This window comes from Haliotis asinina, chromosome 13 (assembly GCF_037392515.1).
Source record: "Haliotis asinina isolate JCU_RB_2024 chromosome 13, JCU_Hal_asi_v2, whole genome shotgun sequence".
In the NCBI taxonomy this organism is placed as follows: Eukaryota; Metazoa; Mollusca; class Gastropoda; order Lepetellida; family Haliotidae; genus Haliotis; species Haliotis asinina.
This window is the reverse complement of record NC_090292.1, coordinates 25,989,625-26,061,713: the sequence shown is the minus strand read 5'-3', so window position 1 is coordinate 26,061,713 and position 72,089 is coordinate 25,989,625. Positions and strand designations below refer to the sequence as shown.

The window sequence follows — 72,089 nt, the reverse complement described above, 5'->3', positions numbered from 1 at the left end:
CTCGTAATATGTTCGAATTTAGAACGTATTTAACTGAGGGAGGAAGTTCACCTCACCATCATATGAATATCGTTACGAGTACGCTAAATGTGCGTGTGTGAGTGTGCGTATGTGCGTATGTGTTTGTGTGTGTAATGATGATCCTCGAACTACAAGTACTGAAACTTGCAAATAGTTGGGTGGTTGTTTTGTTGTTTTACATATTTCTGGAATACAACGCAAATAAAAATACGCCCCCAAAATGTACAAATTTCACACTGAAATAAAAAATAAAAATAGCCACCCAAAACGTGCAATGTTTACATGATTCATGAAAAAATGAATATCAGTTCGTGCTACCCTTCCTCCCAATCTTGTTATTGCAACCTGTACTGTATATCTTTACATTTTCCTTGTAGATTATATTGCTTTCATAATAAATAGGTCAAAGACGTGCAGTCTTTATATGATCCCTGAAAAAATGAATTCATTCTTACTGTTTCGATTCACCCATCATTGTTATTGCTGGTGATAAATCTCTATATTTGTGGTGATAAATCTCTATATTTGTGGTGATAAATCTCTATATCCAGTGTATTTTTTGAAAAAAGAAATCGAATAAAAATCAGCTCCAAATAGTGCAGCGTTAACACGATAGCTGAAATAAATTAAGTCACACTTTCTGTTACGCTTGTACCCATCACTGTTATTGCAAACCCATTCGTGTGCTAAATCTCTGTATTTCTAGAATTCAGTGTATTACTTTAAAAAAAATAAGCTAGAAATAGTGCAACGTTAACACGATATCTAAAATAAATGAAATCACTCATTCCATTACGCGCCCACCCAACAATGTTTTTACAGGCCGTGCGTGACAGCTTTAGAGTCTACTGATAGGTTTATTCCCCTGGGATGCCTCTGAAATATACATAGCCCGCTGTCAGTCTTTCTTCAGCGGGATGATCGATTTCCAGGGACGTCCGTCACGGCCTTCAACGTGTCCTTCCTTACTGGTTCTCACCTTGGACATTCTACCTGCAACGTCTCATCGACACAGGTAAGACTTAGCAGAGATATAACCGTTACCTTTCATAATGTGCATTGCATGATAAGTTAACGACATGTATACATTGCGATTAACTAGGAGATAGACACGATTGATTCGTCTGTTTTTAGATAGAATGTTCGATCCGGGGCTATTAGGTGCGTGTGTTGAGAAGGCAGGTGCCCAATCTTCTTGTTCGTAACGCGAAGCCATTCTTAATCTATGATAATGTATGGAGTTACGTTATGCCGCAACGTTACGAATTCTTTGGAATCCAGTGTTTTGAGATTAACCTACTCCGCTATTATATATATAATCATATAGTCATATATAATGATCTCTCAGTGACACCACTGACGACAAGTATTACTTGCAATTCAGTGTAGCTCTCAGCGTGAAGAATATGCTATATGCAGCGTTCACATTCGTCACGAGTATTTTGGGGGATAATTGCTGATAGCCTGTTTGTAGTTTATAAGAGGAAGTTTTGTTTTGTAAGTGTTAAAATACGTTCAGGGATGATTTTAGAGTTAATTAGATAATGCTTGTGAATCTGGGTCGGACATTGGTATATTATGCGTGTGTGTGAGTGTGTGTGTGTGTGTGTGTGTGCGCGCGCGCGGGTCTGTGTATGCGTGTCTGTCTGTCTGTGTGTGCGTGTGTGCGTGTTAGTTCGTTTGACAGGGACTATTTGAAACTGCCCTCGCCTGTGTTTATCAACGCACTCTGCATATTGCAACTGGAATAAGTGCGCCTTAGCCTAGCGACCCGGGTTCGATTCCAAACATGGGTTCAATGAGTGAAGCCTATTTCTTTGTTAATGTTTTCTTTCTAATGCTGGAATGTTGCTAAAGCGGCGTAAAGCTATACTCACTCACTGTAATTGCAATACATAGAGGATACTAAACGACCTTCCATGTAATACCATTTTTATTAAACGAGTTACTGATTTGGTATCAAACGAGCGAGTTTGATACTAAATCTTTAACGAGTTTAATACAACTGGTATTTCACGGAAGCGAGTTTAGTATTCTGTTTATTACTCGCCAACATAAATTGACAGAAACTATCGCGAAATTCCCTACAGTGTGATCACTCTCAGCTTTCCGCGAGTCAAGCAAGGGCTAGTAAAATTGCGACACCGGCATTAGCATTGTGACGTCACAACTTTGAACTATTTTGACGTCATACGTCAAGCGGTATTACACTAGTGCAATATTGTCGTAAAAATATTACACTGCAGTATCTTCAACGGGCGAGTAATAAATAAACATTCAACGCAAATAAGGTGAAATATGGCTCTAAGCTAGGTTAGAGATTACATTCTCCACGGGACGATGTACTGGTACTGGTTCTATATCCACTAGGTCATGGAAGACGCCGTCTCCATAGCAACAACGGCGTTGCGTGGCAGTTTAAGTAAACGCATTATTCTTACTATCGCTTGATGCCCAATTTTATTATCAACACATCATGCTAAATAACAGAAACACATGTGGTCCTAGGGCTTAAGGAATTGAGTGTCTGACTGGCCAGTTAGCGCTTGAACGTCTAACTAACTGACCAATTAGCGTTTGAGAATGTAACTGACTGATCAATAAGCGCTTGACAGTCTGACTGACCAATCAGCACATGAGCGTCTGACTGCCAGGGAAATTACCGGTTTCATGACTGACTGCCTGTCCAATTAGAGTGTGAGTGTCTGAGTGACCAATGAGCGCTTGAGTGTCTGACTGGCTGACCAATTAGCGCTTGATCAGGGTGTCTGACTAACCGACCAGTTAGCGCTTGAGTGCCTGACTGTCCTTCTTATTAGCACCTGTGTGTCTGACCAGTTAGCGTTTGAGTGCCTGACCGACTGACTAGTTAGAGCTTGAGTGTCTGACCGACTGACAGTTCAGTGACCGTCTGCATGTGACCGTCTCCAGTTGTAACAGACAGAGAGGCGACCTCATTGTTCGCTCAGCTACCTGTGACGTTGAATTATGCATGCTCAACAAGAGCATGGGAATCTCAAGGCTAGAAAAGGAAAGTGAGTTATGCGATAGTTACAGACATTGGACTAACCAATGAAGCATATAGGTCATGTTCTCTGATTCGATTACTACGAATGATTCTACTTTTCTGTGCACCACATCGTTTGTTAAGTTGTTTGCTTGAGCCTGACGTAGATATAGACATGCCATTAATTAGATAATGGAAAAACGCAGCCCTGGTTTGATATAGAGATGTAATGAGAGTGCATGTGTGCTCAGTGCATGCATGCATGTGGTGTATGTGTTCATGGCTTGTTTGTAAAAATATGTGCGTGCGAGCGGGCGTATGTGTGTCTGCCAGTGCATTTGTGTGCGTCCGATACAATTCATGATTTGCACCATAGCTTGACGATTTTCAGATGGTCAGCTGACTTGATCATCCACGTGTCTTTGGTGGGTGTCAAGGGTCGGGTAGAATACTGTACACCTGGTACAATAACTGTTTGGGCAGCGATTTATAAATATCTCTTCTGGATGTGTCTGTCTGTCTGTGTGTCTGTGTGGCGGGGACACTAGAAATGGGCTTCACCCATTGTACCCATGTTGGGAATCGAACCCAGATCTATAGAGTGACGAGCGGACGCTTATACCCATTAGGCCACCCCACCACACCGCTTGTGGATATGATGCGACATGTACAATCGCCTCTTTCTTATGGAGATTTCACATGGATGTGGAAGTTGATTTTTTTCTCACTTTTGTTTCCGTTTCTCTGGACGTTTTGCTCATCCTTGCCTTAATGAACGCAATCAGCTATGTACCAGGTATATAGGTGTCCTTAAAATCAGATCAGTCAGTCTTCAGCAAACCATGCTTGTCCTTAGAGGCGATCAGGTGATCAGGCTTGTTAACTTGGATGAATGATTATCAATTACTTGTATGAAGGCATGCAAAGTCATGTCAACTGTGCACCTAGAAAACAGACCGAACTTCGGAACAAGTGAAAATAGGAACTTGAAACGAACACCCTGTTCGTGGGTTACTGAAGTCCAGTTCTAACCCGCATCTTCACGAGTACAACAAGCGTGGGTTACTGAAGTCCAGCTCTAACCCGCATCTTCACGAGTACAACAAGCGTGCGTTACTGAAGTCCAGCTCTAACCCGCATCTTCACGAGTACAACAAGCATGGGTTACTGAAGTCCAGTTCTAACCTGCATCTTCATCTTCACGAGTACAACAAGCACGGGTTACTGAAGTCCAGTTCTAACCCGCATCTTCACGAGTACAACAAGCATGGGCTACTGAAGTTCCATTTTAAGCCGGATCTTCACGAGTACAACAAGCATTGGTTACTGAAGACCAATTCTAACCCGCATCATCACGAGTACAACAAGCATGGGCTACTGAAGACCAATTCTAACCCGCGTCATCACGAGTACAACAAGCATGGGCTACTGAAGACCAATTCTAACCCGCGTCATCACGAGTACAACAAGCATGGGTTACTGAAGACCAATGCTAAACCGGATCTTCACGAGTACAACAGGCACGGGTTACTGAAGTCCAGTTCTAACCCGGATCTTCACGAGTACAACAATAATGGGCTACTGGAGACCCATTCTAACCCGCATCTTCAGGAGTACAACAATCAGGGGTTACTAAAGACCACGTGTAACCCGGATCTTCACGAGTACAACAAGCATGGGATGCTGAATTCTAACGCACAGTTTCACGGATATACTTGGGTCGTGTTCAAATCTGAAACTAAATGAAATGAAGACATAAGTCCGATCGTTTTGAATTTTTAAAATCGTAATGGTATCACTTCCACTTGTATTCCACACTTTCTTTGAACATTAAGTCCAGTTGTCTTCCTCAGGTTGACTAACGCTCTGGATGACCCGTTTCAACACAACAGAAAACAATCAAGGTGTTGAACGCTTCACCGAGATTCTTTTCGGTCGATTCATTTGAGTGTGCTTACAAACAGACTGACTAATCACCGGAACTGTTGCTGTCATGGATTGTACCGTTTTCATATATAATGCATCAGCCATGTGAGTGGGCAATACATTGAACTCTCAGTAGAGGATCACACGGTACAGCTCCAGGCAGGATGACTACATGTCCCGACAATAACATAGCACTCTGGTGGATCACAAGTTTTGAATGCAGTGTGTGAAAAGCTCAATGTCGTCAGTATTGGCAGCATTATCTTTTCTTATTTCAGTTAGTTTTTTGTGTTATTTATTTTGCTATGTGTCATGTCCAGCACTGGTAGTATTATTTTAATGTCAATTATTCTTTTATTATTATATTATATATTTTGCTATGTGTCATGTCCAGCACTGGTAGTATTATTTTGATTTCAATTATTCTTTTAGTATTATATTATATATTTTGCTATGTGTCATGTCCAGCACTGGTAGTATTATTTTGATTTCAATTATTCTTATATTATTATATTATTTATTTTTTGCTATGTACCTTGCAAGCACTGGCATCATTTCTTTTATTTAAATTATGTTTTTTTTTATTATTATCAGTTATTTTGTTCTTCATCATGCAAACACCGGCATCGTTATTTTAATCTCAATTAAGCTTTTGTTATGATTTATTTTGGTATCTATCATGTCCAGCTATGGCAGCATAATTTTTATTATGATTTATTTTGGTATTTGTCATGTCCAGCTATGGCAGCATTATTTTTATTATGATTTATTTTGGTATTTATCATGTCCAGCTATGGCAGCATAATTTTTATTTCAATATTGGTTATCATTTACTATATTATTTTGTCCAGTGCTGGTGGACCACAGGTTTTGGGTATATTCTGTTGAAAGAAAGGTGATGTTGCCACTGCAGCATTATTTTTTTCAATTGCATTGTAATTTTATTTTCACATTAGTTTTTGTATTTATCATATTCAGTGCTCATGTACGAGAGACTTTGACCCTATTGTATGACTCACTGACTTGGTTGACACATATTTTGCTATCCCATTTGCGTAGATCGATGCTCATGCTGATCACTGGATTATCTGATCCAGACTGGATTATGTGCAGATCAACCAAAGCTTCTGATGTCAAACACCGGATTGTCTGGTTCAGAATCCATTGTTTACAAGCCTTTGTCATACAGTTGGCAAATTTCAGAGTTCGGCGTTCGAAAAGAAGGAAGTGACTAGTCCAGCATACGTTCATGCCCACGTCACATGGCATTATTTGTAATCCCCTTTACATGTGTCATAAGACGAATATTAACCAAAAGAAGAGATCTGTTCGTGGTTATTGCGTAGTTATGCCTTGAGGCAAACTAGCGAAGAAAGAAATTCAGTGTCGTCATTTTTTCAATTCCATAGGTCGATGATAAGAATGCTGATCACTGGATTGTTTAACACCACCCCCAGCAAAACAATGATTACTGACGAAGACCAAACCGTAATATTATGATACGTTCTTAACACTGGCATATCTGAGACTGCAGTTTTGTCCATTAATTCGGTTCACAAGCAGTTCTATGCTTTTGTCCATCTCTTTTCTGGGTTAGTGGGCACTATTTTAGACCCTAGCCTGCCTCAACAGCAGACCAATTCTTGGTTATTCACGTGTCTCTGATTGTGTAAGTGTTCTGATATTCCGATCAGAATACAGATCACGAGTTTTCTAGTCCAGACTTAATCATGAGAAGCCCGCTGTCATACACTGATGAAAACGACGTTAAACAACCAAACACTAAAAACAGAAAATACGCACACCAAACATTCATCATGTGAATTAGTATACTAAACGTAAAATAATGAACATATTTATTTTATTCCTTTAAAACATGTTTGTGTAATCGTGTTAAGTGACACGAGTATTTTACGTTGCACGGGTTTTATGCTAGCTCTCAGGAGTTATTATTTGATATCATTGTTAGGACAGCTCTGTCCATAAATTTTACTCATATCTTCCCACGCGCTAAGCTGTCGGGAAATGAATTACTACACGTCAATTTTCGCTGAGGCAGAAACACGCCATATTGACACTTTTAACTTCCGGGACTGCTAAAGACATTCTGGTGTAGACAGCCGAGCCGCGTGTGCACAATATGTGTGGACGTCAAAGAAACAAGCTTCAGAGAATAAATCTCAACACTGAATTCACTTCCCGGCTCTCTGTGGAAGTTCATCGATAAATCAATAACAATGCATAGTGAGCGCGAAAGGTCATGCTTTGATAAACGATCGATTTAAGTGACTGTTCCACATGACCACCATCCTATCCGTTTTTCGTCCTCCAGCGGAAGTGTGATCTGCACAATACACAGCTCTGACAAGGGACATCACTCGTTAATGGACTTCCGCTTTAGGACATTGGAACGTCCCTACATGCTCCGTGAACAATTGGCGAAATATCTGCATCCTCAACGATTATCGGAGTTGGACGATACTACTAATGGTGGTATTTTAGTTTGTGTTTGGGACAATTGGTTTTGCCTGATTCGTTTTGCAATGTGGTGTTAACGACCATTGGAATTGGACGCCACTAATCATTAGGATTCAGAGATCCAGTTAACCTGCGTATCCGGGCAAAATGCGGATACAAAATTTCCAATTACGCATTGGATAATTCTTGTACCAACTACGCATTTAAAATGTTAGCTACACATAAAAATTGAAAACATATTCTTACGGAATAAATATATTAAAATCGTTTGCGAAATGAAAAAGACATCAGGAGTGAATGTTTTTTATGAAATAATTTCCATTACATTTTAAGTTGGATCTGATCAGGTATGACATGAGGCAGTACAAACCTGCTTAGTAAACTTATTCAATGACAAGTACTTAGGTGAGCAAAATCACTCAATACCTACATATCTGAATGCAGTGGGTAACGGAAAATGAAATGCCCACTCGACATTCGTATTCGTAATATCCACTCCAAAAACATATAGTGGGTACAGTACATGAGCTAAATCTTATCTGGTGCTGTGGTTGTTTCATTCAGTTTATATTCGTGACCTTTGGTTTTGCAAGGATTGTTGGGTTTTTTTTCAGATTAATAATGTTTTCTTATCAGACGATGTTTGATAATATTCAGTTAAGTTGTGATTATTAGACACTGATTGATCTCCATCGTTCCTGTTTTCGAATTTACTATAGCAGCTTTCACGTCGGTTTCTTTCGGGATTTACGCCATGTTTTGTGAGATCTCATGCGTTCATTGCAATGTCATTATATTTCCATTGTTTGCATACCCAGCATGATCATTCTCATTCTATTGTTAGAATGTTCTGAATGGTCGTTTTCACTCAATGTTCTGAATGGTCGTTGTCATTCTATTGTTGGGCTGTTCCGAATGATCGTGCTCTTTCTATTGTTAAAATGTTCTCATTCAAGGTTCAGATCTGTCCGTACCGGAAGTGTCTGTGCTGGGAATTGTCTGAGTGGGGAATTGTCCAGTGGGGAATTGTCTATGTGAAGAATTGCCCTTTAGAGCAATTTGTCTGTGTGGGGATTGTCTATATGGGTAATTATCCAGTGGGGAATTGCCTTTGTGGGTATATTATTATCTGTGTGGGGTAATGTCCTGTGGGAAACTGCCAGTTTAGGGAATTGTCTGTGCAGGGAATTGTTCTAGTGGGGAATTATCTGGACCCCATTTCACATGACCACCACCCTATCCTTAATTCAAACTCAAGCGAAAATCTGATCTATGACAATACACCTCTCCGATAGGGGCATCACTCGTTACAGTGAGTGACTTCCCTCTGAGGTTACTGGGACGTTCCACCTCTCCGATAGGGGCATCACTCGTTACAGTGAGTGACTTCCCTCTGAGGTTACTGGGACGTTCCAACACGTTCCGTGAACAATTGGCAAAGATCTAACTATTATCGAAGTTGGACGACTCTGTTGATGTTGGAGTATTTCAGTTTGTGGCTTTTGGTCTTGTATTCGTTTTGCAATCGTCGCTGTTAAGGATTATATAAGCTGGACGTCACTATTCATGAAAGTTTCTTTTTGTGTGTATTAGTGGCCTCGGGTTTTGCATGATTCGTTTTGATTTTTTAGGTTAATACTGTTTTCCTTCCAGATGCTGTTGGGAATATTAGGCACTGTCAGATCGCCGTTTTCTCTTCGTGGCATTGTTACAAAACAAGTGATGAACATGATCCTGCTATGTTACAAGGTCCCCCGTAAACATACTTTTGACGTGGCAATGATGTATGGCTAGGGAGGATAATCCATATCCCTGGGACGTGTGGTCTTGAGATGGACCCGGGTACCCACCTCAGTACTCGGACCCGTGATGATCTTGTGACTAATAGATTAAACAAAGTAATATGTTATTCTTTCATGATTGAAAGGTAAAATCAGTGTAATAAAATTCAAGCATAATTGTCAAAGCAGCAATGTTAGAAATAGATTCAAACTGTCACTGGCCAATGGAGCAATGGCCCAACAATGCCAGTGGTCCTTCAAACACCTTACTGGCTAGCCATATAGCTGAGTGCGCATATTACTGAGTGCGGCGTAAACCTAAACTCAATCACTCACTCACTTCAGAACTAAAAATTGGCGTTAAGATTTTTATAGTTATTTGTAACAACGTGCAGTTGACTACTTATTCATGTTATCAAGGGCGACGTTGAGACAAATATTAGCAAGTCAGGATTCGGGAAACTGTTCAGCTCCTAAATTATCTCTAGTAAGGTGGGCCAGCTTCAGTAATTTTCGACAGGCCCGAGCAAAGGTCAACTAGCATTTGTTAGTGGATAGGCTGATATTTCGATCACTGGAAAGCTGTTTAACTTACGAAATGTTCCTTCTAATTACAGGGAGTGATGACATGAGCATGTGTACGGACAGATCAATGTTTACAGGCACCCAGGATTCGATACTAACCGGAAATATCGACGAATTATTAAACGTTATTGAAGATGAAGATTTTGATCCGGATGAAAGGGACAGAATTCACGATCTCCAAACATTTGTAATGAAGGTATGTCACATGGATATCGACAATGAGGAATCATTGACCATTTTGGAATCGCTGGACGCAAAGAACCCGGACTATCAAGCCCAAGATGTGCGGGGAAGGACAGCTCTGATGCATGCATGCATTGCTAGGAAGTCACACATTGTGCAGTTTGTGACGTCACGATGCAGTGACATCACGCAGCGAGACAATGACGGGAATACGGTATTAGTGTATGCAATACAGAGCGGGGACTGTGAGATAATAGAGTATATTCTTGATTGTTGCCTAACAACGCATGAGCTTCTCAGCGCCAAAAACAACACAGGTGATTCTGATGTTTTTGTATTATTTTTGTCAGAATATATTTGTAGGGTCTCAGATATTGAACTCAGTGGGATTCCAGAAGAAGATGTCGATCTGTGTCCAGATTTTCGAAGCTCTCTTAGCGCTAAGACGGTCGTAAGTGCCATAACATTAACGTTTAACATACAATTATCTTAGCACTAAGAACCCTTCGAAGATCTAGGCCCTGGTTGTCATGATCAGTGACTTGGTTGATTTACGGCATCGTATACAGCCTAGATAGGTATTCATGATATCAACCATTGGTCAATCATTACTCATCACTCACCTGGGGTATAATGGCTTAGTCTGCAGCGCCTGCATGTTTATATTTAGACCTTTTGAACAAAATAGTCGAAGCGTCCGCTCGTCACGCCGAAGACCCGGGGTCGATTCCCAACACGGGTATAATGTGTCCCGCCATAATATGTTGGAATATTGCTGAAAGCGGCACAAAACCACAGTCACTGGGTCACACTGCAAACAATATCAATCCCCAAGGTGACAAGGTGACTATATAATCGGTGTCTGGCAGACATGCCTGATTCCTGATATAGGTACTTAAAGGCAGAGTCTCACTCTTTTTCGAAAATATTTCTATCTGTAATATACCATTCGTTAAAAGTAGGGGATATTCCATTTTGTGAGCACATTGTTCCTTAATTTCTCTGTTTCTTCCCTGGCTCTATCATTTGCATTTTATCAATCTTGTATCCCTTTTTTCATTGGGACATACATATTCTTTTCGGCTTCCTATTGATACAATAAATGACTTATTATCCCTTACGACTTGCCTGAAATCGATACTTAAAACATCGAGGCGAGCAGCTTCCAAACTGAGTGAGTGAGTTTAGTTTTACGCCGCATTCAGCAATATTCCAGCTATATGGCGGCGGTCTGTAAATAATCGAGTCTGGACCAGACAATCCAGTGATCAACAACATGAGCATCGATCTGCGCAATTGGAAACCGATGACATGTGTTAACCAAGTCAGCGAGCCTGACCACCCGATCCCTTTAGTCGCCTCTTACGACAAGCATGAGTTGCTGAAGGTCCATTCTAACCCGGGACCTTCACGGCTGCTTCCAAATTGATAACACTGGCTATATGTGCAATGTAATCGTATAACCAATTCCTCTGTACATCGAAAACTGGCGCATGAGGTGTTGTCAGTGTTTGCCGACCTGACCTCACTCACAAGTTGCCTTATAGGATATTTGTGAAGAGCGTACGAAGGGACATAACACTTTGGGGATTCGCTTGAAATAAAGCTCGGTCTGTAGAGGGTGCGATAGTCGATTCAACGCAACGTTGCATTAATTCATTCGGAATAAATTAAATGGCAGCTGCTGCTGAGGGTTGACTGTTAGTACTGATGAGAGAAATGCAACATTTACTTTGGAGAAGGGTGGAGTGATAGTGTGCCTTTAAAGCACATCAATTGCGTTCATCTTCCCTTGCATAGACACCAATGACACGGCTGAAAAATGCTGGGTGCGGCATTAGTAATATTCACACAAGAAGCCTGAATTTTAATTAATTTTTATTTTAATTTGTTTTACAGGTTTGACTGCCATGAATGTTGCTGAAAAACGAGGAGATAGGGACATCATTAAGATCTTAGAAGACCGCATGCCCACCCACCCTACTGTCAAACAACTTCGGAAGCGTCCGGACAGAAAACAACCTCGGTTACCTCCGGCCGCTGTTCCAACAGCGGCTAAACCCCTGTCGTCTAGGTCACATGACAACGCTAAGGGGAATCCCCGCGTGCCGTTCTACCATAGCAAATCATTGGATACTTGCGATCATGTGACCATCCGTCGTGTTCACGAACGAGGCTACTCAGCCGACCGTTCATCTGTTTTTCAAGGTCAGTTTACTAGTGATACGGAACTGCACCGACAGGCCGACAATGACGTAGATGATGACGTCACACCACGTGATAATGACGTCACACCCCGGAATAGTATGGATGGTAAAACGAGTACAGTTGCGGGACTGCCTCAAATTTCGTCTCGAAGCGCAGAGAAGACACGACATGTTGACAGGAGCAGATCTCGCAGAGACTCGATATCGTTACCGGATCTACGAGATTTGAATGGGATGTTGGTGACGTCCGGAACGACACCTCCTGTCTCACGAAATGGGAGCCGTTTGACTTTAACATCACAAGAATCTCTAGACGAAGATGTTTTCAAGGACGATTCTCAAAACAGGAAAGACAGTTCTATAAAGAAATTACCGGTTCTTATCCCCCAAAGAGTCAATAACATAGAAGCAAGACAAAGGGGTCTTGCAAGGGCGAGGAGGAAGTCAAACAGTACGGAAGATTTCATTCACAAGAGTGTATTATTCTGACCCGTACGGAGATGCGTAATCTATACCGATGCAAAAAAAAAAAGAAGTATACACCTTGTGTTTTAGGGATTCGTAATTTTTTTTAAAAAAGTTACAACATGAATATTTTAAAACCTGATTTGAGTGAGTATTTGTTCAATGTTTGCCGCACGTCGCCGGTCGTTGTGTAGACAGATATATATGTGTGTTTTTTAACCCTGAAACTTTGCAGGCCCTTAGGACCCAGGGTGCCTATTCTCGAAAGTGTCCCAGCTAGGACAGATCCTAACTAACTGGGACAGGAGTTATGACACCCTACTGTTAAGATAAGACCCATTCTCTTATCCTTCACCTAAGTTGAGTAACAGATCCTAGCTAGGATAGCGAGCTCTTCAGTAGGTGAGATTGGAAAAAAATACTTCATCAAGCTCACCTAAATATTATCTTTAATTCATTGCATGAAAAACACATATGTAAGGACAGCTATGATCTCTTTTACAAGACAAATGGTGATACTAGAAATCGAAGTCGAAAGTTTGAAAGTGGTGACATTCAGCTCTTGGTGGACTTACTTGATCTAGAAGAAATTGTAATTAATTATATTTATAATAAATTTTTTAAAAAAACAGTGAATTTGTGCTGGAATTGATCTAAACTTTTATCAGATCTAAGTGTTGTTACATGTTAACATGTTCAATATTTTTATCACATCAAATTCATTTATTAAACTAGGACATTTGTCGTCAGATTTTGAAAGACTTCCAAAATGAGAATTAAGACATGCAAAAAATAATAGTTTCATTTGATTTCCTTAATGATTATCATGACTTTCATTATGCGTCATCTCACAAAGTGAAAATTCACTTAGGAAATAAACAGAAGTTACTTCCCTGATCGAGTTGGCCTTGACATTGACATTTCAGAGGAATGTGACAGGAAAGAGTGATGTTGTGAATAAAAAGGGATCGAACAGGTAAGAATTAAGAATACATATCGGTTTTAGATCTAATGAATATTTGTATTGCAACAAGTCTTATTCACAACTGATCAATTGATGATATGAACTCAAACAATCTTCTTAACGCCTAAAAACTACGTGCTGTTGTAAATTCAGCTGTAATTAAGTTTTCACAACGTCAACACTGGTGAACAAACAAGTACCACACCAAGTTGATTTCCACTGAGATGGACTTAGGACAAGTCAGAACCTATCCTAGTGCTTGTCCTAAGTTATGATATCCTAGCGCTAGGATACTTTTCGAGAATAAGGTAGGACACCTATCCTAGATGCTAGGATTAAAGTTAGGATATCTTAGGGTTAGGGTCCTTTCGAGGATATCGGCCTTGAATCATGAAAACGCGTGGTCCTGACAGGAATGCGTACGTATGCCCTATTGTTACCTACAATATAAGTAATTCCCAGCAAACAAACAAATATGACAACTAACAACCTGAGTTAAAGGGTTTAACCCCCTGGGTGCCACAGGGACATATATGTCCTTTCTCCTCAACCCAATGAAGTCCAATGCATTTCTAAATATATCTCTTACGCAAATATACTTCACAGTTTTGAAATGTGAAACTCGGATGTTTACTGGGAGTGTTGAATTTCAAAAATAGCATATTAATGATCGCTGATGTCAGGCTTTCATGAAATCAGTAATGATAATTCTGAAACGTTGTCGATGAACCCAGAATCGGTTGGGATGTTTTCGAAAATACACTTACATGACCTCCGAAGTGCGCTTTCCACCATACTCGGAGGTGTTTACAAAATCACGTTTCGTGAAGGCCGGTATTGAGACACCAATTACATCACTGAATTCCCCATGCATTTTGGAATGAAATTACAAATAGTCTTTGTCACCAATACCAACTGTCTAGATAAAATGTAACGAAAGAAACTGGGTGTGAAAACGAACGCCTCACTATGAAATGTAAGCAAAGAAAAAATCCGATTTTACACGGCGTAGTATTTTTACTACCACCTGTCTCATCATTGCCTGCAATACCTTTAGAATATGCGTGAAGAGAATATCGCAGCAAAAACTTACAAATAAAAAGAAGACAGTGATACAGTGCAATGGTTGGATAAGTCCTAAGAAATTGTCAGCCTTTCCGTGCAGCATGACGCCATGACTGACGCAATATCAAGCAGAACGGCAACGGTACTTATCAGCATGTCTGGCGTCTTCCGTCATTTACAATGCAAACGATAAAAACATATAACCATACACATTTCTGGCTTCTACTATTATTTACAATGAAAACGATAAAAAATATAATAATATACACATAGTCAGAATCATTCTGATTAGTTACATCTTCTATTTATGCACAAACGAGCCCGAATCAAGGAAAGAGTCATCGCAAAATTTACCTTTGTCAGTCGCCATTTGGGTAAGAAATCGGTCAGCGGTATAGTGGTGTCATATATCAACATTGTTGCGCATATTGGGCAATTTCTTTTAGGTGAAGGCCGGCTGAACAAGAGTAAACACAATCACAAAATCCACACACAAAATCAATTCAAATTCTGTGAAAACATGTTGTGATGGAAGACTCACACAATACCTATACGAAACTTGTTTGAAAATATATAAACCAGGTCATGTCTTAATTTGGACAAACCTTACATCCATAGTTTAATAGTTCCACACAAATAAGCGATCTTTTTGCGCCTTTCATTGCATACAAAGAAAATTTAGATCCTAAATGAATGTTCAGGCGGTGTGAAACATTATCTTTCATGTACGTTAAATTGTTGCCAAACAGGTTGCCTGTTCCACACAATGAGATACGCAGTCTAATTGTTGATATATTCAGGACACTATTTCAGTGGTATAATCATTCATTTTATGTATTGTCTTGAGAGTGTTGAATTCTGACATAGAAGTCGAGATCTTTTGTACAATTAATGGAAATTAGGTGAGATATAGATGAGACTAATCAGCAAACAAGTGTCGTGACAACAGGTAAAATGTATTATTTTCTGTAATTTCATTACATTTGAAGATATGGCTGTTAATAACGATGGAAAATTCAAAATACATCTACACAAACAGGACAATCCGCGAATCATCTAAGAACTACCTTTGATAGGGCCATCCAAATCGCTATTACCTGCTTTCTCGTGTAGTACATTGGCATATTTTCTAATAAAGTATGAAACTAACAAAAGGTTTCCGCTCACTTAGGGGGACTTAGCCTTGGAATGGTTTGGGTCACTGTGAACAAAACATAACGAAAATATACTGTCCTCCACAGGTCTGAGTTACATTGACCTAATGTAAAGCATAGAGTTACGAGTTATGCCCCCTTATCTTTATACGTGCATGACTTCTCTGTTGTCGTTTGACGTAATAAAAGAAAATCTATTTTTTTTACATTTATTGTGGGTCATTTTAATGTTGATCGTATGACGTTATGCATTAGCAAATAAATCCATTTCATATACACGTATGTCGTTCAAACATCAGGCTGTATTTTCTTTGTTCATACTTTCCGTAAAGATGCCAAATTAAAGAAAATCGTAGCAGAGTGCTTTTATCGGTGCACGATGGAAAGCCGAGAAATTGACTATTTTTAGCGCATAATAATATCTGAAGTGTAATATCTGATAGTTATATGGCTGTGGGCCATAAGAACCAGCAGAAAACAAAAGCTCTGGGTCCGAGTGATTTTAAGTCGGCTTCGGGCCAAAGAACCGACGTTAATTTCGAACGCTGTACGTGCCACCAACAGCACCAGCTGTGTACATTTTTATATGAGTTTATTTCATATCCAGATGCGTGGAATTTGGGAGCGAGGGGCGGGTTCGATTCCCCACATAGGATCAATTTGTGAAACCCATTTCTGGCGTTCTCAGTCATGGTATTGGTGGAATATTGCTAAAAGCATCGTACTGGAGTTGTGACGCTACGCCCATGCCACGATACGATACGTATCGCGATACTGGTAGTCCGATACATACGATAGGATACGATACGATACGTATTACGATATTTTGTCCTTGTAGACAGAAAAATAAAAGTACTGGAAATAATGTGCTGTTATGTTATCATTTCAGGGAAGGTATTCTTCTACCGAGAAAAATAAAACATGTCATCATGAAAGACATTTTACTAAAAATGTTTAGCATGCGTCAGTAAAGTAGTGTTTTCCCAAAAACAGCAGGGATCAACATTGGCACAACTGGCTGTTTTGCACAGATAACAAAATAAATTTGTGAAAATTATCTCAGTCGGAACATGTCCATGGCAATATTTTCCATGAAAATCTAAATAGAAGTGGAGACGGTGTTTTCGTAGACTGTTAAGTATGTAAGTATTGTGTTGAATCGATACACAGCAATCGTATCGATGTATCGTATCGTGCAGCTCTTGAATCGCGATAACTTGCATATCGATTAATCGTCACAACTCTACATCGTACAATCATACTCACTCATTCACTCTGTGATCAGTTAAAATTCGTAACGAATATTGTTAGTGACTGCATCCTCAAAGAGGGCTAAAGTATCGTACAATTTTTGTCCTCCTGAGAAGATACGTAAGTTCAAATTACACTTAAAGTAAGTTTAAACGTACCATTCTTGTAATCGTAGAATATGTGTGTTTTATATTTATTGTTATATTTGTCTCCAATCACCAGTGACTAAAAGGACGGTGTAAACCCAGGGTCCATGCAGGTAGCAAAAGTTCTGAAAGTCCCCATGCTCCCTGTCGTTTGTTTATATTGTATTGTCCATAAACGTTTGTTTAATTTTACAGTTACATGCTAATTTTAATTCTCTCTATGTGATAATCTCATTAGTTTACCGTCCTTTGTTGAGAGTTTTTTTCAAAATCAGTTCCATTTATTATGAATTCATAACTTTTTAAAGTCACTACATCGTTCATGTGCCTATAAATCTGGACTCACTCGTATTGGATCATTCTTACTGTTTTGCCATTTGTTGACGTTATTCGACATTTTGGAGTGAATTTGTATCTATTTTCAAACAGTTGACTCCAAATCCATGTCACCTACGGTATGTGCGACATGGAAATGGATAATCGATGAGCGCATTAATCACAATTAACATCAAATGTATCGAGCTACTGGAAGTTCGGGACAAGCGATACCGTCATATTAAACCACAGCGATGATATACATTGTGCCTGCTTGTTGTTCAACGCGGCAATATTGAGGGTTTATTACCGTTGAAGATACTGCAGATTCTTACACACCCATGGATGAGAAATCCATGTGAAAAACTGGTGTCACATATGTGTGAGATCGGTTTCTAATCCCGTGATTGGCTACTCCATGGTGATGACCTCGGGTCAGGTTATGAGCACTTTTTTTCTGATTGAAAGTTATTGATTGGTTACACGTGCCTCAATCGAACTGGAGCCTGTTACTTGTGCCCAAAACAACAATCTTTTCACCTACCTGTTATTTTCGCGATTCAAACGTAAACAGATATTTATGCTATGTTATTAAAACTTTCCTTGCTGAATCAGAAATGCTCGATCATTCCGTGATACCTGTGTAAACAGTTATATGAAAATCGCCATTAGAGATTCCACTTCGAATCTTCAGTACTTACAACACAGGTACTTTTACTGGAGAGATGTGACAAGTACCATGCATCGTCTTACAAAACATACCTGACGCGAAAACATTAGTACCTGTCCCTTGTGAGATCGATTTGCCTCGTATCTTCTTTGAAAAATTGACGAAGATGACATTTTTCAGTGATAAATATGGTGATTCCCCCGACAATGGTCCACTTCCGGCTCCGAGGTACAATGTGATTCCAATGTTATCAAATTCAGTCATAACAGTCAGAACAAAGACACACTCGTTGAAACAGCGTTGAACGTTTGGAAAGGATCGTGAGTGTCATTTCAATCGAATATGTGCTGGGACGGTTGACCTACATATAAACCATTGCTTAAGATATTTCTCCGACGCCTGGTGATGCAAAGTCCGTGTCTTCATAACACGCAGGATGTAATCAACTCACATTTCACACCGGTATGAACATAAATAATCCGTACATCCCAGTTGGCAGTTTCTGTCTGTGGCGAAGAACAGTAGTGTTCCATTGATAGTGAACCTCACCTCGGAAATGTCACATTTAAGCACACGAGTTACATCTGACTACACACACTCAATGATTTTGGCTCCGGTCAGTGGAAGGAAGAATGTTATAGAATATACCACTAGTGCCATAGTTTCCAGACTTGGACTGAAAGTACAATTAAATTGTTATTAACATATATAAAAATTTTGAATGTTATAATGATGAAACATGGCGCAGTCAATCTGCACATCAATTATCTATGTGTTTAAGCTGACCAAGTTCCTCTCAAGATATCAGCCCTGAGAACATATTACTCACAGGAGCTCAGGAAAGAGGTGACATCAAGGAAAAGTAGGGCAGGAAGAGATGAGGTGTACAGATCATCTTGGTAGTGGTTCTCTATGATGGACCCATTCTTGCGAAGTCAGGTCACCCAAAAGCCCAGTACCAGTAACATGGTAAATAATCCATTTTTCACTATCTTCATCTTGTTAATGTTTTAAATGTGTTAAAAAGTGAAATTTATGTTACATAATACTTATATCATCAATTAGAAAATAGGATCTTCTCCTACATGTTTCAATGTGTATTTTCAGGGAGAAGTGATGAGGTGTGAACGAAACTATTCCAACACAAAGTTCCCCAATGTGAGAGGACACCTTTTGGTAGTTTCACAGTTTGTAAGAAAAGATTCCATTGTACTACATCAGAAAGCGGGTAATAGCGATTTGGATGGACCTATCCGATACATAATATAGGTCTTAGATTCCCATATTCTCCTGTTTGTGTAGATGTATTTTGATTAATTTTGCATGATTACTAAGGGAGTAAAAGCCACATTTTCAAATGTAATGAAATAACTGAAAACAATGCGACATTTTAGTTGACGTCGTGGCATGTTTTGTGCATATTGTGACGTCGGAAAAAGACGACAGTGGTTTGCTGATTAGTAGATATCTAACCTATATTCCACTGCCTTCTGTGTTAGAATTTAACATGTTTTAGACAAAACATAAAAAAATGAATGTTTTACCACTGAAATAGTGTCCTGAATATATCAACAATTACACGGTTTTACTGCGTATCTTATTGTGAGCAACACGCGCACCTATCTGGCATCAGTTTTGTGTTAATGAACATTTCACAACATCTGAATATTCATTGAATATTCATTTAGGAAATAGACTTTTCGTCTTATGATTATGCAATTATTTCACTTCATAAGTATGCAATGAAAGCTACAAAGAGATCGCTTTTTCAGTACAGAACTATTGGAATATGGACGTAAGGTTTGTCCAAATTAAGACATGACCTGGTTTATATATTTTTAACAATTTTCGTATAAATATTGTTTGAGTTAGATATACTGCCATCAGATATGTTTTAATCGAATTTGAATTGACTTTGTTATCGAAAAAAGTATAAAGAATCATACAACGTTTTTGACAAACTCGCACCTGGTCAATTACTATTCATAATTGTTTTGTCTATGAAAACGACACAAACCAATGCAGTGAACAAGACAATTCTTTTAGATATGAGTGCCTCTACATTCCATAAACTGTACAAATCATTTTCATTATTATTATCAGTTGTACTTGTAAGGTGGAATTGAAACGCTGTTTACTAACCTGTTCATATGAGACTGCAATATTTATCCCAACGTATTGAATATTGTACTTCAAAGTTAACTAAAGCACATGTTGCAGTAATGGCTACGTGTGATCTTCCAACACTTGTGTAGCTCTAGGCTTAAAATGTGGTATAGTACACTTACTGAGTCAATTTCCCATGTAAGTATTATTGAACCAATCAAAAGCTTTCAAAGAATAAAAACGGATACCTTATATCCACATATGGTATGGTGTTGAATATGGATATATGTAGATACTGAAATCAGTTTCATGAAAAAATATCTGAACGATACGCAAAATATATATCACAATACTGAAAGTGCAATCGGAATGATATGACCATTGTGTTTACTCTTGTTCATCCGACCTTCACCTCAAAGAAATTGCCTAATATGTGCAACAGTGTGGACGCGTGGCATCACTACCTATGACCGATTTCTTTCTAACTGGCGGCTTCGCTGACAAGGGTAGACAGGATGTGTTGAAGACTCTTTCCTTGATTTAGGGGTCTTTTGTACATAAATGTGAGATGTGAGAAATCAGAATTATTGTGAGTATCTGAGTGTCGTTATATGTTTTATCGTTTGTATTGTAAATGACGGAAGAAGCCAGAAATGCCGACAAGTACCGTTGTCGTTCTGCGTGATTTTGCGTCATATGGCGTCACAGTTTGAGAGTTTCTTATGAAGTATCAAATGATTGCATTGTATCTATTGTTAATTTGCTTTTTCTTGCTACGAATTGCTGCCCCTGAATATTCTAAGCGTATTGAGCCATTGTAAGCAATGATTAGACGTATGGATGTTGGAAAATTTCCCATCGGAATTTTTCTTTGTTTACATTTCAGTCAAGCGCTGTCTTTCGAGCACAGCGTTCGTTTTCATACCCTCTATCTTTTGTTTCGTTGTATGCAGACCGTTGGTATTTATTGACAAAGGCCATTTGTAATTTGATTCTAAGATGTTTGGGGAATTCAATGATGCATTTGTCGCAGCTGACTATGAAATATATGTGATGTGATAAGCGTCTCAAAACCGGCCTTCTCGAAACCTGATTTTGTGAACACTATCCAATTTGACGGAAAGCGCACTTCGGCGTTCGTGTAAGTGTAGTTTCGAAAACATCCCAACGGATTCTGGGTTCATCGGCGACGTTTCAGAAATATCATTACTGGTTATATGAAAACTTGATATCAGTGATCATTAATATGCTATTTTTGAAATTCAGTAATCCCAGTAAGTATCCGATTTTCACATTTCAAAACATACAGTAAATAACGCTCTGAATCGCGATTTGTTTATAGTGTGAAAACACTGACGCCTATTTCGAAAGGCAATGTTAAGCACTTTAACTTAAATTGGTCTGAGATAATAAAGGATGGTATCAAAAAACAACTGTCAAGTATATATGTGTGCTAGGTATATTTAGAATTTTATTGGACATCAAAGTGAATTGCGGAGAGGAGGGACATATGTCCCTGTGGCATCCGGGGGTTAATCAAGCTGTCCAAGGCACAGCAGAAGTGCCGTAATCGAAGGGACATAACTCTGTTCTGACTTAGGTATCATTCTAGATATTTTATTGATCTTCTTTAGGTCACATTGCTATCCGTCACGTCTAAAGGAGTGAGTGAGTATGGTTTTACACCCTTTCTAGCATTATTCCTGCAATATCACTGTGGGGGACTCCAGAAATGAATACGTTGTATCCGTGTGAGGAATGGAACGAGGACTGTGAGCGTGACGGGCGGACGCATCAACCACGCGGCTACCCTCCGCTGCCTATATACAAGTGCGTAAAATAGCAATTGGGTTCATTGTCGCTTTTAGCCGCATGGACACTGTGTCCATATGTTGAAAGTGATCAGACATAGTTGTTTTCTCTAAATGCGAGTGAGTGGGTGTGGTATTCCAGCAATATCACGGTAAATGCAAATACGAACGGTTCTATGTTCCAGGAAATCCAGGGAATAGTGATCTATTACATACATTACGAAATAGAAGCGCGCACAGCAAATACTCATTCGGATTGGCATCATTCTTTACCGTCAAAATGTCTTCATTTTCATAAGCTCCTCCAATACTTTACTATCCCAGTAACCGGGAGGACTGCACGCTGATCTGCTGAACATACAGTAACTGCCAAATGAGTCAGTGTGTGCATGCATGCGTGCGTGCGAGTGTGTGCGAGTGTGTGTGTGTGTGTGTGTGTGTGTGTGTGTGTGTGTGTGTGTGTGTGTGTGTGTGTGTGTGTGTGTGTGTGTGTGTGTGTGTGTGTGTGTGTGTGTGTGTGTGTGTGTGTGTGTGTGTGGTGTTTAAAAAACAAGAACCACACCGGGAATCTGGGGCTCGACGTCATTGGTTCACTGGTTTTGTCACCTCGACTGCGCAGCAAAATGCACCTTGTAAACGTGTTGTGGGGCGGTGAAGTAGTCTAGTGGTTGAAGCGTTCGCTCGTGACGCCGGAGACCCAGGTTCGATTCCCCACATGAGTACAATGTGTGAAGCTCACTTCGGGTATTCCCACCTAGATATTGCTGGAATATTGCTAAAAGCGACGTAAAACCATATTCACTCACTCATGTAAACGTCTTCTGTAAACGTGATCCGCAAAATCCACACAAGCCCGACTTAATTTATTGCAGACTGAGAGAGTAACATTCCGGTATCACCAGAAACAGACTTCTCACACGGCACCAACGTGTGGAATCGAACCCGGGTTTTCAGCATGAGGCAAACGCTTTAACCAATAGCCTACCCCACCGCTCTTCAAGAAAGTGAATACCATTGCAAGTGGAGGACAGCCTTGTTATACGGCAAGAAAACAGTTGGAGAGCTATATTGTCGCCACAGTATACGTGCATGACAGACGAAATTTACATATTGTCACGAAAAACAGATTAAACATCGACGATAAGAATGTCTACTCACTGCGTGATCTCTCAACTGGACACGTACTGTTTATAAAATGATCTATTTCGTTAAAGTTTATTTCAAATTATTAACCTGAAGGACTATAACATAACCAAAACGTGATCTCTATCTCTCTGACGCGCTACATTCTTTGCTAGTGGAGTGGGGGCGGGGTGTAGCCTAGTGATTAGCTCGTCTCGCCCTAGTCCTGATATCGACTCCTCACATGGGTACAATGTTTGAAGTTCATTTCTGGTGTCCCCAGTCGTGATATTGCCGAAATGTTGCTAAAAGAGACTTTAAAACCTTACTCACTGTCATCGCGGACTCTCGATTATCGTGGCAGGTGAAAACACCAGGAAGGTGGAAACACCACGCCTTCTGTCGGGACCACGCCCATTTGTCTATTTGCAAATTATATCAGGAAATTCTACGACGTTGAAAACATCACCACATCCATTATTCATCACACACGATCGTTGTAATTGTGAATCCGAGTCTTGTGATGGCAAACCGGACAGGCGAAACAAATGGACGATAACATGAACACGTCTCGTCGTTGTACAAAGATGCATCTACGCAAAGGAAACCTAAATGCAGATATACAAAAAACATCTAAGCATCTGCTTGATTGTTCTGTTTTAATTCTACATTATGAATGCCACTTTAGTGAGTATATTTTAGGAGAAAAAATCATTCTCTAGATAAATACCTCCTACCTTTCGGAACATGCATATTTAAGGTGAGCTATACCCTGGGGTAGCTAGAGTGAGTGCGTGCGTTTGTTGAGTTCTACGCCGCTTTTAGCAATATACCAGCAACACCACGGAGGGGAACACAAGAAATAGCCTTCACACAACGTACCCATGCATGTGTGAAACCCGGGTCATCGGCGTCACGAGCAGACGCTTTAATCTCAAGGCTACTCTCTCTCTCTCTCCCCCCCCCCCCCCCCCCCCCCCCCCCCCACCCCAAAACCCCGAACCGCCATCCCCTTATTCACGCTTGAGACTTGATAATTATCTCTAAGAACAGTCCGAAGGTCCTTTATGGGAGGATTTGATCCAATTTCCCGATGTTTGTTTCTTTGTTTGTATGTAACGCCGCCCTCCAACTTTGTGACGACGATCTATATATTATCGAGTCTACACATGACGATCAAGTGATTAACATCGAGATGCACGCATTCGGAATATGTAGCCCGCTTGTCGACTCTTACGGCAAGCATGGATTGCTGAAATTCCGTCAGTTAGCGGAAATGATGGGTCGGTAAACAACAACACACCAAACACACTCACATAACCCTACTAAATTGAAACAGACTATAGTCATCCACACGTGTGTTCAAGCAGCTGTTACACCGTCAATAATGCCGAGTTCGTTTTATTTCATCATCAGACTGACATACTTGGGACGAATTTAGTGACACCCTCCACTTGTACGATGCAAAGGTAAGGGATTCTGCGTTGATATCGTGATAAGGTTATGTCAGTGTAAAGATTAATTTTCACAATTGTCATACTGAGTTTGTTTGATTGCCCATGCCTTTTAGATAACCATATCGTGTTATTTTGCATGATACCAACCACGACGGTTCGCTCATGTTTCGTTGCAAAACGTGAGTTTAATAGACCTTTTGTGGGAACGACGCAAGTTTGACATAGTTGACCTGCTGTTTGGGCTCATTTGCTTGGTGACACAAATCGCGGTATACCGGAACTGTTTCGTTATAACGTCCTTCTATTGTTTGGGTTAGCTGTCGCCAGTTTCCGTTTGACTGTTCAGCTGTTTTTGCCAGCTGGAAACCTCGTACTCACTGATATAAAAGCAAGCGCAGGTTCATCTGTGCACTGATAAACAAGTAAACAAATTGTTCTGATAAACACGAACAGAAACTGCACTGCTGAACACAAATGATAAACCTGAATCCATGTAATATCTATGTACCTATCTGAATACACTCATCACCCTCTACCACCACCACACACACACTATAGGCAGTCTGTATAATACAACCTGAAGGTATCTACAAATGTAATTTATCTCTGTAGATTTTTCTATCCATATATAGATTTTATAGCTTCACACTCACTGTTGTTCCTTGCATGAACTCTTGTAGTTTTTCTTATAGATGCCTCTGTACTTATAGTCTATTGTTAGGATTTCTCAGATATCATAGGAGGTGGTGTAGCCTTGTGGTTAAAGCGTTCGCTCCTCACGCCGAAGACCCTGGTTCGATTGCCCACATTAATTGCTGCCTTGCAGCCAATTTCTGGTGTCCCCCGCCGTGATATGATTGGAATATTGCTAAAAGCGGTTTAAATCCAGGATGTTTCATACGACAATGCTGTACTGTTATGTCATATAATGACATAGATATTTTTAAACTATTTTTAACTGCCCCCACACATGACCTCTGACTTTGCGTTCCAATGATTTGATAGAGGTAACAACTCTCTTAGCGATGAGATATTCGTAGGTTAATGTTAATGTATGGCACTTACGTCTACCCTCGCGCTAAAAGACCTTTGAAAATACAGGAACAGAATGTTTCATAAGACAATACGGTACTGTTATATCGTGCATGCGCCGGGATGTTTCATTAGACAATACGGTACTGTTATATCATGCATGCGCCAGGATGTTTCATAACACAGTACGGTACTGTTATATCGTGCATGCGCCGGGATGTTTCATAAGACAATACGGTACTGTTATATCATGCATGCGCCAGGATGTTTCATAAGACAATACGGTACTGATATATCATGCATGCGCCGGTATGTTTCATAACACAATACGGTACTGTTATATCGTGCATGCGCCAGGATGTTTCATAAGACAATACGGTACTGTTATATTATGCATGAGCCGGGATGTTTCATAAGACAATACGATACTGTTATATCATGCATGAGCCGGGATGTTTCATAAGACAATACGGTACTGTTATATCATGCATGCGCCGGTATGTTTCATAACACAATACGGTACTGTTATATCGTGCATGCGCCAGGATGTTTCATAAGACAATACGGTACTGTTATATTATGCATGAGCCGGGATGTTTCATAAGACAATACGATACTGTTATATCATGCATGAGCCGGGATGTTTCATAAGACAATACGGTACTGTTATATCATGCATGCGCCGGTATGTTACATTAGACAATAGTATACTGTTAAATCATAACATGCGCCGGTATGTTTTATTGCACAATAATGTACTCTCAAATCATGCATGCGCCCGGATGTTTCATAAAACAATTCTGCATTGCTAAATCAAGGGTGTTTCATAAGGCAATATCATGCTGTTACGTAATACATGCGCCGGGGTTCACGGTACTCGCAGTCAAACAATTGTCTCGTGTTAAGACACATTAGTGTTGAATGTTACGCTCAGGTGACCACGGATGATAGATTCGTTTTGCATTACGGATCTGTACAAATATGGAAGCAGAAAAGCTAGGTTTATGGATGTCAACTTCTTTATTGTGGATAACAAGACGCTTCAGAACGTGTGCCTCCTCCTTCATCAGTCGAATAGTGTACATATACAGAGACGCTTCAGAGCATGTGCTTCCTCCTTCATCAGGCGAATAGTGTATATATACAGAGACGCTTCAGAGCGTGTGCCTCCTCCTTCATCAGTCGAATAGTGTATATATACAGAGACGCTTCAGAGCATGTGCTTCCTCCTTCATCAGGCGAATAGTGTATATACACAGAGACGCTTCAGAGCGTATGCCTCCGTCTTGATCAGGCGAATAGTGTATATATACAGAGACGCTTCAGAGCGTGTGCTTCCTCCTTCATCAGGTGAATAGTGTATATATACAGAGACGCTTCAGAGCGTGTGCCTCCTCCTTCATCAGGCGAATAGTGTATATACCCAGAGACGCTTCAGAGCGTGTGCCTCCTCCTTCATCAGGCGAATAGTGTATATATACAGAGACACTTCAGAGCGTGTGCCTCCTCCTTCATCAGGCGAATAGTGTATATACACAGAGACGTTTCAGAGCGTGTGCCTCTTCCTTCATCAGTCGAATAGTGTATATATACAGAGACGCTTCAGAGCGTGTGCCTCCTCCTTCATCAAGTGAATAGTGTATATATACAGAGACGCTTCAGAGCATATGCCTCCTTCATCAGGCGAATAGTGTATATACACAGAGACGCTTCAGAGCGTGTTTATATACAGAGATGCTTCAGAGCGTGTGCTTCCTCCTTCATCAGGCAAATAGTGTATATATACAGAGACGCTTCAGAGCTTGTGCCTCCTCCTTCATCAGTCGAATAGTGTATATATACAGAGACGCTTCAGAGCGTAAGCTTCCTCCTCCATCAGTCGAATAGTGTATATATACAGAGACACTTCAGACGGTGTGCTTCCTCCATCAGTCGAATAGTGTATATATACAGAGACGCTTCAGAGCATGTCCTTCCTCCTTCATCAGACGAATAGTGTATATACCCAGAGACGCTTCAGAGCGTGTGCCTCCTCCTTCATCAGGCGAATAGTGTATATATACAGAGACACTTCAGAGCGTGTGCCTCCTCCTTCATCAGGCGAATAGTGTATATACACAGAGACGTTTCAGAGCGTGTGCCTCTTCCTTCATCAGTCGAATAGTGTATATATACAGAGACGCTTCAGAGCGTGTGCCTCCTCCTTCATCAAGTGAATAGTGTATATATACAGAGACGCTTCAGAGCATATGCCTCCTTCATCAGGCGAATAGTGTATATACACAGAGACGCTTCAGAGCGTGTTTATATACAGAGATGCTTCAGAGCGTGTGCTTCCTCCTTCATCAGGCAAATAGTGTATATATACAGAGACGCTTCAGAGCTTGTGCCTCCTCCTTCATCAGTCGAATAGTGTATATATACAGAGACGCTTCAGAGCGTAAGCTTCCTCCTCCATCAGTCGAATAGTGTATATATACAGAGACACTTCAGACGGTGTGCTTCCTCCATCAGTCGAATAGTGTATATATACAGAGACGCTTCAGAGCATGTCCTTCCTCCTTCATCAGACGAATAGTGTATATATACAGAGACGCTTCAAAGAAAACATTCTGAGCAACGATGAATACTGGAAATATAGTACAGGCATGAGGTTAGTTGTGTACTAAAACAACATCGTAATTGGATGAATGATAACAGCACAAATAAGAAGAGGCCACTTGGAGCAATATTCCAGCAATATCACGCCTGGCTTCACACAATGTACCCATGTGGAGAATCAAACCCGGCCGAACGCTTTAACCGCTGAGCTACTCTACCGCCCCACCTATCAGTGAAAGCACATGCATCTCTATAACATGGTGGACAAAAGACCAAACGACATAATCAGCACATTGCGGCAAGGCAACGCCCACCGCCTGTTACTAAAGACGAAGGTTCAGTGTGAAATTCTTCAATATTTAAATCTTTGAAGGGCATTTAGAAGTGGAAAGCATAAGAAAAGCCAGGTTTGTAGATGTGAGCTTCACACGATGTTTCGGAGAGTATGCTTGCTCCTTCCGAAATATGTGAAGCCTATTTCTGGCGTCCCTGCCGTGATATTGCTGGAATGTTGGGATATCGGGATGAAACTAAGCAAACGCACTCACTCACTCACTCACTCACTCACTCACTCACTCACTCACTCACTCACTCACTCACTCCAGCTACCACAGTGTATCGCTTACCTAAAATAGGCATGTTCCGAATGGTAGGAGGTATTTATCTTGAGTATGTTTGCTTCTCCTGTCGATATATCATTGGATACTGTGCAAACAGTCACTGTCTCAAGCGTTAGAGCAGCCCAACAATAATCATATCAAGTAGTTGAAGAAACACCGATTACAGCATACAATGATACCAAGACACCGCGGTGATATTGCTGGACTGTTCATGTCGGCGGCCTAAAACCAATCTCACTCACTCACTCACTCATTCACTCACTCACTCACTCTACCTATCTACCTACCACTCACTCACTCACTCTCACTCTACCTACCTACCACTCACTGACTCACACTACCAACCAATCAACCAATCATCCTGCCACTCACTCACTCACTCCCCCTAACACTCACTTACTCCATAACAAATATCCAGTAACCCTTAAGCACGGCGTTAAATCCTTCTGGAAGCCTTTTCTGTACAGTGTACAATTAACTATTTCATACGCAGCTGGCGCCAGCGTTCACGCACACTGTGCACATATTCAGGTATAGAGTTATTCTGTTTATTCTACAGCACGTCTGTTGTGTGTATACATATGTACATACAACATTGTCAGTGAAGGCGAAGCTAGATACTAGTGTCCTCGTCAAAGCTCCTCTCAGAGTCGCCTTTTGTTTACCTTTATGGGCTATATGGAACAGCTACTTGATATGGGCATTCTTACGAGATGATATTCCCGTAGGGTACTGCTGACAGTGGGACAGTGCTGAACATAATCTTACAGACTGAGGCCACCTTGGTAGTTCATACCTTGTGTGATCAAGGAGCCGATGCACAAAGAAAGCTCGCTAAACAGTGCTCCAGTCGGAAAACTGCATTGGTAAGGTAAGCCTTGAAACTGATGGTACGTGTATATTATAGAGTTGGGGTTGGGGGCTGATATTGGGTCGCCTTTAAGATGTACATGCAAACAGCGTTATGTCGATCTTTGATGTGTCGAATGTACGGTTGTTTTTTTTCAGTAAAAACTTTGTCCCTGCGTATTGATTCTTAAGTCCCAAAGTCAAAGTTGAGTTGAGTCGAATTTGGAATAGGCAGGTTTCTTCAACTACGACGCAAATGTGGTTGACTGTGTACTGAAGTGCATGTGTGTGTGTGTGTGTGTGTGTGTGTGTGTGTGTGTCTGTGTCCGTCTGTGTGTGTGAGTGTGGCTCTGTGTCTGATTGTGTGCGAGTGTGTGTGAGAGTGAGTGAGTGGGGGTGGCGGTATCTGTGTGTGTCTGCGTGACTTCCCGCTCTGTGGTGGATCGCTGTGTGTCTGATTGTGTGCGAGTGTGTGTGAGTGTGTGAGAGTGAGTGAGTGGGGGTGGCGGCATCTGTGAGTGTGTCTGCGTGACTTCCCGCTCTGTGGTGGAACGCTGTCGACACCTGCATATCGCCGGGTGGCTGATCTAACGCACAACAATTCCCAAAAGACCAGGCTCTCAAGCTGTGCTGGCCCATCATGCTAGTGCCTCCATAGCTCCGGGTTAAAATGGTTTTCAGTAACCCATGCGTGTCATAAGAGGTGACGAACGGGATCGGGTGGTCAGGCTCGCTGACTTGGTTGACACATGTTATCGGCTCCCAATTGCGCAGATCGATGCTCATGTTGTCGATCACTGGATAACGGGATAATGTGGTCAAGGCCAAGATTTTCGAAGCTCTCTTAGCGCTAAGATAGTCGTAAGTGCCATACAGTAACATTAACTTGCGACTATCTTAGCGCTAAGACAGCTTCGAAAATCTAGACCTGTCCACTGATGAAGATCCGGGTTAGAACTGGTTTTCAGTAACTCATCTGTGTCTTAAGAGGCGACTAAAGTGATAATGTGGTCAGACTTGCTGACTTGGTTGACACATGTATCACAGTTGCGTAGATCGATGAGGACGCTGGTGATCATTGGATTGTCTGGTTCAGACTGGATTATTTCCAGTCCGCACGACATGGCTGGAATATTGCTGAAACAATACACCAAACAATTACGGAGTGATTAGTTATAAAATGCCCAATGTGTTGCCAGGTGAATGAGCATCCCTCTTTTAGCAACATTCCAGCGATACCTTAGCGTGGGACACCAGACACCGCATTCTCAACAGATCCCAATCCGTAAACGATGGAACATTCAACTTTCTAGGGGACGTTTTTGCTTATATGGTTTATGCAGTGTGGGACCCGTGAAGGTCCCGGGGTAGAATAGGCCTTCAGTAACCCATGCTTGTCGGAAGAGGCGACTAACATGTCATCGGTTCCCAATTGCGCAGATCGATGCTCATGTTGTCGATCACTGGATTGTCTCGTCCAGACTCGATTATTTACAGACCGCCACCACATAGCTGGAATATTGCTGAGTGCGGCGTAAAACTAAACTCAATCACTCACTCATTATGCAGTGTGGTGACACCCACGTATACAGCCCGATGAAAATTATGTGACCTCTTCCGGAACTCCTTGATAAATACTGAATCCGAGTAGATGAATGGCCCAGGTGGATATCAACGGTAACAATATGTAGCTGGTGATAACAGGAGTAGAATGGCGGTGTTAAGCGACAGTAAACTCTGATAACGGTGGTTCGCGAACCGTCCCCAAGATTTACGGTGTGTTGACAATGATAGTCAGGTGATACGTAAGAGCCCTCAGTATCTGACCCGGTTGTATCTTGAACCCTGACCTTTGTTTGGTCTGGTTGTGTAAGGGAGTTCTACGTTGCTTTTAGCAACATTTCTGCAGTATCACGACTGGGGATATCAGAAATGGGGGGAACTGACGTGGTGTGAACTCGAATATGGCTAAAATGGCGTAAAACCATACTCACTCACGAACTCAATTACTGTATTCATCTCTTTCCTGTGCACGTGGCACCAAAACACGCTTTGTAAAAGTCGAGTCAACTATATGTACAGAGTTGCATCCCTTGGGCGCTCCAGCAACCTGTGATCGAGTACATTTGTAGCTTTGTCATCCCCATACCTTCTTCGTGGGTTTGCCTACATATTAAACGTCTGAGACCTGTGGTTTTCACTCCCCATTAAAATGGCTTATGTTATTCCACGATTTCGAGGCTATGAAATTTTCATGACTGTAAATGCACAATGCGATGCAGGAAAGAGGTACGATTGTCACAGGACTACACAAAATGCTACCAGTCGTACGAATTCCATTTTTTAGTCTCAGTGGCTAAGTGGGTTAGATGGCTGAATTTGTGTGTTTGCGATAAGGTGCCTGGCTCTGAGAGTGTGGGTTCGAACCCCGGATGAGACTCGACCTAACAAAGTACAAGAATATGTACTATACCGGCAAGGTATACTCGCAAATGTACATATCCATGACAATGTTTAGAAACGGAGTGGAACAGTGTCCAAAAGAATTCTGAAGGCTGACAATTTGACATTCAGAGAAGGAGCGGGAGGGAGGTGGGCGACTGCGTAGCGAGCCCCAAAGTCTCAGCAAACATGACTTCACTCCATGACCTACAGATGTTTGGTCCTGTTTATGGGAACAGTCCTATCATGTCTGAATGAGGTCACTGGAATAGCACACTCCTTCACTGCAGCTTATGTGAAACCTGTTTGGATTGTATACATCTCCAAGGGTCTGTGCCACTTTCTGTATTTCTGTCTGCTGGTATTTCAGGATCTCTCCAATCTCTACACGTATTCCCCTGCACGTTTCTTTTCTGTCTGTCAAATCATCCGCCCACCAACCCGTCCATCTGTACACCCCATTCGTCCGTCCGTCCGTCCGTCCAACACCCACCCACTCACCACCCATCCATCTTTCCTTCCTTTACTTTATCCATCCATTCATCCATCTATCCATCCAGCCCCAACCCATCCAACACCCCTTCATCAATTATCTATACATCTATACATCTATACATCTATTAATCTTCATCTATCTTCAGAGAACTTAACCTTGTGTCATTACAAATGCATATTAACGTTTCGTAATTCGTCTGACCAACTGACCAATAGTCCACCGTGACAAGTCATCATGGTCGGAGTGAAAATAAAACGGTTCATGGACTATGAGACAGACTAGCAAGGTAGCAGCTATGTTGGGTCCAATTCGTTCCGGCATTGGCACCAGTAGTTGAACATTTTCCCGAAACATCGAAGCCGTCCTCGCGTATTCAAAATGCCATGAACATTGAGCACTATTCCAACAGAGTAGATCGATGCTCATGCTGTTGACCACTGGACTGTTTGGCTCAGATTCGATTACTCCCACTGAATAAAACAAGCGTTGCTAGGTTATGGACGCCTACGGACCCCTGCACAACCATCTGAGCGTATGCTTACCAGGCTTTTTTGCGGACAGTACACTTATTCGGTATTGTTACTTGTTCAGATACTGTTTGCACAAAACTGGGCGTGCCAGAAGGTGACTACCATGAAATCCAAGAAGGGGCATAGTGGCGTTTCTGCGCACTTTAAGGCTCCTTTCACACACCTCAGATGGTGTGACAGTGCGACATATAAATCTACGTCTTGATAATAATTATCGCCGTGTTCCATTGTCGCCGTTTGGAGGAATAAAACTACATTATTCCAAGCACGACAATGCAGTATAGTGACAAATGGCCAACGTGTCGCGTTGTCGCACTTTGCTTTAATTATGCCTTGTTTTGCTTGTTTTGTGGAGATCGACAACGCGACAATATCCCTTCAACGTTCCATAGACGTTGACTCAAAATGAGCGTATCGCTAGACGTCTCAACCGGTAGCGTGGATTTCTCGAACCTGTTGGCCTTAACCCTGGAATTGCCTCATTTGTCATTGTGGCTGTCTGGTATCTTGTTCACGTGAGGCCACACGTGGACAGTCGGCCAGAGGCAAGTCATGGCTGTTACTCTGCTGTAGATAGCGCCTCACATAGGATTTTGTTGTGTTGCCATGGGGATTAAAACGTCCAGTTACTTAGTCTAGTAGCGTGACTGTTTCCAGGACAACGCCTTGTCTCTGAGCTATACTTATTTGGCAGAAATGAGCAGTTCCTAAACTATCTGTATAAATTAACAGAAACCCAGAGAATTTCATCAGCTTCTGAATCTAGACTTGTCAAAGACATGAGTATAGACTTGTGCGGGCTGTATTGAATGCATTTGTTTCACGATCTTTATGAGCGAAAGAACGTTGACTTTCTCTTTCAGCAATCAGCAGTCATTTCGTAAGGATTATGTACCATTAAATATATGACATATCAGAAATCCCCGGTAAAAGGTTAAAGTCCGTTGTACAAATCTCACTAATTCGTAAAAGACGGTGAGGTAGCCTAGTGGTTAAAGCGTTCGTTTGTCTCGCTGAAGACTGGTTCTCTTTTCCGCAGGGGGACAATGCGGGTACTCTATTTCTGGTGTTCCCCGCCGTGATATTGCTGGAATATTGCTAAAAGTGGCGAAAGCTTAACTCACACACTCACTCAATATTTTATATGCGTAAGTTAATGAAAGTTTTGAACTACATCAAAGCAATGTATTGAATAGGTGACAGCAAGGCCATGACATATGCAGCGTCCAATCTGGGGCGTCATATTTTTTAATGAAATGTCTCGTTTTTTATCATTATTTATTTATTTATTTGTTGTTGTTGTTGTTGTTTTTGCTTCGACGTATTTTCTCATTACTTTGCCATTTTCACGTTATTTGTTTTCTTTATTTCAAGTATTTTCTCATTACGTCCAGTTACTTTGCAATCTTGAAATTTCGAGTATTTCCTCGTTGCTTCGAGTACTTAAACTCAAGCACTGAAAATACCGTGACAATACTCCATAGAACCGCCAAAATAATCGAAGCAGCGAGAAATTAGTTGGAGTGACGAGAAAATACAAACACCGCTTTCAGCAACACCTCAGGAGTATCACGGAGGGGGGACTCCAGATGTGAGCTTTAAACATTGGACCCATGTGGGAAATCGAACTCAGGTCATCTACGGCACAAGCAAAAGGCACTATTTGGCTTCTCCATCGCCTTTTACCATCGTTATTAGGCACGTATGGCGTCATGTCACGTGACACTCGTTTCTGTTCATTAACTGCGATTCCGTAACAGGCGTACGGTTTTTTAAATTTTTTTTGTTTTTATTTTTTTGTTGTTGTTGGGGTTTTTTTTGTTTGTTTGTTTTGGTTTGGTTTTTTTGTTTGTTTGTTGTTGTTTTTTTTGGGGGGTGGGGCTAGGGGAGGTGGGGGTTGGGAGGGGTTGCGATGTTACAAACGTTCTGTTCGATCTTTATCATGAAATGTGTCTTTTAGATGCCTTTACCCGTGTGAAAAAATATCCATTCCCATTATGTTAGTAATCTTAAGGAAGGGCGATAGGGTAGCCAAGTGATTAAAGCGTTCGCTAGTCACGCCGAAAACCCGGGTTCAGTACACTGGTATAATATGTGAAACCCATTTCTAATGTCCCCCGCTGTAATATTGTGGAATATTGCTAAAAGCGACGTTAACGTAAACTCACTCACTCCTTTAAGGAAACTTTAATATGATATTCATCGTTACACTGCACATAGACAGTGTTAAGTGAGCGAGTGACCCCTGTCAGGTGATGTTCTGATATATGTATGTTCCTACAGGTCGCGACCTAACGTTATCTTGCACCAGTGAATATCGACAGTGGCTACTGTGGCTGACTGGCAAGGTTGACAAAGATCGGGGGTAGTGAATGGGGAGGGAAGAGGGATGGGATGATGGTTGCCGTTTCAGTAAAGCTCCGAATTGTTCTAGCCTTCAGTCAAAGCATTGTTGTATCCAATTACGCAGTTCCTCAATTCATGAGTAAGTGAGGCTAGTTTTATGCCGTACTAAACAATAGGATCCCTGTATGGAGCCGGTCTGAAAATAATGGCCCAGACAATCCAGTGATCAACAGCATGAAAGACGACTCACGCAACTGAGATAGGAAGATATGTGTCAACGAGCTAGACCACTCGATCCCAGTAGTCGCTCACCTCATATATTCACAGGTCAGATAAATCGCGTTCCATAATGTCATTTGTTGACATTCCAGAGGAGGTCTTAGTACTGACGCCCTGCCTCCGTAGTGGGATTTGAGGGCTAACCGAAAATATCCGTTGCTTTTATCCTGCCGAGAACACTACCCATTGCATGATAAATCTGTTGATCCCGATTATTACTATATTGTGGCGCATGGTTGGTGGAATGGTTAAAGCGCCAGGCTAGTGATCCAGTGAGGTTGAGGTGCCGGGATCAAGCCCACCTGTGACTGGCTAAAGCGCCAGGCTAGTGATCCAGTGAGGTTGAGGTGCCGGGATCAAGCCCACCTGTGACTGGCTAAAGCGCCAGGCTAGTGATCCAGTGAGGTTGAGGTGCCGGGATCAAGCCCACCTGTGACTGGCTACAGCGCCAGGCTAGTGATCCAGTGAGGTTGAGGTGCCGGGATCAAGCCCACCTGTGACTGGCTAAAGCGCCAGGCTAGTGATCCAGTGAGGTTGAGGTGCCGGGATCAAGCCCACCTGTGACTGGCTAAAGCGCCAGGCTAGTGATCCAGTGAGGTTGAGGTGCCGGGATCAAGCCCACCTGTGACTGGTTAAAGAAACCACGAATCCGTTCGTATATGACAGATGGTGGCCATATGAATACATGCAAACACCTACTTGCAGATACAGCAACGCGCAGTAAACTTGGACAAAATGCTGTGACTTTGTATTCTAGCCCACCCAGGGATGAGTACCTCTTAAGGATGGGAAAGCCACAATTCCTCGGTGCGCCTAGTGGCTGATCCCCAGGGAGATGAGATTGATAATTGTGCCGTTTGAGACTGACATCAAATGATCTAGGGGAAAACAAAGCGCCTTTGAGCGGGTGATCTGGATATTGACGCTAAATATATCAGTGAATCAATCAATCAAAAACATACGTCCAATTTCCGGTCAACCTAAATCAAAATGATGAAACACTCACTAGCTGGCACATCCGTACTTCTCTGGTCAGTGTGTCTCCAGCAGCCGTGTGCATAATGCCGGTGTTTTGATAGACAGGTGTCCGATATGCAGAAGTCCAGATACTCTGTATGTTTATTTGTTCAAAGGCTCTGAAACAGACTTTCAAGATCCGTGCTAAATCCTGTATGGTTAAACATGATACCTATCTGTTTGTACGCAATTTCCATATTGCTTGCCTTGGAATCTTGGCTTAATCTTTGACAAACATCACCACGTTGGTCGTACTTACTGCCGTATCTTTATATAGTGTTACGTTATGGCAGGCCCTTGGTTCAAGAACACCACTTACATACCACCATTCGCCACAGAAGACAAATAGGTCAGGCGAACATCAGGTAGATATGTACGTAGATAGGTAGGTAGATAGGTGGGTGAGTAGGTAGGTAGGTAGGTAGGTAGGTAGATAGGTGGGTGGCTGGGTGGCTGGGTAGGTAGGTGGGTGGGTGGGTAGGTAGGTAGGTAGGTAGGTAGGTAGGTTCATTCTGATAGGAAGTTTGGTGGGTAGGTAGGTAGGTAGGTTCATTCTGATAGGAAGGTTGATGAGTAGGTGGGTAGGTAGATAGGTAGGTGGGTAGGTAGGTAGGTTCATTGTGATAGGATGGTTGATGAGTAGGTGGGTAGGTAGGAAGTCGGATGGGTGGCTGACTGGCTGGCTTGGAAGGGAGGTAGTTAGGTAGGTTCATTCTGATGGGAAGGTTTGTAAGTAGGTGGGTAGGTAGATAGGTAGGTAGGTTCATTTTGGTAGCTAGGTACATAGGTAGGTAGATTAGTGTTTGGGCGACACTGGGCCTCAAGTAGTCTGTATGTTCCATCCATCTAAAGCCTCGTTCGTATTTACACTCACGCAACCTACATTCGTGTATATAAGGGAATAGCAGCGAAAGTCATATTTTATATGCACGATTTCATTTTGTATATTCACTGATTATTGCATTCATTGGTTCAGAAAATTGAAAATGCCGAATATTCCATTTGTGAATCAAACGCATGTCTACCAAAGTCATTTGAAATCATCACCTACTGGTGAACGCACAATTGTGACGTCACCTTGTTTCGTGTATTACGTAGTCCGTTAGAATATATCGCTAAGTACGACAGACCATTTCAGTGAGTATTGACGACGATATGTATTACCTCCCTTTGGATAGAACCCGGATAACAATTGAGTTAGGGCTGACAGAGAAGGTCGATTCTCAGAAAAGTATCGTCGACGGGGAAAAAACCTTATCTGTCGGTAGGAAAATAGTATCGTGGATAATATCGTACATATTCTTTTGTAATAAAATATGGTTTAAATTTGGTCACACTACAAAACAGTCTGGTTTTTAATAATAGTCTGCAACTAAATTATGTTCAGAACGCAGGTCTGTCACCACTCACTGGTGGTGTTAAATACATTTATTTCTTTCAGGAAATGTTTGGTATTTTCCCTCAAAGTTTTTAGTATATTTAGTTAACGATTATCGATCTCTGTCGATTATATCAGCACTAATATACTTCATGAACGCTTTTAGCACTGTTACAGCAATACCACGGCTGGGGACATCACAGATGGTCTTCACAATGTTATATTGTACCCATGTTAGGAATCGAACCCGGGTCTTGGAACTGAAGAACGAACACTTTAACCACTGGGCTACCGCTACCGACCGAATAACCGCATTAAGAGACTATAGTGGAGTACAGGTCCGATCGTCTGTCGCTCATATATATTCAATCCCCGTAACCTGTAATGTGGATTCCTCATAAATGTCAACAGTTGAATATGTCATAGATATTGCAGGAGTTCACAATGAGATTGGAATGTTCCCCTCGTAATTTACAAGATCATCAAGCTAGCTCCCTGAATACATTAGCACTGACGATCACCACGCGTGGAAGATGTCAACGGGGGCCTGTAGTCATCGGCTCGTGGTGAGGATGACTGGAGAATTAGCTGATGATTTTGATGAACATTACGTTGACGAAGACAAATGAGTACGCTGATGACGACGAAGACACAGTTTAGTTGTTCAAACTTCTTTAGTTGGTTTCACTAGACATGACAAACAAGTATACATGAATGAGGTGAGCGGACCTCTCAGCTCAACCCCAGGGCCTTTCCTGCTAGCGGCATAATCCTGCTCGCGGTCGTCCCTACAAAGACAGTCGGAATGCCGGCCTCCACACTCACATCTCACGTCTCACCTACAGTATAGATGTGAGCATACATATATATATATAGTTTTTAACAACAATAGACAGGCACAAAGATTCAACAATGGACAGATAGAGAAACTAATAGCACTTACTTCTACAATTAATGTGATGACAGACACAGCCAAGGGGATGACCAATAAAGGCCATAAATGTCATATACAGTAATTAATGGAAGTGACAAAGAGGAACAAGGTAGCTGACAAAACAATGTATTCTGCGGTAGTGATAAAGATCACGATTGTAGATTGAATAATAATAACTAAATATCATATAGCCTGGCTACATAGTTTTTGGTCTGTAGAAATATTTGAACAGGGCTGTCCTGAAGTAGACACTATAACAAAGACATTACTGACACCACGTGCTTTTAAGAGCCAGATTTGCGTTTTTTGTAAGACTGCATGAAGAATGTTTTCGTACTCCTACGATATTTTTTCCATTTTCCTGTGAGGGACCGACCATATTACGCTTAGCCCCAGGGATGGAGGGTTCTGGTTTGCTCACGAATTTACGAGACAGGTTTGGGGGTTTTCGACGACTCAGGGAAATTGGAATTGCAAGCGAATGAACGTATCATATTTGAATTTGTCACACAAATAATATTTAATTCTTAAATGACAAAAACCCTCCGGTCAGGTTTTGTTTTGACTGTTTTCGCTCATTTTAATCAATGGGGTTTAAATAAATCTTGTTTTGTTTTAAAAAATGACAAACACCCCGTCGGTCCGTCCCTAATGTTTTGACTCCACAGTTCGCTCGGTTCTCGGATCTAATCTTGCAATGTGGTCCACATGTGACTGTTATGTATGTAGACACCATCACGTGATGATAATGAATGACAGTGTTCCACTGACGCTGTCACAGATAGCCAGAGAGGCCTTAGTAACATGGCGATCATGCTGAGTCATCATTTGCTATTGCAGTGGATATAGTCATTGATCTCAACGATCCCCGTCATTGCAGATCTGTTCAATAGTTAGAGAAGGAGTGTGGGCGCGTTATCGTAAGTAATCTTGAACAATCTTTGTCAGTGAGTCTTTGGATGGCATTTGTTTGTTTGTGAGTTTGCTTGACGCCGCATTTCAGCAGTGTGACGGCGGGTTGTGCATAATCTAGTCTGGACCAGACAATCCAGTGCTTGGCATAATGAGTATCGATCTACGGACTTTGCATACGATGACAAGCATCAATGGAACCTCGGACCCGAGTCACAAAGCCTAAGATTTCGTTACTGTTCTTGAAGTATTTGCACCTCCTATGCTACAGTATGCCAGGTACAAATGCTACGAGAAAAGTTACGACATCTTAGACTTTGTGAAACGGGCACCATCCACCTCATCCCGCTAGTCGCTTCTTATGTGAAGCCTGGTTTCCTCAAAAGGAAACCTAACCCAGATGTTCTCAGAACGAATAGCGTTAGGAAATGGTGCTCAGTAATAAGATTTATGGACGTCATTTATGTTGCAACAAGGAACAACCTCTTTCGGAACATACGTTTACTCATTCGGGAGGTTTTGTTTTTAATAAATAACGAAAGGCACGTTCACAACGATTTTACGTTTCGTTAAGATTACCGTAAGGTACAGGAGACTTTCTGCTATAACCACCACTACTACTACGACTACTAAAGAGTGAGTGATTTAATTTTACTCCGCACTCAGCGTTATTCCACATATATGGCGGCGGCCTGTAAATAATCGAGTCTAGACCAGACAATTGAGTGATCAACAACGTGAACATCGATTTGCGCAATTGGAAACCGATGACATGTGTCAACCAAGTCAGCGAGCCTGACCACTCAATCCCGTTAGTCGCCTCTTATGACAAGCATAGTCAACTTTTACAGCAAGGCTATTCTACCCCGGACCTTCACTATTCACCACGACGATGACGACGACGACGACTACTACTATTACTACTACTACTACTACTACAACTTCGACTGATGCTGCTGTTCACGACGATGACGGTGACGATGGTGATGGTGATGATGTGGATGATTCACGACATATAATATACATTGCCGCTTGTAAACAAAAAAAACCCAAATAAACAAAATTATATGCGTACAATTGCGATTCAAAAGTTCAATATTTTGTACCTGGGTTTACTTCCCTCGAAACGAAGCCTAACCCGTGAAGGTCCCGGGGTAGTATAGGCCTTCAGCAACCCATGCTTGCCATAAAAGGTGACTATGCTTGTCGCAAGAGGCGACTAACGGGATCGTGTGAGGTCAGACACGGTGACTTGGTTGACACATGTCACGGTTCCCACTTGCGCAGATCGATGATCATGCTGTTGACCATTGGATTGTCTGATACAGACCGCCACCACGTAGTTGAAATATTGTTGAATGCGGCGCAAACCTCTATTCACTCACTTAATTACCTGTTCCGCATGAGTCACTTTAGTCTTACACCGCTTGTAGCAATATTCCATCAGTATCACTGCGGGGAGACACCAGAAGTGGGCCGCACGCATTGTACCCATGTAGAGAATCGAACCTGGTCTTCGGCGTGACGAGCGAACACTTTAACCACAAGGCTACCCTATCAGCGTGCAGCTCGTGCAGTGAGTGCTAAATTCAATTGAATAACGACATTTTGACATCATGTTTTTCAGACAAGCCAGAGAGTGAGTGACGCAACACCCGGACATATTGCACGTCCCTACCGTCACCATGGGCGAAAAGGTTGAGGTGTCGAAGACGTATGGAACGACGGAGAAGGCGGGGGTCGATGTCCAGTCGCGACCAACCACATCAACTGGGGTAAGTCAATTCACACATATCCCACAAATGTCAATAATCTACTGCATGACGCATTGCATACACAAGCAAGGGTTCAATGCTGTGTTGCTTCAATGCTCGCTTGGACAAGATCATGTCCCTTTGATGACTATTGGATATTGATCTCACTGCCCTGAAACATCATATGTGGGCCTTAGACCAGGTTTGTTTGCATGCGTGTTTGTTTGTCTAACGCCGCACTCAGCAATATCCCAACTGTGTGGCGGCGATCTGTAATTAATCACGCCCAGAAAATCCAGTGAGCAACAGCATGAGTGAATGAGTGAGCTTAGTTTCACGCCGCTCTCAGCAATATTCCTGATATACGGCGGCAGTCTGTAAATAATCGAGTCTGGACCAGACGGTCCAGTGATCAACAACATGTGCAACGATCTGCGCAGTTGGGAACCGATGACATGTGTCAACCAAGTCACCGAGCCTGACCACCCGATCCCGTTAGTCGCCTCTTACGACAAGCATAGTCGCCTTTTGTGGCAAGCATGGGTTTCTGAAGTCCTGTTCTACCCCGGGACCTTCAAGGGTCCACAACAGCATGAATATTGAAAACCATGAAATATAGTTGCTTACATTTTCTGTTTACCCCGAGGGACGATTAATTTTTAATCTTTGGTACATCTTGACTATTGGAAGCTCATTTCTCAGAAACGGGCATCACCTAGCAGAGTTCCTGGACAAATGGGTTTCCAGAATTAAGATGTGATGTGTTAAACTAAACTTAATATTTAATTTCGAACTTAATGTTTAGATGTGCGGAGCATTTGGATAGAATTTTTAAATCAAAATTAAATCAATTTTGAAAACTTAAATCAGTTACGTCAGTATGTGTTAACTCTCTGACTCTTTGTCTATACTTTCTTTGATAATTGTAGAGTGTTTGTTTAAGAGAAACCATGTGCACAGTGTGTTTTCTGGGACAAGGCGACTTTACTGGAACAACATTCCAAACAAATACCTTGCATTGGATGGATTGACTAAAACTCTTCATACAATCAGAAATGACTAAAACGTTTAGTTACTTCACCAAATGACTGATCGTTTTAGTAATTTGACCAAATGAATAACACTGTTAGTCTTTTGACCAAATGACTAATCATTTTAGTAATCTGACCAAATATCTGACCGTTTCAGTAATTTGATCAAATGACTGGTTTTGCATAACCCACCAGTCGGCTGCCTCTAAAATCCACCTCTGTCTACACGGCTATATAGGTTTTACACCTACCCCAGGCTCGTCTTATCTGTATTTCAATGCTGCATCGGTCTAGTTAATGACATGCGTCACTCATGACTTCATGGGGAAAGGGCAAGTCACCCCCACGTAATATGTAGTTGACAAATATCTGTCTACTGGTTTGTTTACATAAAGCTCACAACGGCCATTCGTCTTGATCAGTGTTTTTCCATGTCCCACCTCAACCAAAGAGCTTGCGAAAAAAGTATGCAAAAAAGAAAGGGTGATTTCACTAAATGGGTTCTATAAAACTTATTTTTAAATCAGTTTGAACTCTAAATCAATGTATGGCGTAGATCATAGATCCGGTCGTGGGTAGCCTAGTGATTTAAGCTTTCGCAGACCCGTGTTCGATTCCCCACATGGGTACAATTGGTGAAGCCAATTATGGCGTCCTCCGCCGTGATATTGCTGGAATATTGCTAAATTCAGCGTAAAACTAAACTCACTTACTCACACCCTTATGAGATATATATTTTAACATGGGAAAAGTCTTGTCAATACCCACTTTCTTTGTTCTGATTGTCAAACTTAACAAGAAGAAAAGAGTGAGTAAGTGAGTTAGTTAGTTTAGTTTTACGCTCAGCAACATTTCAGCTATATGATCTGTAAATAATCGACTATGGACCAGACAATCCAGTGACCAACAATATGAGCATCGATCTGCGCAATTGGGAACCGATGACCGATGACCCAGTCAACGAGCCTGACCACTCGATCCCGTTAGTTGCTGAAGGCCTATTCTGCCTCTCAAAGCGAAAAGAGGACGGCGAAAATAATGTTATAAAACCAATGAAAGATAAATGATTCTGGCCAATCATAAAAAACGTATGTTCGTATCATGTGCAAACATATTAGAGTATAATATGTGGCACTATTAAACTTCCATACATACGTAATATGTGAGATCCATTTAAATTTGGATTGACTGAGTATATTTTACACCGCTTTTAGCAATATTGCAGAAATAGCACGGCTGGGGACCAGAAATGGATTTCATACTTTGTAACCATGTAGAGAATGGAACCCTGATTTTCGGCGTAACGAGGGAACGCTACAACCACTAGGCTACCCCAACGCCCACTAGATCGAAGGAAGGTAAAGCCTCATTATGTTCTTTACGGTGGAGGGCAATGGTTATTAGTGGAATATTGATATATACGCATTAGGTAAGGCTATTCATAATTGTATTTCTGTTACACAGAAACTGACGCTACGGCTTCTGATGTCTATATTTGCTGCCGCGATGGGGTCCTTCCAGTTCGGGTACAACACTGGCGTCATCAACGCTCCTGAAGCGGTAAGTGAAATCTGTGAAAACACGTAAAATATCACCATCTTTTACATGCACCATCCGAGATTCGGGTGATATAAGGCGCCGCAATTAGACTTGACCTATGTTTGTTTTCGAATCATGGTTCACCAGTATTGTTACCAGGTTCATCAGCAGCATCGTCTAAGGCAATTACCCGTGACGAGTTGCGTCCCTTGGACGAGCCAGAATCTTGTGTTTGTTTTCGAATCACGGTTCGCCAACACTGCTACTGTTCTCGTCAGCACCACTGTCTAAGGCCCCACAATTAGCTATGTAGAGGTGCGTCCCTTGGGCACTTGGGTTAGTGATTCAAATGATTTTGGGTTCGTTAGCTCCATACTCATATGGTTTAGAGTTACAAAACCCAAGTTACTTCGGCTTCTCCACCCCTCCACATTAAGCTGACCGTACACGCGGCGTTAAACACAATTCACTCACTGATTCGCATCCTCTTCGTCTTATTAACGACAATGAATCGTCGACAATACACACCATGCAGTTAATTTTGTAACGGCATTGTACTGACCAATATATTTCAATTGTTCGTGCCTACAAATACCCATCTCCGATTATCCCGATGTTATACCTTCTCAACACACTGAATTACAGTGAACTTCGGTTATGTCGAATACAAATGGACCAGTAGTTCGTTATGGCTGGAGTTCTTTTGCAGGTTCTCCGACTATATTACATAACAGGTGGTCGGGACAAAACTGGTTCGTTGTCTGTAATTTCGTCATAACAATACTCGTTACAAACATTCCTTACTATATATGGCAAACATTACGAGCCCGTTATTTCATTCCAGTACCCAACCCGGTATGTCCAGGTATACAGGTACTTTACCTGCTCCTACTGAGCACACTGTCACACAGTACACTACGGTTATATCGAATACAAATGGACAACTAAATGTAGTTCGTTAAACGCATTCCGCCCAAAATGTGTAGCAGGTGTTTTCGTTATTCATTATCGTATCGCGTTGACCTGTGCCTTAACGACGTGACCTGATATTCTAACGATTTGATTGGATAACCGATGACCTCTAAATTACGTCACGTTGTGACGGAATTACGTTTCCATTCATAACAAACACGTGAATTCATTCATTCTACAGCATTGTGAGAGTGTAAACATTGTGAACGTGGCCGTGTCGCGAGCAAAGCAACTGAAAAACGGGGTGCTACGCAGTAGTATACTGCAGGGGGCTATTAGAGGCGATGACAACTGACATGCACCGTGACGTCGGTTACCATGACGTCATTACCGTGTGACGTCATGCAAAAGTGTAAAACAGTACAACATTCTTCCACAACGTCTTTCTGAAACCAGTTTCGGTTTGAAACCATAAAAATAACAAAAAGTACGCTATTTTGTCATTTAAATGCATGTAAAACGTAGGTAATAAATAAAACACCACATTCGGTTTCATTACATACGAACTGTGACCTTCCTATGTTATCTGACCGAACGAAAGCCATAGGAAGGACAGACGTTTACGAAATTCTATCGGTCAGATACATAGGAAGGACACAATGATACGAAACGAGTGTCCTTCCTGTCTGACCGATAGAATTTCGATACCACAGGAAGGTCACTCGTTTCGTATAATTCGTATGTAATGAGACGTCGCGTAGTATTCTTTATATCCGTCATTTCGTTACAATCTTCTTCATGCTCATGTTGTTGATCACTGGATTGTGTGGTCCAGACTCGATTATTTACAGACCATCGCCATATAGCTGGAATATTGCTGAGTGTGGCGTGAACCTAAACTCACTCACTCTTCATAAACGTAGTTTACACTACGTAGCAAACTTCGATTCTTTTCTGTTTGTCCTGGTATATCGTTGGCTATCCCTTCTCCAAATTTAAATTAAACTATTCTGTTGATCGAGTGGCTATGTTTTCGTTTTCTGATGCATTTTCACAAAATATCATTCCCGTCAATGTTTACACGGACGGACAGTTGGTACACACACCTCAGACGTTTCTTGACCGAGAAGATCTGAGTTAGAAATGGGTCTTCAGTACCCCATACTTGTCAAGAGGCGACTAAGGGGTCGGGTGGTCAGACCCGCTGACTTGGTTGACACATGTCCCCGTATCTTGGCAGCGTAAATCGATAGATTACTGGACTGTCTGGTCCCTCCCCGATTAATTCCGCCATGCAGCTGGAATGTTGCGGCTTTAAACAACAAGCAGACCAGCCAACTCCTCTTATCTGCATTTCAATGCTGTAACGTTCTAGTTAATGACAGACATCACTCGTGATCTCGTGAGAAAAGGTGGAATTCACCGTATATGTATATTTTTGTCCACGGGTTTGTTTACATAACATCATATAAGGGCATCGGTGTTGCTTTAGTGTTTCTCATCTCAAGCCTCAATCAAACAGCGGTCTTACGAAAAGAAAATATATATTACAATAAACATTGAAGTGTGTAGATTTTTTTCTGTTTGTGCGTAAAAGGTGTTCATTGAAACATCCTATTTCTAGTGTCCCCCGCCGTGATATTGTTGTAGTATTTTTAACAGAGTCAAGTCGGAATAAACAAGTAAGCAAAATAAAATATAGTTCCATCTTGCAAGTATCAACTAACCATAGCATGTCTTCCTGTTAGCCCGTAATTCCGGCCTTATGTATATATACTGAGGGGAAAAAATAAGCGGTCGCATTAAAGCACGAGTGTTCCTTTTTAACAAGGTTTGTTCACAAGTTTTGTATGGCATGGTGTGTGAAGAAACCTGAAAAATGTCAATAACATTTGAGCTTTCATGTGTTCCTTAGTTTTTTTCCACCAGTATATATGCAAATAAGTCCATGCGAGTCAGCAAAATGTGTGATCTGTTAACGTCCGGGTTAGCACTGATCTTCAGTAACTCATGCGTGTTGTTAGTCGACTGACGGGATCGTTGGTCGGGCTCTTTGACTCGGTTGACACATATCATCGTTTCCCATTTGCATAGATCGATGCTCGTGCTGTTGACCACTGGATTGTTGGGTCCAGTGTGCATCGTTTACAGACCACCGTATTAAATCTTGAATATTGCTGAGTGCGCGTGAAGCAAAAAGCAAACAAAAACAACAATACTATGTTGCCAGTCGTTTATTAACATGATAAGTATTATTTACGACTTAATTTTATGCTGAGAATGTCACTTTAGAGCCGAGATGCTTGGCAACATGCTTGTCTGATTGGTTTTATTGATAATACAGTCTAACGCATGGTAAAAGTCAGTCGGACAGTACTGGCAAAACGAGTCAGCTATTCAGGGCCTTGTTCAGTAACCACTGCTTGTCGTAAGAGGCGAACAACGGGATAGGGTGGTCAGGCTCTTTGTTGTCACATGTCATCGATTCCCATTTGGGTAGAATGATGCTCATGATGTTGATCATTGGATTGATTTACAGACCGCCACCTTACACTTGGAGTATTACCAAGTGCGGCGTGAAACTAAACTCACTCACTTACCTGTTCTGCAACCCGATCTTAGATATGAGCCAGGATGTAAATGTTAAGAAAATGACTGTCGCGTTTTGAAATGAGCCCTAGCTGTCACGTACGTAAGACTACAGTTTTCAGTATCTAGTGCAGCGGGACGAGGTTGCTGGGTATGTAACTCAATGTCCGGACAGTAGTGGGTCAACTCCCACACCCACGTATCAAAGGAACACCAATATATGGAGATAACCTGCGTGTCCCGTTATCAGAAGACTGACGACAGAGGGGAGGATTACGTAAATGTCAGATTACGTTCGGAAGCTGTGTTCCTCCCTCCCTCCTTCCTTTCTTCCTTCCTTTTCTCTGCCTCCCTTCTTCCCTCCCTCTCTCACTCATTCACTCACTCACTCCAATCTTTCATGTTCTCCCTCTCTCCCTCCCTACCTCACTCACTCACTGACCCGTGTCAACCACCCCGTCAAGGTCCAGGTAGAATCGGCCTTCAGCAACCCACGCTTGCCATAAAAGGTGATTCTGCTTGTCGTAAGAGGTGACTAATGGATATCGGGTGGTCATGCTCGCTGACTAGGTTGACACATGTCATCGGTTCTCGGTTGCGCAGATCGATGCTCATGTTGTTGATCACTGGATTGTCTGGTCCAGACTCGATTATTTACAGACCGCCACCATATATCTGAAATATTGCCGAGTGCGGCGTAAAACTAAACTCACGCACTCACTCACTCCTTACCTCTCTCACTCTTTCCTTCCCCCTCACCCATTCACTCACTCCATGCCCCATTCCTCCCCTATCTCCTCTCTCACTCATCAGGCACTCATTCAGGTGTTCCTCAAATGGACCTTCAGGCTACAATTAGAGGACCGGCGATATTTGTTAAAAAAGAATGCTACCTATTTCAACACAGTCAGCACGGTGGGTGAGGGCAATGAGTTGTCATAGGATAGTCAGGTCCATCACCTGATTGTGTAGTAACGAATCGGTTGTGTACATGTCGGCGCGGTATAGCGAGACTACAGCTAATAGAAGCTGCGTCAACTAAACGACAAGCACATTTCTACGCATGGTTTATGCTATCTATGAAGCACCGATGACAAGATGTCACGTCCAACTTTTTATGTTGTCAAATGTTTTATGTGTCATGACTTGCTTGTCATGTCGCAGTTGATCGTGTTCACACTTAGAGACAGATGACACCCTTTACTCAAATATTCAAAACCATTTCTTGACTGTGTGTGACCTTTGTAGTGAAAGAGTGTGTACGGAATTTCATGAAATTTACGTTTGTGAACACCCCTACTGTACAAGCCATCCAATCAGCAAAATTGTGTACACGACCAAATTAACTGTTAATATCACGTATTAATGTATGTATCAGGTTGTGTGTGTGTGTGTGCGTGTGTGAAAGAGAGAGAGAGAGAGAAAGAGAGAGAATTTCCGTTCTCGAGAGTCCCGAGGAAAGTTTAGAACTTCAAGCCCTCATTCGTCATTAACCTATAAGTGATGTTTAGCTAGCTGTTAACAACCTATGTGTACGATGTGTTGCGGCGCGTTCAGCAATATTACTTCTGTATGTAAGTACAGGAGTCTGGACCAAACAATCTAGTGATCAACAACATGAACATAGTCCTAAGCAAGTGAGATACGATGACGTGTGTCAACCACGTCAGCGAGCCTTGCCCCGATCCTCTACGACAAGCATGGGTTACAGAAAACAGATTCGAACCCGGATGTTGAGTATTCGCGGAATTCTGTCCACAAATGGGTTGTAAACGTATTTGTGATTATGACGTTTTTCAGAGAATCAAGGAGTTCATGAACGCTACATCCATAGCACGTGATGGTCAGGAGATGGACGTGGACACTCAGACCAACCTGTTCGCGGTCTTAGTTGCAGCCTTTGCTATCGGCGGTGCCGTCGGGGGTCTCTTAGCAGGACTGTGGGCAGACTTCTTTGGCAGGTGTGTTTACGTTCATGTAATGTGCAGTGTTCATTCTAGCCCTACGAAAAAGTGGGCCCGTTGCCCAGCTGTCCTCAGTTACATGGGCCATTTGAGTCATGTCAAATTGCTGTAACTTGTGAGATATACAATACTTAGTACATTGTAGTTACTCATTTAAGTTCACTTACATGTACAATATTTGACGTCCAGAACAAGAGAAATGAAACCAAGATTTGTTCAGCATTTACTTAAAAGTTAGAATTAATTCAAGATGTATCTGAAAAACAACACTGCAACACCAAAACAACAGTTTTCTCAATGGTATTTAAACATGGTATTTAAACACAAGTCGAAAGAAAAGTGACAGTCGGGAAGGTTGAGGACAATATATTTTTCTTATTGTTGAGAAAGCTATTAAGTGTAACAAATGTTCAGTTGATTTTGAGAATTAAGACGTGCCACCACCTGACTGAAGGGAAATGATTGTCATTTTTCATTGATAAGGATCGCCTTTAATTTTCTGCTTCCACTGATGATCTGTGATTTGTAGATTTTGCATGTTTTGGGGGCGTTCTGGTCTGATAATTGTCTGTGTCATTCCCTGTAAACTCATTATTTTGCTTTTTCACAACAAAAGAGATGTTTTGACAGCCAATGAGCCCAACAAAAGTACTACAGGCAACGTGACTGTATCTCTCAAAGAAACCCACCAATCGGAAACTGTTTCACAAAGCACATACAATTTGTTCATAACACGGATTTGTAGGCTGCGCACTGTCGTTTGAAACAGCTTGCAATTTAAACTGATACGTAGAGATCTTGGGACTCGCTTGAGCTCGCTTGAGTGAGAGAAGGTAGCGCACTTTGTTACAGTTAAGCTAAACCTGCGTTTGTAAGTTTTGCTTGAGGTGACGCTTGAAAACAAACTAGTGCTTTCCAGATTTATGTTAATGTCTCGAGAGCCCCACCACAGCCAGTCAGTATTTTTAAAGTGCGCCATATAAACGTTAGTGCGCGAATGGCGCAAGGGCGGGGCCTGGAATGAACACTGCTGTTAGAACATGCAGTAAAGCAACTGATTCAATATTCGTTGAGTTTGAGTGAAATGAATCATTGTCCAAAACAGCGAAACGCAAGGGTACTGAAACCCACCAGCACCATGTTTGATTCAAAGACCTATACAGTTGAAGCTGTCATAACCGGCATCTGTCCAATCCGGCAAGTTGTCAACACCGGCATTAAATCTCAGTAGTGGCTTGTACATTTTTGATCAGCTCTACGATCCGGCAATCTGTCTAAACTGGATTGTTTTTTCAGTCCCTATGACTGCCGGTTTAGACAGCTTCCACTGTACACAACAGACGTGCATGTGGAAGACAGACCTCAAATGACGTCATCACTACTAGGTTGTTATATGTTTGTTTGTAATATAGAAAACTTAAACATGAACGCTTAAGTGTATGACGTGTCATTTTTTTGGAAACCTGCGTTTCATCTGCTGTTCAGTATGAATGGGCCAATCATCGTCGAGATAACAAAGACAAAATGTTGTTTTATGACGTCACCTTGACACATTAAGTGTGGAGAAATGTTTCCTCTTTGTCACTTTTAGAAAGAAGGGCACACTACTGAACGCTGTGATAGGAATTGGTGCTGCCGCTCTATTGTACTTCGGTCGAATGGCTGCATCCTACGAGATGATCATAGTCGGGAGGCTGGTCGTGGGACTCAACTGTGGTTTGTATACATGTTTCACTCTTACGTTTCTCATAATGATCTTATTGTCCTCCTTAGAGGATAAGTCCTAAAACATTCGAAGTAAAATTTAATCGTCCACCTTTTTACTCGAAGTGTTATTATCCCCATAATTTGTAGTTTAATTTACTTAAGATCGCCAGGAGTGAAGGATTGGTGTAGATCCAGCCAGGGTCTACACATGTAGCAAACGAACTGTGGGTCCCCAAGGTCAACAGTATGTTCATCTACCTTCAGCTGTTAGCGTATTCTATCGCCACACAGGTTACTGGTCATATCGTCTTACGAACCTCTATTCTAATACGGCCATATTTCACGGTCCTCATAAAATCCTCTAGCGGCAAAAATCGCAACACGAATTATCTCCCTTCTTACTATCCAATCAGAGCACATTAGATCTATCTTGACTGATACAAGCAAATGTGGGGCCACAAATATCCCTTCTCTGTTGGGGCTTATGTTGATGTGACAGAACATTTTTAATGGCTTGCTTTTCCGTTGTCAACGAAGGCGATGGAGACACCATTGATCCGCCATTACATGGCTTACTTTTGTCATTTTTCCCCCCGAACCATACGGAAGTTACCGAGGCCTTAAACATGAACACTCTTGAAACAACGTCGCTGATTGTACAACTGAATCTGACTGCAACCAATCACGGATCCTGAACACTTACACCATGAAAGGGTTATATTCGAACATAGGTTCGTGGGAAGATATAACAAGTAACCTCTGTGGGCAGACAATGCTGTTGGCGATCCTCAGACCTTTTTATAGTGAATACGTCTAATCTGATTCCTATTTCTTGACACTGTGATAGACCAGTTGGTTTTACTGTCCCTCGTCAGTTTACGTTACGTGTACGTTTATCATGAATTTACAACTGTTTTATATCACGATGTGGCTGAAATATTGCCGCTGTGACTATTAACTTACTCACTCTGATAATGATGTATTTTATCAGTCTTAGCTTATCATTCGGTCCATGTAAAGGGCGACTACATCAGGGAAACAACTGCTAATCAGGTGTCATTAAACAGGGAAGCGTTATGTGAATTATGTACACACGATTGTAAGATAACGCCGACGCCGACGCCGACGATGACTTTGATGATGATGATGATCATCATCATCATCATCATCATCATCATCATCATCATCATCATCATCATCATCATCATTACTCACTATGTAAATGTCATGCAAATGTACATCATAAAAGCACGGTCTCCAAGAAATGCAAACGCGAAAAGCGGTAATCAAAATCTTAAATGTTTGCTATCCCTTACCAGGAAACGTTGCATTACAGTAGATATTTGCCCTCTAAAATTGTTGCCCCTATCGAGTCTCCGTGGATATTCTAAACGAGTTGCTTAACTTACGGTTTATGTTTTCGCACAACAAACGTTCCACGCGTCAAAGCCAGATAAAACCAGTCTTAGGTATTCACCGAGCAAACGACACGTCACAGCGTTAGTATAAAATTTGCATTATTTCCTCTGACGAATGTTTGTTTGTTGCTCAGCGCCACACTCAGCAATGCTGCGCCGTGTCTTTTACGCCGCTTTAGCAATATTCAAGCAATTTCACACATGAGCTTTATACATAGAACACATTGTGGGGAATCGAAACCGGATCTTCGGCGTGACGAGCGAACGCATGAAGCATTAAACTCGGAAGGGAAAACGAAATTGATGAATCACTAAAACTAACTGACAGTAGGTCTCACTGGCAAAACACTTTGCCCTACCCTGTTAGAAGCACCCGCTTACACAATTTGCGTTAAAGGATAATACTTTTCTGTGTTCTTGCCAGATCTCTACATCACTACTCATACAGATCATTACTTCATTGACTCTACACATTTAATTAACTGACAATGTTTGTTTGCTTGTTTCTTTGTTTCTTTGTGGTTTATCGCCGCACGCAGCATTAATCCAGCTATATTGAGTCAGTCTACAAATAATCGAATTTGGACCAGACAATCCAGTGATGAACATCATCAGCATCGATCTTAGCGATTGGTCAACGAGCCTGACCACCCGATCCCATTAGTCGCCTCTTACGACAAGCATGGGTTACTGAAGTTTGTCAATTCTAACCAGGATCTTCAAGAGTTATACTGATAGAAACGAATAAGGGAACGCTGAAATGTATAGGGATATATGTATTTACTGTCAGTGTAATTAAAGCGCGATTTTACAAATACAAGACATTGTGGATAGCAAAAGTCAGTATCTGGTGTGTCCCCCATGTCTGCGGATAACAGACTGGCATCGGCGGGGTACACTCTGGATTAAGTTCCGGATTACCGCCCTTGGAACAGCACGCCACTCTTCTTGGAGAGCAATGAACAAAGCGTCCAGTGTTTGTGGCTGGACGTCCCTACCCCTGACTCGACGGCCTATGACATCCCAAAGATGCTCAATTGGACTAAGGTCCGGACTCTTGGCCGGTCAGGGAAGCACTGTGACGTTGTGGTGTTGAAGGAACTCCATCGAAACACGGGCTGTATGTGGGCGAGCATTGTCTTGTTGGAACTCGAAGTTTCGACCAACTCGACGTTGAAAGGGAACAACTATCGGCCTCAATACCTCATCACGGTAACGAACACCTGTGAGGCGTCCATCTACACGAAGAAGTTCAGTCCTACCGTCGTAGGTGATCCCTCCCCACAACATAACAGATCCCCCACCGTAACGATCATGTTGTCTGACAGTACATGGAAGAAATCGCTCATTTCGACGTCTCCAGACACGAATTCGACCATCTGCAAAGTCTAAGTTAAAGCGTGATTCGTCACTGAACATTGTATACCTCCAGTGACGTAACTGACGGACGCGATGACGTCTAGCCCATGCCAGTCGTAGACGCTTGTGTTGGCGTGTCATGTTGACTCCGAATACGGGACGTATGCTTGTAACCCTGCTGATTTCAGCCGATTCCTTACAGTTCGGTCGCTTATTCTTACATGAGTGATAGCCCTGAAGTCAATGTTGATTTTGGAAGAGGGTTTAAAGCGATCCCGCAATGCAAGGAGCCGTATGTGTCGATCTTCACGAGCAATTGTTTTTGGACTTGGGCCACGACCAGGTCTCATTTTCACGTCACCAGTTTGACGGAACAAGTTCCACAAACGTGAAATAACGCTTTTTGACTTTTGCATGTCCCTAGCAGTTTGGCAAATTGACATCCCACCCTGTATTTTCCCGATCGCTTGCCATTTCTGCTGGTTGGTTAGGTACTGTCTTGGCATTGTTGTAGACCTTTCTGTAACCTTTACTCTTCCTTAAGTGAAGCATACTACCAAGCTTCAAGATCTTTATACCCACTTTAGCATGTTTTGCACGTGCAAATGGCACTGTATGGCTGTGTTTTTGAGCATTGTTTTTAAGAAGTATTTGGTCAAGAGGTGATAACATGTCTTATTCCTCTAAATAAATCTAAGCGTTCCCTTATTCTTTTCCATCAGTATATATGTGTGGACAACGTTTACAAGTAATATCTATATGCTTACAGGTCTCTACACGGCTCTGGCGCCCATCTACCTGAGCGAAATCGCCTCTGTCAACATCCGGGGAGCTCTGGGTGTGTTGCATCAGCTGTTTGTCGTTTCCGGTATTCTGATCTCGCAAATTCTCGGCTTCCCTGAGATATTAGGAAACAACGCCTACTGGGACGTTCTCTTGGGTAAGAATGAACAAAATATACAAAATCCTATAGTGAAATTCTGACAAGATGTTTTTGTATACTAATGTAAATTCTGTGGATTACCCCATACATACAATTTTTATTGTTATTATTTCCCATTTTTCAGCAAACAACAGACAATGTTAAAGTGTAATTTGAAGACATTTTGAGTTATCTGAAAGTTGGGCATCCTCGGAATACCTCGTGTCATCTCATTAAACTGATATTTCCCAAAGACAATCGTGTCTATTTGAAACATGTTTCGAACAATATATAACTTTATTCCCCAGGCATGTAATGCGGGGGATATAGTCGACGCCTCGTCTGTAGGTCCGTCCGTAATCAGTTTGTTTCCGGAGCATAACTCAAAAACCGTTCGATAGTTTCAGACCAAACTTGATAGATGTAATAATCTGAACCTATATGGTTGTGCCTTTTGCTATTTACAGATGTTTTATATGTCATCTTCTGATGACTCTTGTTAATATATCACAAATACATTGTGAAAGGCAAATGACACGTCACAGCATTATTTTATCATTTATTTCCTCATCGAATGTTTGTTTGTGGCTTTAAACCGTGCTCAGCAGTGGTCTGTAAATAATGGAGTGTGGATCAGACAATCCGATGATTGACATAATGAGTATAGATTTTCGCAATGGAGATGAGATATGGATCAGCCAGGTCCACCTTATCCCATTTAGTCGTCTCCTACGACAAGCATGGGCTACTGACAAGAGGTTGGGTTTCAGTTGGGTATTCATGGGTTTGTGCTTAAAACCATACCTTATTCATCCCTAGACGTGTTATCTCACCCGTGGTGATCTGTTTCAACATCATACGGTGGGGTAGCCCAGTGGCTAAAGCGGTTACTCAGCACGGGTTTGATTCCCAACATGGTAAAACATGTGAATCCAATTTCTGGTATCCCCTGCATTGATAGTGCTTTGATATTGATAAAAAGGGCGTAAAATCATACACACTCACTCGTTTCAGTGAAGTTGTGAATCTATGAGATCTCCGGGATTTCTTCCCACAAGAAACAGACACGCCGTAAGTGGAAAACTGATCAAAGCGGCTTAGAACACAGTTAGCTACTCAGCGTACACTGACACTTAAAGTCCTTGTACGCATGAAATATGATGTGATGTTTACACTTAAGGTGCGGTAGGATAGTTTAGTGTTTGAAGCGTTCGCTCGCAGCGCCGAAGACCTGGGTTCGATTCCCCACATGGATACAGTGTGTGAGTCCGTTTCTGGTGACCCGCGTCGTGATATTGCTGGAATATTGCTATAAGAGTGAGTGAGTGAGTTTAGGTTTACGCCGCACCCAGCAATATTCCAGGTATATGGTGGCGGTCCGTAAATAATCAAGTCTGGACAAAACAATCCAGTGGTCAACAACATGAGCATCGATCTGCGCAATTGGGAACCGATGACATGTGTCAACCAAGTCAGCGAGTCTGACCACCACATCCATCATATCACTCACTCACTCACTCACTCACTCACTCACTCACTCAAACTCAAGCTTTGTCTTGGTCCTTTCGCCAGGCTTGACGGCAATACCTTGTGTCCTGCAGCTGATAGTGATGCCCTTCTGCCCGGAGAGTCCACGATATCTGCTGATCACAAAAGGCCAAGAACACGCTGCACAAGCAGGTATGTTGATATTCAGTGTCGTAAAATCATTCACAATGCATGTGGCTCACTGGCTAAAACTCTTATGTGTTTTTTTGCGCTTTTTATTCAGCGTAGTTCTGTAACGCACGATGAGGCTGATGTAATATCAGTTCCGTCACAGACCGCCAAACGTTTCTAGAGGCAGAGCCTCGTTTTGAGATTTCCAGGATTGCCAGGATTCCGTTTCCAGCTTTTCCGCTGTACGACAGAGCACGCCGTAGGACGTGTTTGATAGGATTAGAAGGAGCTTAGTGTTGCAAGCATGTAGACTTATCAGATGATGCTGATTAATATTTATGCATCCAGTTAAATGACAAAGTCTAAAAATTCTAGTTATCGCACTTAGTTGTGCAATAGAACCGTACCAAGTAAACAGGAAACGAGAATGTTTTGTAATCAATGTTTTGACATGTCCCACCAGCGCCCCACGCCCACCTCCATCTCTCCCCTCACCCTCATTCTCACCCTCATCCCCACTCTACGATCACGTCTCCCCTCACCCTGACCAACACCCAACGCCCACCTCTCCCCACACACCTGTAACAGAAATACGTTTCTAGTACCTGAGAAGGGATTAATGTGGCACAAGTTTAATTTCAAATTTCATAACCCTTTTGCTCCCGTTTTCATTTGAATGTACAATGAATATTGCAGTCGAATTAGCTGTAGTGAAGATCCATACAAATCGATGCATTCATTATTTTCAGTTCTGCGGTCGCTTCGCGGAATCGATAACGTAGATGGAGAGATATCAGAGATGAGAATCGAGGCTGAACAAGCTCAAAGCGAGGCCAAGGTAAGTCTGGATTGTCCTGGATTAATATTATTGAAGGTCGGTTTCAGTTAGTGTCGCAGTGATTAAACCCTATTACAAACAAATGCTACAGAGGTTCGTTTAATGATAAACAAACAATAAAAAATTGTCACAAAAATATCTTCAAGTTCTTTCTCAAAATTAAACGTTTGTTGATCCACGTCAGGGTTAAATATTTCTCTCGAAACGCCGAAGTTCCTGGTTCATTTCGAGACCCGGTACAATTTGTGAAACCCATATGGTGTCCCACTCTGAAATGATACGCAACTCTAAACTCGCTCACTCACTTGATGACGTATATTTCCAGGTTAGCGTGATCAGGCTGTTCAAGAAGAGATCTCTGCGCATGCCCCTTGTCATCAGTATTGTCATGCACCTCTCCCAGCAGCTATCGGGAATTAACGCGGTAAGTCACGTTATTCAAACAGAGACGTTTGAGAGCCGTTTAATAACTGGTACATGGTACTGAAGTACGATCATATTGCATTTTACCCACACACGTCTGAAGAAACACTGATACAGTGTGTATCCTCAGAGTTGTCGCCCTTACGAATTTACGACACGCACATAAAAAACTAATCAATGAAAGTAAATTGCTTAATCCTATGATCTGATACAAAGACATCAGAGTGGTGTGGCCTAATGATTAAAGCTTTCTCTCGTCACGCTGACGACACGTTCGAGTCCCCATATATACAGTGGTATACGGTGTGAAGAGACCCGTGAAGGTCCCGCGGTAGAATAGGCCTTCAGCAACCCATGCTTGCCATGAAAGGCGACTATGCTTGTCGTAAGAGGCAACTAACGGGATCGGGTGGTCAGGCTCGCTGACTTGGTTGACACATGTCATCGGTTCCCAACTGAGCAGATCAATGCTCATGTTGTTGATCACTGGATTGTCTGGTCCAGACTTGATTATTTACGGACCGTCGCCATATAGCTGAAATATTGCTGAGTGCGGCGTAAAACTATACTCACTCACTCACCCACTACAGTGTGAAGTCCATATTGCTGGATTATTGTTAAAAGCTATGCTCAACTAAATTCACTTAAGAAGACATCATATCTTCGTTACAGATCTTCTACTATTCCGGAAATCTCTTCAAAGGGGCGGGGCTAGATGAATCCACCGCCACTCACGCCACGAGCGGGGTGGGAGCTGTCATGGTTGTCATGACATTGGTGACGATTCCACTCATGGACCGAGTTGGTCGACGAACTCTGCATCTGATTGGTCTAGGCGGAATGGCCGTGTCTAGCATATTAATGACAGTGTGTCTCTCGCTTTTGGTGAGTTGAACGTAGAATCTATGGAAACAGTTAATCCCTCATGATTACACGAGTTTTCAAATATATATGATACATAATCATATAGAATACACGTTGCTACAGTGACTGTTATCTTGTGTATGACCCGGGAAGATATTGGTTACAACTGGTCTTCGTCAAATCACGCTTGTCGTTAAAGTGTTTGGTGGTTTATATTTACTCACAGCATACACGAGTTTCTTTAAGCATGAGCTGAGTCTAAATTTTATTACTCGCCCGTTGAAGATAATGGGCCCCGTTTCACAAAACTCTCGTAAGCCTAAGGTCTCGTAACTTTTCCCGTAGCATTCCTAACTTCCTATGTTACAGTATATGAGGTACGATGGCTACGAGAAGCGTTACGAGATCTTAGACTTACGAGAGCTTTCTGAAACGGAGCCCTGCAGTGTAATATTTTCACAGCAATATTGCACTAGTGTAACGTCAAAATGACGTATGACGTCAAAATGGTTCAAAGTTGTGACGTCACAATGCTTATGTCGATGTCGCAATTTTACAAACCCTTGCTTGACTCGCGGAAAGCTGAGAGTCCTCACACTGTATGGAATTTCGCCGCAGTTTCTGTCAATTTATGTTGGCGATTAATAGACAGAATACTAAACTCGCTTCCGTGAAATATCATTTTTATTAAACTCGTTAAAGATTTAGAATCAAACTCGCTTTCGCTCGTTTGATACGTTGAAGCGGCTCGCTTTCGCTCGTTTGATACCGAATCATTAACTCGTTTAATAAAAATGGTATTACAGGGAAGATCGTTTAGTATACTCTATATCTTATACGTGAGGATCCAGGTTAGAATTGGTCTTCGTCAAATCATGCTTGTCGTTAGAGGGATCCACAAGCCTAAACATTGGTTGTAGAACAGTCTCATTTCCTGTGTACTGGGTTGCGTCCTATTGCGCAACGTAGTGCGATAACCAATCCAGAATTGTTAGGCTAATTCATTTAACTGGATGCTTGTCGTAAGAGGCGACTAACGGGATCTGGTGGTCAGGCTCGCTGACTTGGTTGACACATGTCATAGATCGATATGCTCATGCTGTTGATCACTGGATTGTCTGGTTCAGACTCGATTATTTACAGACCGCCGTCATATGGCTAGAATATTGCTGAAATCGGTGTAAAACTAAACACACTCACTCATTTGTTAATCGTTGATCAATATGTCCGTCACCGGGTTGACCGTTCCGGTCTCGCTTGTATACAATCCGCCAACTGTAGCTATAGCTGGACAACTGTTGAATGGGTTACGTGAAACAATTATCTAAAATTCCGAAACAATCAACACATTCTTAACAACTGAGGGTCCAAAGCTCCTCATACATTTTCCTGTCATCTTTTGGAAGCTAGGAATGACCAAACATGACCAAACATGACCACCCCCTGCTACCTGGTAACTAACCGCTGGACTATCAGAAATATGTGATCAAATGCAGTTCTGTCTAAACGTCTGTACCACATCAAAAAGCATAAGCACGAACATCACCGACAACGTTTTCAATATTGCAGGACCGAGTGGGGTGGTTTAAAGTGGCAAGCATCGCTGTGTCTCTCCTGTTCGTCGTCTTCTTCGCCCTAGGACCAGGTGTGTGTGCGGCAGCAAACTCGAGTGAATCAAAGAACTGGGTGTTTCGCTACTACAATATGTCACAAAGTGAACCCCGAAGGGATACATTTCTTAAACATTTAAAGCGGTGGGGGTAGCCTAGTGGTTAAAGCGTTAATCGTCACTCACATGCCCCTCGTGCGGTTACTTGTGTGAGTGAACAATGTGTGAAGCGTGGTGAAAGCGTTCTCGCGTCACGCCGAAGACCCGGGTTCGATTCCCCACATGGGTACAATGTGTGGGGCCCATTTTCTGATATCCCCGACGTGTTATTGCTGGAATGTTGCTAAACGCGGCATAAAGCAAACGCTATGTCTTAGATGATTGGTGAGTGAGTGAGTTTAGTTTTACGCCGCTTTTAGCAATATTCTAGCAATATCACGGCAGGGGACACCAGAAAATGGGTCCCACACATTGTACCCATGTTGGGAATCGAACCCGGGTCTTCGGCGTGACGCGAGAACGCTTTCACCACTAGGCTACCTCGCCGCCCCCAGATGATTGTAATAGTAAAGTCATGCACCCAACACTGTGAAACATTTTTAACATACAGTCAAATCCGGATGAGTCGACAAAGTAATAAATTCGACACATCGATTTATTCGAGACATAGGTATGTATGTGAGGGTAGAGAAAAAGATGATCGGATATTGAACAATTTCAGCACATCGTCTCAAAGTATAGCACAACAATACATTAGGTGACACAGATATTGAAAACAAATATGACCTCAGCTGAATACTAACACAGTGAAATACAAAATACACGCTCCTCTTAAAATCCATGAACAAAATCTATCGGCAATCGACAGGTATACATGGCACTAATCTGCCTTTTGAATGCAGGAAGGTGTGAGCAGCGTAGGTTTGTTAACTGAATCTGTTAAATACACCAATTAACTTATCATTGACTGACTTCGGTTTATGTATGCAGGGTTGATATTGTTTGAATCTCATGGGACCAAATTTCCTTCTCGAGTTATGGCGTGTGTTTATAAGCCGAATTCGTGTAACCAGAATGAAATGATGATAACTATAACAGGGAATGATCAGGACCGGCAGGTACTTCGAGTTATGCACAATATTCGAGACGCCGGCATTCGACTCATACTGTCCTTGACACCGTATGTTTGATTGTAATATCCTTTTAAGGACAAAAATGTTTTTCTGTTTAAAATACTTATAGTCAGTGTTATTTTTGCTTTCACTTTTTCTAGGTTCCATACCCTGGTTGATCGTGGCCGAGTTGTTTTCCCAGGGTCCGAGATCAGCCGCCATCAGCGTGTCTGTCCTTGTCAACTGGGTCGCCAACTTCTGTGTTGGTTATGTTTTCCCTCAGATGCAGGTAAAATACTCAATGTCTCCTCTATTGCTTCAGACTATACATGTACATTAACGTTATGATCAGCTCCAAGATCGAAATTAGGAATTAACACGTGCTGACCCCTAAATGTCCTGTGTTCCCTTGCTAAGATCAACCTTAAACACTTAAGGTTGTAGTTACGATCACATTAAGAAAAAGATATGCCCGCTGCACAAAACAACCATAGGGCAACCTTAACTCGGACGCCAACCTTAGCCGTAACCTTAACTAACTCTTCAGCGCAGGAGTAATGGAAGCGTCTCTAGTTACCACGTGAATTCAGCGTGTCCAGTTGACTCCTTCTGTCTCTGTACACTCTCTGCTTCCTCAAATTTCTTTCAATCTCGTTGTATGAAATGAAAGCAGCAGCCACATTCACTTCCCAACCTTAGAGACGCTAAGGTTGGGTCGGACCAACCTTAGTTATCAACCTTAATTTAATGTTAACCTTAGTTAAGGTTGTTTCGGGCAACGGAAGACTCACCTTAGTAAAGTGCTAAGGTTGTAATCTTAGGGATAAGGTTGACCGTAAGAGATAACGTCGCTTTGAACAACGGAGCACTGGAAAGGAATAGAGGTCTCCAGGTCTGGGTCGAACTGGTCTTCAAGAAACCATACGTGTCGTAAGAGGAGACCAACGGAATCGGGTGATCAGGCTCGCCGAATTGTTTGACAGATGTCATCATGTCCCAGTTGCGTAAATCGTAATGGAAAATGCTCATGCTGTTGATTACTCGATTGTCTTGTAAAGTTACTTTTATCTACAAGCCGCCACATATAGCTGGCATATTGCTGAGTGCTGTGTTAAGAGCAAAAAACAAACCAAGAGGTCCCCAGCAACCTTCCACATGATTTTTCTTATTCTCAGAGTGAATGTGTGAGATTTACGAAAACACGAGCATGCCTGTGATTTCCATGCCCAGTGAAATAGTGGTGATGCAAGGTGAGTGTATCACTTCCCACAGGGTATATTTATCACAAACACTTGCAAAGGCAAGTCAATTATCAGCAGCAGTTTCCACAGCTACACTTTCTACGATATGCCCTTCTGTTTTGTCTTCCAGAAAGGGCTGATGAGCTACTCCTTCGTGCCCTTCACAGTGTTGATCATACTGTTCTGGATATTCGTGTTCATGTTCCTACCAGAGACAAAAGGCAGAACAATCGAGGAAATCACATCGATATGGCGAAAAGACGGAGATGAGGGAGATAAACCTAGATCGGAGAGTTACCTAGTATCCTACCAGAAGAACCCCAATAGCTTATAAAGGATGAACTCGTGACATCCATCAATCTCGAACAATGCATCCACCACTGACGAACAATGACATCCGTCAGTCTCGAACAATGCATCCACCAATGACGAACAATGACATCCGTCAGTCTCAAACAATGACTCAAGGACATAAGTAGTCCATCAACCTTTGCTACAGCGATGAACTTCAAGAGTTTCTGCAACAGAATCTACGGATAGTGTAAAATAAAGTTTTCACACGGTTGCTATAGTAACCAATCCACAAGTTCCCAGACACTATATGACAAACTCAGATACGAATGAAACGTCATTGTACCGTGACAGTGATGCATTAGCCGCCGAAATGAACATCTCAACTTTTCCAGACCAACAAATTCAATAGTGAAGTGTCCAAGACGTGCAATGCTTTGGTGGTATGATAATTTGGGTTTAACTATTGTTGATTGTCCAGTACGAACAGTCGAGCATTCAACGAGGAACCTTTATATGATGTGTTCTCCTTGTGTGAAATGACAATGCACAATAGCTTCGGAATTGGTGTACGATATATATGTATTACACCAGTCGTGTATATCTTGGTCACGACATATATCTTGCTAGAGCGTATATCAATATCCATTTGATGGCATGGCACAATTTCGTAATGATAATTATTTTTGTCAGTTTCATTTGTTGTATTGTTGAAAGTTTTATAACGTGTTACCTGTAAGTCAGGTATAATGTGTGATTACGTTGTACAAAGGAATTGTTGTGTCGAGTACACATCTATAGTTCACGTACATTAGATTATGATCATGCATTAACTCTCAGTAACCTTCAGCAACACAAGCTTGTCGTAAGGGGCGACTGACGGGATGGGATGATCGGGCTCGCTGACACAACTGCGTACATCGATGCTCATGCTGTCGACCATTGGCCCATACTCGATTATATACAGACCGCCGTCATATACTGGTATAGTGCGGCGTTGAATATCAACCAACCAACCATGTTTACACTGGTCGAAATATGCCTGTCGGAAAAAAAAAACGTTTGTGTGGTCAGGTTCGGTTCATGTTAGTTTACATGAGAACTGCGTGACATTGAACTCTAAAGGGTGGATTGTTGCTTCTAATGCTACTAATATTGTAGGCTGGAGTAGACCCGTGCGAGGCAATAGAGATCACACAAAGCGATATTTCGTTTCTTTTAAGGATGGTGTGACGGTTCATAAACTGCCGTAAGAAAAGGTTTAAGAATCTCTTTCGAACCTGCAAAATATAACACAGACAAGTATAAAATATTCAATAATATATTGAGCAAACCATAAGCAAGTTACAATTAATCTAATACAGATTTGTAGTACAATGCAATTGAGTCACAAGTCTAAGGTAATGGGTGACAAGTATCAAATATTAACTCACCAGAATCTTGGTGTTTAACAGTGAGAGCAGAAATGCTGAATGAAGCTTGTTTACAAAGTAAGTAGTCAGTCACACTGTGTCAAACCACGGTGATGTGGACAAAGGCAAACAATCAATGTTGACAGACAGGCGATGATAGGCAGAGGCAGAACTCAGGATGAAAAGTCCGTGTGTGTGTTCCTCAACAAAACAACCAGCCTTTATATACACCGACACACGACGCCATTCTTTTAGAACCTTATCGATCAGGACGTAAACAATGGATTGCAAAGGATGGGCAAGTGGAGACCTATCAAGAAGGCCTGCGTCTAAAAATGATATTACCTCAGAAAATCCACCAAGCAGTTATGTTGACTTCTACCGATGTCCACGTGTTTTAATGTGTGGACTATTGGCCAGTCTTTGCATGTGTTGTGACGGGGTTTAGCAGTTCGAGTGGTTTCGGCAATCGTCACTGTGACTATCATATAGTCGGAATGGTTTATACAGAGACATATATTCAATGATCATATACCACGCCAAACATTCCACAACTCCCATCATGATATTCGTCACCTCATTCCGTTTCATTACCTTTTATGTATCACAACAAAAGGACTGCTGCGTGTATTCATTTTCGTTATCAGAGAATCCATTTTTGTAATTTTGTACTTGTATGTCATTCTGTTACGAATATTGTAATATATTTTCTCTCATATACACGACAAAAATACATTTGTAACAACAGTACGAAATAAAATTGATACCAGGTAAAACTGTAAATTTGTCATGCAATACCCCATACAGTTTCTCATGCAATGCCTAATTTGGCATGTCCTGCCATATCTTATACCATTTGTCATGCAATACCCCATACAGCATGTTATGCAATGTCCACGCAATATGTCATACATGACATGCAAATATGTCTCCTACAGTATGTCAAGGAATTCCCCTACAGTATGTCAAGGAATGTCCCCTACAGTATGTGTCAAGGAATATCAACTACAGTATGTGAAAGAGTGTCCCTACAGTATGTCAAGGAATGTCCCCTGCAGTATGTCAAGGAATGTCCCCTACAGAATGTGTAAGGAATGTCCCCTACAGTATGTGTAAGGGTGTCCCTACTGTATGTGAAGGAATGTCCCCTACAGTATGAGTCAAGGAATGTCCCCTACAGTATGTGTCAAGGAATGTCCCCTACAGAATGTCAAGGAATATCCCCTACAGAATATCAAGGAATGTCCCCTACAGAATGTCAAGGAATGTCCCCTACAGTATCCGTCAAGAAATGTCCCCTACAGTATGTGTCAAGGAATGTCCCCTACAGTATGAGTCAAGGTATGTTCCCTACAGTGTGTCAAGGAATGTCCCCTGCAGTGTGTCAAGGAATGTCCCCTACAGTATGTGTTTAGGAATGTCCCCTACAGTATGTGTCAAGGAATGTCAACTACAGTATGTGAAAGGGTGTCCCTACAGTATGTCAAGGAATGTCCCCTGCAGTATGTCAAGGAATGTCCCCTACAGAATGTCAAGGAATGTCTCCTACAGTATGTGTAAGGGTGTCCCTACAGTATGTGAAGGAATGTCCCCTACAGTATGAGTCAAGGAATGTCCCCTACAGTATGTGTCAAGGAATGCCCCCTACAGAATGTCAAGGAATGTCCCCTACAGAATATCAAGGAATGTCCCCTACAGAATGTCAAGGAATATCCCCTACAGAATGTCAAGGAATGTCCCCTACAGTATGTCAAGGAATGTCCTCTACAGAATGTGTAAGGATGTTTCGTACAATATGTCAAGGAATATCCCCTACAGTATGTCAAGAATGTCCCCTACAGTATGTCAAGGAATGTCCCCTACAGTATATCAAGGAATGTCCCCTACAGTATGTGTAAGGATGTCCCCTGCAGTATGTGTAAGGATGTCAAGGAATGTCTCGTGCAGCATGTAAAGCAATGTTTCATGCAGTATGTCAAGGAATGGTCCCTACTGTATAACAAGAAATGTCCCATACAATATGTCAGTTGCTACGGTTAAGAATTTACCGTGACAAACAATGTAAGAAAAAACCCTGTGAACCAGCAAAACAAGTTTCAAATATTCAAATCTTGTGTTAAGGCAATGAGAGCAAGTTATACGAAGTCACAAGTCAATATAACAATACCGATTTCAAATACAATACAAGTGAGACAAAATCTAAGGCAATGGGTCACAAAATATATAGTATAGCAAACTCACCAAATTCTTAGTATGAGAGATATACAGTCGTGCAGAATGTAACATGTCTGACAGCAGTAGATGAAGCGTTGGCAGAGGCAGAATAATAAACTCCAGCGAATGAATATGAATGTGTGTCCCTCACAACACGGCAACTAACCTTTATATATATACTCAGTCATTTCTCAAAAGTACGAGCACTACAGCCATCGCCAACACCGTAGAATGCCCTCAAAACATGTCTCCCGGAAGTAAACAAACAGGAAGTCAAGGGCAGATAATTCCCGGAAAACCTGAATCCTAAAAATGCGGATCATCTATTATGCGGAATGTGACCCAATATAATTAGTATTCAAAACATTAAACATTGTGCCCCAATAATAATTAGTACTGAATTAATAACGAAACATACAGAAAATACACACTCGTAATACAAGGAATGTCCCATGAGCTATGACAAGGAATGTCCCATGTGCTATGACAAGGAATGCCCCATATACCATGTCAAGGAATGCTCCCTATATACCATGTCAAGGAATGCTCCCTACAGTATAACAAGAAATGTCCCATACAATATGTCAAGGAATGTCTCATGTGCTATGTCAAGGAATGTCCCATATACCATGTCAAGGAATGCTCCCTATATACCATGTCAAGGAATGCTTCCTACAGTATAACAAGAAATGTCCCATACAATATGTCAAGGAATGTCCCATGTGCTATGTCAAGGAATGTCCCATATACCATGTCAAGGAATGCTCCCTACAGTATAACAAGAAATGTCCCATACAATATGTCAAGGAATGTACCATGTGCTATGACAAGGAATGTCCCATATCGCATGTCAAGAAATCTCCCATATACCATGTTAAGGAATGTGACCTACAGTATAACAAGAAATCTCCCATATACCATGTCAAGGAATGTGACCTACAGTATAACATGAAATCTCCCATATACCATGTCAAGGAATGAGACCTACAGTATAACATGAAATCTCCCATATGCCATGTTAAGGAATGTCACCTACAGTATAACAAGAAATCTCCCATATACGATGTCAAGGATTGTGACCTACAGTATGTGTAGGAATGTGTCGGGAAACCTCTCGCAAGAAGTGACGAGTACGTCCCACACTCAAAATAATCTGGTTGCGTTTCTTTTAAACGTTTGGCTCGTACCTACCTACTCTGGATAAACATGGCTTCAAACACATGTTGCCAGAGGACCAGACAACTAGACAGTCTGTTGAAAAAAAGAGCAAAAATCAGTGATAACAACCGGTGTTCGCAGACAGGCAAAGCATATCCTTCCCAATCGATTGCACCCGCAAGATACACAGTTTCCACAAAAATGTAATGGGTTTTGTTGAATATCCTCAGACATAAATTCCGTTTAGTGTAAAGGAAAAAAATACAAAATCTGTTGAGTTGGATTAATGGAGCGCTGAATATCTGCGATGACACCAGGTGTCTTCGTAAAAGAAAGGGTGCTTCAGAAATATGAGTAAAAAACTATTCAGACAATTCGACGATTCGAATTTTCTCCTGTGAAAGGGAAAATAGACACACACAACTCTGGTTACACTGAATTCCAATTCTTTGTTTAATTAGAAAAATCGTACTTACAAATGAATTTTAATTTTAAACGTTAATAACATTGTATTTCTATAGAGAGAGGTGTAAGCAGAATGACCTTAAATATAACTAAGACGTTACAGACTGCCCCTGAAACGGTGAAATGAATCACAGTGCATCTGGCTCATTCATTATACCTGCTATGTGATATTGCTTGTTTTTCTTCTTGTTTTGAGTTTGTTTTTTGTTTGTTTTTGTTTTTGTCGGTTTTTGGGGGTTTTTTTTGGTTTTTGGGGGTTTTTTTTGGGTGGGTGGGGGTGGTATCTGTTGTTGGTTGTGTGTGTTTTTGTTTTTTGGTTTGATTTTGTTTGCTTGGGGATTTGTTGGCACTTATACAGTGCAGTTCTGTAACACAGAGTGAGATTGATATAATATCAACTCAGTACCCGACCGTATCAAACTTTAGAGCCTCGTTTTGAGATTTCCATGATTTCCAGGTTTCTGTGTAGTGTTGCAATATACACGTGCTTAGATATATCAAATCAAACTGATTAATATTTATGCATCCAGTTAAATGAGGGAGTTTAAAAATTTCTCAACTGGTTTTTGCACTGCGTTGGGCAATAGGACGGACTTGTGTTCCGCATGACGCTCCAGAACAGTATTCCTGCCATGAGACAATAATCTGCAGTGAGTTTAGTTTTCCGCCGCTTTTAGGAATATTTCAGCAAAATACCCCAAAATTGCCTTCACATATTTTCCCTTTGTAGGGAATCGAACCCGACCGTGCTTAGTCAACGCCTGAACCACAAAGCGACCCACCGTACCACGACTGCTTGCAAACTAACCAGACAGTCAAGTCATGGACCTGAATGTCCAGTTAACGAGCGTGCATTTTGCTGAGTTGACCTTGTTCGAGTAAGTGTTTTTAATGTTTGAGGTTGTTCAGAACGGATTCTGTTCTAAGTCAGGTTTTTATTCCCAAACCCATTTTGTTACATATTGTCTCAACGTCCTTAAACCTGCCATGATATTGCTGGAATATTGTTGAAAGCGGCGTAAAACTAAACTCACTCACTGACGTCCTTAAAGGAGGGGCAAAGGAATAGTTAACCAAAGCATTGGTAAGTTGATTCGATATACAAACAATCGTTATTTGATATTCTTAAACTGACCCGTGAAGGTCCAGGGTGGAAAAGGCTTTCAGGCACCCATACGTGTCATAAAAGTCGATTCTGCTTGTCGTAAGAGGCGAGTAACCGGTCAGACTCGCGGACTTGGATGACACATGTCATCGGTTCCCCATTGCGCAAATCGATGCTCATGTTGCTGACCACTGAATTGTCTGCTCCGGACTCGATTATTTACAGACCGACGCCATACAGCTGGAGTATTGCTGAGTGCGGTGTAAAACTAAACTCACTCACTCACTATTCTTAAATTATTAAAGTCAAAATGGTCTGATCAAGGTGTGAAATTTCAAAAACATGAACTAGGTGATAAAGATATTCAAATGGTATGTAATTAAGTCAGTTCAGTGAATCCATACAAGGAAAACGTATGTTTGTTTAATTAGCATAATATGCGCGACATGCGGTTTTCGTATTGTTATTTTTCGAAAATGAATACATTTTTGTCGTTTTTCTTGGTTTTATTAGCGGCGGATTATTTGCACTTTTGCACAGCTGTCGTAGTTAATAATAACATGTTGAGGTTTTTTCCAACAAAATTAGCACATAAATTCATTTCATGAAATTTCTAGTAGGAGGTGAAGGGTGAGGGGAAATAGGGTTTACTGTGTATGTGTGGTACTAGCCAAGACTTTAGTTGGTTTTTAGTGCCAGCTCACCATGCCACAGCTAATCAGGAATACCCCACTCCAAGCCGACCCGTCCTTGTTGTAACCGTTAATGCCGAACGCCAGGCAGGGAACAACAAATACCATGGTTTTTTGTGTCTTTTAGTACCACACGGCTGGGGATTGAAGCCGCGAACTTCCGCTATCCGGGCGGGCGCTCTAACCACGACACCATGGAGACGGTGTAGTGGGATCACAGCAGCACTACAGGAAATGTATTTTTAAAAAATGGCCAGTAATCGGGACAGTGCTTCTTGCTGAGTCACCCGACCCCCTAACACATGGGTTCTTGCAAAGCTTGTTCTGACTTTTTATAACTTCATGACTCACGTTTTTCTGGAGAATAACTTGAAAGCAGTGACATAGTGCCTGCACTTTCAGCACAGGCGCATTATTTCGCCTGGAGCCTACGTGTCGTGCAGGCCTGTTTTCACACAACAGACAAAAGTATGACGAGATTGTTGTGTGTGGTTATATAACTGACTTGTCAAAATACTCTGAAGTGTTTTCTCATAAGTTTGTTTTCATTTCAGGAACACGGGTTGTGTATCACAATGTCAGGTTCTCACACTGTCACAGGCTGTCATTGTCTAGTTCTCACATTCCGTCTCCACTATGCTCTCCACGTATCTACGGCTCGGCCCGATAATGTTATTACGGCTTTTTGAGTCGCAGATGCATCCAGGTCATAGTGGAGATTTCTCAGAATGTATACCTGGGGAAATCGAGGATGGATCTCACATTGTCAGAGTATCCCATTGTCAGGTTCTCACATTCTCACACCATTCCATTGTCAGGCTCTCACATGGTCACAGTATCCCATTGTCAGAATCTCATATTGTCACAGTATCCCATTGTCAGGTTCTTACATTGTCATAGTATCCCATTGTCAGGTTCTCACATTGTCACAGTATCCCATTATCAGGTTCTCACATTGTCATAGCATCGCATTGTCAGGTTGGCACATTATCACATCGTTGGTTGTACTGTCGCAGTATCGTTCCGTAGATGGATCTGCCGGATGCAGATTTTCTTTGTTATCGGGACTACGTTTTGGTGAATGTTTTCAACACGAGTTCTAACCAGGATTGTGCAATTTCAAGTGATAACTGTCTTTTGCCCGGTAGATTACATAGAATTTGTCAACACAGTTTCATTTGATTTTGTTATGTTACCAATACGTACATGGTTGATCGGATAAAGCGGAATCGATCTCGCTGTGGATCACTGGATTGTCTAGTCCAGATTTCTGTTATTTACAGACCGCCTTCATAGATATGGAATATTACCCGTAAGGTGAGATGAAATGGCGTTTAACGTCGCACATAAGAATAATTCTCTCATATGACGACGTGCATGCATGTGTGGCTGCTTGCACTAACCTAGAGCTGGTTTTATACTGCTAGCTGTTAAGCTGATACCCTACTCAGACACTTCGAGTCGACCAATACTTGTCGTATCCATCAATGCTATTAATAGTTGAATAAATGGGTATAGTTATCAATAGCCTAGCTGCATGTCTACCGTCTGGCTAGACTTCCGAGACAATCTGGTTTGAAACTTGATTGACGTAAGTAGCATTTCGGGAAGATGCGGGTTAAAATTGGTCTTAGGTAACCCATGCTTTTCGTAAGAGGTGA

General features: G+C 41.8%; 2 protein-coding genes across 4 annotated transcripts; both read left to right on the top strand.

The window, feature by feature from the left end:
- The first annotated feature begins 9,847 nt into the window (after window positions 1-9,847).
- On the top strand, window positions 9,848-12,828 carry LOC137260301 (ankyrin repeat domain-containing protein 34C-like). Its single transcript, XM_067797985.1, has 2 exons — window positions 9,848-10,298; window positions 11,881-12,828. The coding sequence occupies exons 1-2, from the start codon at window positions 9,848-9,850 to the stop codon at window positions 12,675-12,677; spliced, it is 1,248 nt and encodes a 415-aa protein (XP_067654086.1). The 3' UTR covers window positions 12,678-12,828.
- An 11,777-nt stretch (window positions 12,829-24,605) lies between these two features.
- On the top strand, window positions 24,606-65,570 carry LOC137259866 (solute carrier family 2, facilitated glucose transporter member 1-like). 3 transcript variants are annotated; one of them, XM_067797498.1, is made up of 14 exons: window positions 24,610-24,726; window positions 29,696-29,838; window positions 41,778-41,925; window positions 44,400-44,495; window positions 49,776-49,936; window positions 51,531-51,655; window positions 55,193-55,363; window positions 56,918-57,025; window positions 57,754-57,842; window positions 58,168-58,266; window positions 58,938-59,150; window positions 60,699-60,774; window positions 62,012-62,139; window positions 63,222-65,570. In XM_067797498.1, the coding sequence occupies exons 3-14, from the start codon at window positions 41,836-41,838 to the stop codon at window positions 63,423-63,425; spliced, it is 1,560 nt and encodes a 519-aa protein (XP_067653599.1). In that variant the 5' UTR covers window positions 24,610-24,726; window positions 29,696-29,838; window positions 41,778-41,835; the 3' UTR covers window positions 63,426-65,570. The 3 variants fall into 3 exon arrangements, with proteins under 3 accessions (XP_067653598.1, XP_067653599.1, XP_067653600.1); XM_067797497.1 differs by lacking the exon at window positions 29,696-29,838 and having other exon boundaries at window positions 24,606-24,726; XM_067797499.1 differs by lacking the exon at window positions 24,610-24,726 and having other exon boundaries at window positions 29,696-29,833.
- The last annotated feature ends 6,519 nt before the right edge of the window (window positions 65,571-72,089 follow it).

Coding starts and splice junctions, on each gene's coding strand:
- LOC137259866 (XM_067797497.1), top strand. CDS start 41,836: ATGGGCGAAAAGGTTGAGGTGTCGAAGACGTATGGAACGACGGAGAAG. Junction 59,151..60,698: donor CAGTGTGTCTCTCGCTTTTG/GTGAGTTGAACG, acceptor TCAATATTGCAG/GACCGAGTGGGGTGGTTTAA. Junction 60,775..62,011: donor CTTCTTCGCCCTAGGACCAG/GTGTGTGTGCGG, acceptor CACTTTTTCTAG/GTTCCATACCCTGGTTGATC.
- LOC137260301 (XM_067797985.1), top strand. CDS start 9,848: ATGTGTACGGACAGATCAATGTTTACAGGCACCCAGGATTCGATACTA. Junction 10,299..11,880: donor CAGCGCCAAAAACAACACAG/GTGATTCTGATG, acceptor TTTGTTTTACAG/GTTTGACTGCCATGAATGTT.